Here is a 72,089-nt window from a genome sequence, read left to right as displayed (position 1 = left end):
CATCTTCAAAAACAGGAAAACATAAACCTTAAAGAAGTTTCAATTATTCAATTATTGGTGGTTAACAATACTAAACACGGTGATAGAAGCAAAACAAGCCAAGAGAAAACCATCAATTGGTGATGCCTTTAAACAGCAAATATGTTTGAACAAAGTGCATTCATCTGCATACAACTAAGGATCCCAAGATTTTTCTGAGACAAGGAATCCAATTATTGAGAGAGATTGCTCTTTTTCAATCATAACAGCACATGGATCTCATTTGTTTAAATTGGACTCTCTTAAGCATGCTGCTGGTTTTGGGATACATAAAGGCTCACTTGATGAGGCAAATTTCAATAGGTTGACAGATAATGGAGATTTTCAATCTACCTGGCCTGGATTGGATACAAACTCAGATCCCAGAGTTGAACAGGCAATAATGCACAATATACTCTGTCAACCATGAATGAAAGTTTTAAATCATGATTTAATGCTATTCTCATGTAACTAGTCCTAAATTTGCTATTCTTGCAAAGCAAAACCATTTGTGGTTGACCTCAAAAATCACTTCATGCAGAGAAATGCCTAGAAACCTGTGTGTAATGGATTTCACTTGTTCTGCTTCCTTCTGCTGTCATGTATCAGTTCAAGGGAACCTCTTATATTCAGCACCGCTGATGTCATCAAACTGGCTGATGCAGCAACTTGAGAAATATGACTCGTTTGTACATTGCTTCAATTCTTGCCAATCCAACTGGATTCCTTGGAGAATGCTGCAACCCTGCAAATATACAAAGAAACCCATTTTCGCTTTTACAAAAATTGCCTCTAATAGTCTTCTCTATGAATTTTCGGTTAACGAACGGTATCTCAGGAACGCTCTACCTTAATAAAGCAGGGTATAACTGGATCCTGTGCAATTGACATGAATCATTGGTAGAATCTTTAGGATTTCCTGGTTAAAATGCGCATGCACAGAAATCACCAAGTTGCTAGCAGTTGAGATGCAATGAAAATGAAAATGTGAATTAATGGCTTTTCTTTCATTGCTTCACATAACCTAACATTAGATCTAATTTCTGTTGCAATAAATCAATTTATTTGAAAGAGTACTTATTTTCCATTGAATTGCAATGTCTAATTGTTTAAAATATGTTACATTTTAAAAATGGATTTGAATAATTACACTTAAATTTACCTTTTAAATTTTGCATATGTAAACTCCAAGATGATCAAGGGGCAGGTCAGTATAACATCAGGAAAAGCCCTTCCTTCAGTATCTTGCTGTACACCAGAGTGATTAGAACTTGTTAGGTACCAAAACATTGAACCAGCAATTCAGGCATGTGTACTTTTCTTTTCTCATATCAAAATATTTCAGATATTTAATTAAAAATGCTTTAAGATTGAAATACAAAATTACTATAAAATAAAGCATTTTTAATTTTCCAATGTAGCATTTTTTTTTAATTTTGGAATTGAAAATTCAATTACTGTCATCAAAGGGTTAAGGTAGCATAACTGTTCTGTATGATTTGAATTGCTGACTGAATGAAGAGACCCCACACAGGAGAATAGGAAGAACAGTCCCTTATTTAACCTAATAAGTTGAAAGTAAATATAATTTGTACAACTGGCACAGTTGCATCTACAGTCATATAAATCAATGCTATCACATTGCACTAAGATACAAAGCAAGATTCCTCATTGACTGAAGAAATATTTTGGACTCAGGCTAAGTTCATCATGCCTGCCAATAAATTCACTATGCACCTGATTATTCTGTTCATACATTATACTTAAGCAGAATTAGCAATAAAATTAGGCTGAAAGTTTTTTCTGCCACTTGCTGAATTATAAAATAAACATATTTCACGTGATTTGCAAACAGTCATGAACTGATCCTGAATTAAAAATCTGAAATGAGAATTCCTCTGATCCATCACTCAAGACAGTTGCCAGGATATGGAGTGTGAATTCCTCTGATCCTTCACTCAAGACAGTTGCCAGGATATGATGCACCCCAAATTAGACAATGATTTATAAAAAAAAACTACCTCCATAACAGATCAGAAAAAAAAACGTTTAACAATATTAACATGTATTAATATATTGAGTGAATTTGATTTTATTCTCCTTGGAATGATGATGGGGGGTGGGATGACCTGATAGAGGTACACAAGATGATGAGAGGTATTGAATACAGGTGCTCCCCGACTTGTGACTTAACTACTTGCGTCCATCCGCACATATGACAAAATTTAAAAAAAATAAAACTTGCGCGGTTACAGTGAAAATCGGACCTATCTATGGTGGCCGCCATGTTGGCTGGGTGTCCAACCTCTCGTGAGAGCTGGCTTGGGTGGCCATCATGTTGAGAAATTTCACTGCATTTTAACTCTTTGTGTCCTGATTTTTTTTCTGATTCTGTTGCTCAATATGCTGACGGTCAGACAGATTTTAAGAGGCTAGTAGAGTTGGCAGGGTGCTCATGGTCTGCAGCAACAGAGAATATGAGAAGGATTTGGAGACAGAGAATGGAAGGAAATTGATCGTTTCACTCTTCAGTATCTCAAGTACGGCAATTCCAACATACATCCATTCCAAGATACGACTGGTCATCCAGAACAGAACAAGGTTGTAAATCGGGGAGCACCTGTATATGCATGGGCAGGGACTTTTTCTCGGGGTTGAAATAGCTAACACTGGGGGGCATGCTTTTAAGGTGCTTAGGAGTAGGTGCAGAGGAGATTTAAGAGGTATGTTCTTCACAAAGAGAGTGGTGGGTGCATGGAATGCCATATCACAATGGTAGTAGAGTCCGTACAATAGGATCTTTTGATAGACTATTAGATAGGTACGTGGTACAGAGAAAATATAGTAGGAAATTCTAGGCAGTCATTAGAATAGATTATTATAACAGCACAACTCTGTGGACCAAAGGGCCTGTACTGTGCCATAGATATTTATGATCTATGTTCTAATACAGGCACACAATCCTTTATCAGGACATCTAAAATCTGGAAAGAGCCAAAATTTGGTGAAAGAGGGGGGAGAGAGAAGGCAGCGCGACTCAGGTGGGCGAGGGGAGAGAGAGACAGCAGCATGACCTGTGCAGGCGGACGGGGGGGAGGTGAGTGAGAGAGAGAGAGAGAGAGAGAGAGAGAGAGACAGCAGTGTGACTCGGGCAGGCGGAGGGGGGAAGAGGTGGCAGCGCGACTCAGGTGGATGAGGGGGAGAGAGATGGCAGCGCAACTCGGATGGGTGAGGGAGGAGAGAGACGGCAGCGCAAATTGGGTTGGCGAGGGGAGAGGGACAGCAGCACAACTGGAAGGGGGTGGATATGGCAGCACAATTCGGGTGGGCTTAAATCTGGAGCAGCTGGCTTTTGTTCTGAAATCTGGAAAATCCGAAATTCAGAACATAATATCCCCCAAGGGTTCCGGATAAAGGATTATGTACCTGTATTTTTTTTCACAGCGGAAGGCAAGTGTAAGACTATCCTAAGGCAAGCCATAGAATTTACAAGAGATATGAAATGAGATAAATCTGAACGAGCTCTGACACAGATGCATTCTCTCTCAATTACGTTAAATGTTACAAAAATATTCATTAAGGCACTATTTTCCCTGTAATAATGCACAAAAGTACTGTGGATGATGAAAATATGCAATGGAAAATATATGGAATACATAGCAGTTCAGGAAGCATGCATGCAGCGAGCAAAATGTTGTCATTCCATAGGAAACATTGGGCTTGGATTTTTTGGAGTGGGCCCTAAAAGTCTGCACTCACTGCTCACATTTGTCAATTCTTTGAAATGACTTTGCTAACCAAAACTGTCCTGGATCGGAGCTAGTGTCTTCAAAGGCTCTTGGGTCTGAAGCAAGAAACGGTGGCACAGTTAGTGAAGTGGTTAGCGCAACACTATCACAGCGCAGCTCCCCGGGTTCAAATCCGGCACTGTCTGTAAGGAGTTTGTACGTTCTCCCTGTGTCTGCGTGGGTTTCCTCCAGGTGCTCTGGTTTCCTCCCACCCTTCAAAGTGAATGGAGATTGTAGTATTTGGACAGCACAGGCTTGTGGCCGGAAGGGCCTGTTACCGTGCTGGATGATTTGAAAAAAGAAATCAATTAAAAAATTCACAGATGACATTGTTACACCCCAGCTTTAAAGTTGTCAAGGTTTTTTTAAGTGTTCACTAAAAAACAATCCATGACATTGATGATGAAGTGTTTATTGTCATGCACATTGTACAATGTACGTATACACCAAGATTCTTACTTGCTGCAGCCAAACAATTTCTTGTAAATACAAATACAGTATAATAGTGAAATAATTAAATTAAATTAAAAGAGACAATAAATGCATAAGATAGATAAAAAATATTCGCAGTCATTAGAATGTAAAAAAGTGATGCAATAATGCAACCAAAGTGCAGTAAGCTGGACCCCGTGGCTGTGCTTTTCCCTCCTACACAAATGTTGAAGAGCATGAGATGGTAGCAAAGACTGGACAGAGCTTAAGGCATTCTTCCATTCACCAGGGTCTCCCACTCTGGTGTTGTGGGAGACATGTTGGTGGTAGTTTGGGAGTAAGTTCTTTAAGTAAGTTCTTTAAGTTAGCCTGGCATAGATTCCTGGCAAAATGACTGAGAAGATGAGCTGCGTGATGTCTATTGACCGTTGTCTATAAATCCTCCAGTGCTAGCTTAATGTCGGCCTGTGGAGTGATGTAGATTGTGGGCAGGATTATGAGGATGAATTTCTTCAGAAGGTAGAAAGGTTGGCACTTGTTGTGCGAGATGTTCCAGGTGAGGGGTGCAGCCCTGGGACAAGATTGCTTTATCATGAAGCAGGCACTGCCACCTCTTCCTTTAGCCAAGGGCACAGTCCAGTCCAAATGATATAGGGCTATGTCTTGAAAGTTGCCTCTGGAACAATAATCTTACGCCCAGGTCCTCAATTTTATTCCCCAGAGACTGTATGTTGGCAAAAGGGGCAGTGGGATGGGGTGGGGGAAGGTGTCCAGATTCCTGCTTTTTAGTCTTTGAGCTCACTTTTGCAACCACACCAAACCTACCTGATGTTGCAGATTTTACCAAATTAAAATTAAAATCCTTCTGCTGTTGACACCAGTCCTAACTATCTATGCAAGTGTTACACAAATGCACCAATTATCTTAAATGCGGAAAAGCTAACATGAGACCAAGGAAAAATGGCAGAAATCATTCGCCGATACTGAGGCAGTTTGTAGTCATGCAAATAACCCTTGAGATGTTATGACCAAGTGTCAGCTCCTAGTCCAGCAGTGAAGTTAACGCTAAGACAAGGTTTTCTACTTGTACCCCCCATAGTGGGGGGTTAAAAAAAGAGACATGCTCATGGCTTTTATGGGGAAAGAAGAGAAGCAAATTTTGTCCATTTTTGTCTATAATAATAAAGGAACATTGAACTGTTCACTGAAATGTCATTGACAACCAGCTAAGCCTTAACCAATAAATGTTTTGAATGTTTCTAGAATTCAAAATTATTCAAAAGCTAAACATTAATTAAACTAATAATAAGATTTGAAAATTTATTTAAAATGCAACAAAATAAATATATATTCTTAAATATTTTAAGTACTTAAAAATTAAGATTTCACTTAATTCATTGCAATTACTCTTCTCCATTAATATCTCTTGTAGATAACTTTGTGTTCTAGGTCTACATGCGAGCAGGTAGATTCACCATTAGCTGGGGAAATGGCACAACTGGGCACCCCGTTATTGGACTCCTCCCTTCCTTCCCCTCACCCGGGGTCAGAAAAGTATTTTTCAGAAATGTTTTCACATTTGTGTATTTGTAAAAGTACCAATATTGCTGGCATTATGTGGGGAAACGTAAAGATGACTGTTACATTCAGAGCAAGCATTTCTCCTAAGAGCCTGTTACTTTTTTCGCAAGGTCTGTGCTGAATATTAGGCAAATCAAATATTTTCCCAACTCAACTGGCAATAAAAATGCAGTTAAAGGAAGCAGAGTGTCAGTAGATCTCGCACAAATGATTTGGGGCAGTATGATCAATGTAGCGGTTAGTACACCACTGTTACATCACCAGCGATTGGGACCAGGGTTTGAATCCCATACTGTAAAGAGTTTGTATGTTCTCCCCATGTCCGCATGGGTTTTCTCCGGGAACTCTGGTTTCTTCCCACTGTTCAAAAATATACTAGATGGGTAGGTCAATTGGGTGTAATTGGGTGGCATGGGTTCATGGGCCAAAATGCCCTGTTACGTTGCTGTATCTCTAAATTTATTTTTAAAAATTTTTTAAATGGTTTAATGGACCAATTGACATCCTTATACTGCCCCAATGTAATTCAAAGCCATCCTCACAATGCAATTCAAAACATTTCAAAGGATTCTAGAGCTTAGAAATTCACAGGTTTAATCTCAGGTGGTCTCATGGCTGGTTTCACGATTTTATGTTGTCTGATGTATTCAGTAAAAAAGACCAAATTCACTGTTATCACACACATACAATAAAAAATGCAATAATAACATCAAATTTCTTGATTTTGTTTTTTTTTTAAATTCAAAGCTTTACCTCATGTGGTTGACTATTGTATTGCTTTACCTGTTTCGACAACCCAAAAATTTGTAAACATGCCAGACATGAATGACTCTGTAAACAATCTCAAAGAACTATAAACTTCACCACATGTGGTAAACCACTGTTACGCCATGATTGGCTGCTGCCGGCTGGACACACCTCCTGAGTCCGATTCTACCCATTGTCCATTTGCTTCGATCAGTCAATGAGGTTGATGGTTGTTCCAGTCTTTAGTTAATAAAAGCCTGATAGTTTTACAACATCAGCCTTTTTGGATAATTGATGGTACATCATTTTTATTAACTAAAATTTTCTAAAAAGTATGGAACAGTCCCTGAAACTTGAGAACTTTGACATCAACCCCTGGTCACCAGATGCCCCAAACACATTCAAACTTTGGTTACGCTGCTTCAAACACATCCTGGCAGCAGTCGCAGACACCATCACCACAGATGCTAACTGACTGATACTACTCCTCTTGCATGTTGGTCCCCAAGTGTTCCCGTTGATCAGCAACACTAACTCATACCAAGCAACTATGGTGACCCTCAAGGCCCAGTTTCGCAGGAAGGTTAACAGTGTCTACCAGGCATCTGATCACTAGAAAAAAAGCAACCTGGTGAGTCGAGGGTCAAGTACCTATAGGCTCTCTATATCCTGTGTAGAGCGTGCGACTGTAAAGCCATATCGGCCACCCAGAACGCAGAGGACCTTATCAGAGATGCGTACATGGCTGGTATCTGCTCCGGGTACATACGACAATGGCTATTGGAGCAATAAGTTCTCAAACTGAAAAGGGTGGTTGAACTTACAGAGACACTGGAGGTGGCCCTCCAGAACTCAGATGACTACTCAGCTGCATGGGTGACATGGGTGCCGTTATCCTGGGACAGGGCATCATTCCACCCCATGAGTGACTGGTCCCCTACACTCTATTCTAGTGATCTGACCTTGGCCTCAGTTGCAGGAGATTTCTCCAAGTGCTACTTTTGCAGACAGGGTCAGCCAAGGATAAAGCTTGCTCTAGGTGCAGGAGAAAGGGGCATTATGCCAAAGTTAGCCAGTCCAAACCATCTGTGAGATCTAACATGGACAGTTGCCACTCCAGGCAGCATGATTGGTGCCATCTTCCCTGCAGTCCAGCAATGCCACGTGCAAATCATGTGGGTGGCCATTTTGGACAGCGCGCTGTGCTATCTTCCCAGGCATACGAGGGGAAGAGGCTGGCCATCCTGGGACTGAGGGAAGCCATCTCGGGTGCGGAGCACTCACCAGACTCAGACAATGAATCCATACTGGCCTCCATCACCCTGAACCAGGAGGTCCAGCACAAACTCGCCAGGTCCATAATGAATGTCCAGTTAAACGGGCATGATAACAACTGTTTATTCAATAGCGGGAGTTATAGAATGTTTTATCCAACCGATGCCACTAAATGATTGTCCCTTAAAGTATGGCCCGCTAAACACAGGATATCACTCACGTCCAAATCATACACAGCAGCCACCCTGGGGTCCTGCGTAGAGACCCTCACTGTTAGAGACGTAGTGTACAAATGCCACAACTCTGACCCTCCTCCTACTGGGGCTGGTTTTCCAGTGCCAACTTCAAAAAGTCACTCTGCGATTTAATGGGTCCCTCTCCCCTTCATCGCCTGCAACAAATAGTTCATAGATGGCCCCTGTAGGCAATGTGTGGCTCTCGACCCTCAAGGTCAACACCCCTCCCCAGCTGTTCAGCAATCTCACCCCCGAATGCAAGCTGGTGGCCACCAGGAGTAGGCGATACTGTACGGCTGACAGGGCATTACTTAAAGTGAAGGTTCAGCCTTAATAGCCCTTGGAGGGCCCAGATGTTTGTGATAAAGAATGAGAATAAGAATAGGATGGTTATAGATTACAGCTAGAGCATCGACTTGTATACACAGCTCAATGCTCACCCTCTTCCCTGCATATCCTATAGGATCAACCGGATTGCGCAATATCGGGTATTCACCACGAATGACCTGAAGTCGGCTTATCACCAGCTGCTGATCTGCCTGGACGACTGCCAATATACAGCGTTAGAGGTGGATAGCCGCCTCTACCACTTCCTCCAGGTCCCTTTCCGCGTCACAAATGGTGTCTCCATCTTCCAGTGGGTAAAAGACAGCATAGTGGACCACTATGATCTGCAGGCTACCTTCCTATATCTAGATAATGTTACTATCTGTGACCACGTCCTGCAAGATCATAATGCCAACCTCAGCAAGTTTCTCCAGGCAGGAAAATGCATAAATCTTACTTATAATGAGGATATATGTGTGTTCTAGATGGCACGGCTAGCCATACTTGGCTGCATGGTCGAGGACAGCGTCTTTGGCCCCAACATGGACTGCATTTGTCCAATGATGGAGTGACCCCTCCCACATAACCTCAAAGTTCTGAGGAGATGCCTTGGGTTCTTCTCATACTATGCTCAATGGTTCCCCAACTATGCGGACAAGGTAGTTTTACTCATTGGTCAAAACTACAACATTTCCCCTACCAGCAGAAGCCTAAGTCACTTTCAACAGCATCAAGCATAACATCAAGCAACTATGCATACCATAGACAAGTCCAAACCGTTCCAAGTGGAGAGTGATGAGCCTCACTTTGCCCTTAATCAAACAGGCATACTCCATTAAGGATGTTCGGTCTATGATTAAAAACTGTCAGGTTCGCGCCAAATGCAAACCTCAATTCTACCAACCAGACAAAGTGCATCTGTTCAAGGCTACCCCACTCCCCCACTACCTCCTTCAAGTGCCTCAGCATTGATTTCAAGGCATCCTTCCACTCCTCCAACTGGAATGTCTACTTCTTTACAATCATCGATGAATACTCCCGCTTCCCCTTCGCCATCCCATGCCTGGACGTGACCGTGGCCACAGTTATCAAGGCTCTCTGGAATATCTTCATGCTCTTTAGGTACCCTGGCTTCATCCACAGTGACCATGGTACATCATTCATGAGTGATGAGCTGCGGCAGTATTCCTAGCTAGGGGTATCGCCACAAGCAGGACCACCAGCTACAATCCCAGGGGAAATGGAAAGGGAGAATGCCACAGTATGGAAGACCATCCTCCTGACACTGAGTTCATGGGGTCTCTCTGTCTCCCAATGGCAAGAAGTCCTCACAGATGCACTCCACTTCGTACGGTCACTTTTATGCACAGACCACCAACAACACTCCTGATGAATGGATGTTTGCTTTCCCTTGGACTATGTTGCCTGCCTGGCTTACCTCCCTAGGACCAGTCCTGCTCTGGAAGCATGAAGGCAATCTGACCTGCTGGTCAAGAAGGTCCGCCTTCTCTACAGTAACGCCCAATATGCATACATTGCCTTCCCTGACAGGCGCAAAGACACAGTCTCAATCTGGGACCTTCCTCCATCGGGGGCCTTGCTGACCACCACTGATTTTCAACAGAAACCCCTCCTACTTCAGCCTTAGTGGTTCCAAAACCTGCAGCTGACCACTCCCTTCCCCTGGCCACCGTTGTTGCCAACGATGTACCAGCCCAACACTCCCCGACTACCCCGTCTGTTCCCACCCCTCGAAAACCTGTTAATAGGCCAACCTCACAAGCTGCTTAGGCCACTACAGCAGCACCCCAACCATTGCCACAATGTTCGCTGTGGCAGAGGAGATCCCCCGATAGACTAAACCAGTAAAATGTATGTATGTATAATTGTCTCACCTCTTTTTCCTCACCCCACAGGACTCCCCTTAAAAAGAAGGGGTGAATGTGGTAAACCACTGTTATGCAATGATTGGCTGCTGCTAGCTAGACACATCTCCCAAGTCCGATCCTACCCATAGTCCCTTGAATGTTCCCTTTTTCTTTGCTTCAATCAGTCAATGAGATTGAGGGCTGTTCCAGTCTTTAGTTAATAAAAGCCTGATAGTTTCACAACTCCAGCCTTTTGTGATTATTGATGGTACATCACCATCTATCCTGACTCTCACATCGTGCTATACAAACATTTTAGAGAGTTGTAACTTTCCAAAGGGCTTAAACAGACTTTCGTTCACTGTAAAACACATTTCAATACATCTAGTTTCTACAGATTCTTTTTAATGAAGCTACACGAGCAATGATTGTTTGATGGGAAGAAGTAAATTAGACAATTTATCAGAGGGCAGATAGAATAGTCACCATTGAGGAAACCATGAAGTTGAGAACTGACTCAGAGTGAAAAAGTTCCTCACATCTTAGCTTCAGAATGACTCGAAGATCCTGACAATGGAGTGGAAGTGGGACAGAATCTTTATTACCACTAAAAGATTCTGCAAAAATTGAACCCTTATTAGTATACAATTATTTATTGATCAAGTCCCTTATTCTTTATCTTTGCTGATGTACAAAAGTAATCGAAATAACAGGTAGGATCTGGGAAGCATTATTTCAGATTTACCAGCAATCTTCCTGATGCCTGGAGATTTCAATTTATAGTGTCTGGTGAAGGTGTGAAATGAATGTCATGGAGCCACCCTGCAGATATCAGTGATTAATGAATAATGCCATTATATCCACAGAAGTGTCACCTCCTTAGTCAAGGAGGAGGTAGATTTTCAACTGATTAACTGTTGAAAAAAAAGTCATGATTTGAGCTACCTTGAAAAAATAAAAAGGGGAGGTTCAAGATTCAAGACTCTTTGACTGTCACGTAATAACACAGAGCATGTAATGTTACACAAAATCGCCTTCTGCCCGTTGTACGGCAGACAAAGAGTCACCATTAGTGTTGCCTTGCACCTCCTTCAGTGAGAGAGGAAGATAAGCAAAAGAGAGTCTCCTTCAGAGTCACTGAATGTCTGTGGATTCGCCTCCAGCGCAGGGCCGGATTAAGCTAGTGCAGGGCCTGCAGCATATGTTATAAAAGGGCCCTAAATTTTTAAATATACGTAAATATTAAAACATGTCATTTTTTTGCATGCATAGTAATTTTTTTTTCATTTGCTGTGAGGCGTGTGGATCACATGCACTCAACAACAATGTTCTGAATATTATCTGTTTAGTTTCTTATTGAAACTCATTTCAGTTGGGAAATACAGGTTGAACCTCACAACCTAATCCGAACGTTTTGGTTCCAGAGCTGGTTCGGACTACCGGAAAAAAAAATGAGGAAATGAAAACATCATGAACTGGGTCGTACCACATAAAATTGTTGAAACATCCACTACATCTTCCCATCCTAACCACATCCACACCACTCTCTCACATCACTCCACACTTTCACATAAACACTCATCAGCCTAGACATATACTTCACTAACTCAGTAAAGTTAAATTTGAATGAAATTATTTATTTGTATTATGACATTCATAATGATTATGTACCTTGCAACTCTCCGACATGCCAACTGACTGAGGGCCTGAGGCGTGTTTTCACTGTTCAGCTAAGGCACGTTTCCATTTTTGTTTTCATCTTTGTGCAGCGGCTATGAGTTCAGCTTCAAATACCTTCCTATTTATGCATCGTATATGTATCACATAGATACCACACTCCCATTAATTATTGTATTAAAATAATAGCCCCAATTGAAGGTGATAATTGGCTAAAATTGCTAACCTTAGATAGCCATTCGTTCATAAAAGTTGAAGGCAGTATAGAACTATGATAATAGAGTAGGTGCAGTATCACTGAATCGGAACTGATAGCTTGCAAGCATTTAGCACCGGGCCCTTGAAAATGCGGGCCCTGTGGCATCCGTTGTTTTTGCTAAGTTAATCCGGCACTTCGCCAGTGCCTTCTGAAGTTGCACAGTCTGCTGTTCTATACATCAGCAAACCGAGCTCCAGATCCAAAGCTCTGGCACAATCAGGAAGCCTCAGTGCCAGAGGCCCTTCAGGAATTCTTCTTCACCAGTTCTGACACCTGGTGCCCATGAAGCAGTCTCCAACCACCTGCAGCCTGTGCTCTCCCTCGATCTTAAGTCAGTCACACCCTGTGGTGGTCCCTCAGCCACTAACCCCCTCGCCAGTCTGCTGCAGAGGTCACTGTCCTGTAGAGTTGCCTTCTCTGCTTCTCCTTCTCAACCAGGTGGGGGGTGGGGGATCGTATTCTCCCCATTTCTGGAGCCTTGTGCTGGTCCACTACACCTCCAGAGTCTGCAACTCCTTATGACCACTGCCTGCACAGGCACTGCCATCTAGGTCACAGACCCATGGCAAAAAGCATATTTTGGTTCAGTTTTCAAGATTCAATTTATTGTCATAGTAATAAAAGAGTGTCATATTACATGAGATTTCTTTTTGCAAGGCAGACAGGAAATGCCTAAGCACCTCTTACAGTTCTTACAGTCAGACTTAGAGTCAGACATTCAGTCAATCAGAGCGAGAGAAGCAAAAGAGAGTCCTCCCAGAGTCACTGAGTGTCCATAGATTCACTTCAGTGCTTCTGCAGCCGCCCAGCCACACCGATTCCATTCCAAACCATTAGCAGCCCGAGGTACAAATCTGAACCTCCGACAAGGTCAGGAATCCTTCACCTCCTCTCATCCCAGTTCCGATACCTGGTACCCATCCAGCCAGTTCGAGCCAGTCTCCAGCACGGAGCGAGTCTCCCGGCAGCAGTCTCCAGCAGCCCATGGCTTCTGTGGGTTCCTCGCCTCGAGTCGCCAGCAGCCCTCCGCACGCACTGATCCGTCTGCTGCAGAGACCCCCCCCCAAAACCTCACTGGTCTGCCACCATGGTCACTATGGTCACCGCAGGTCGTCTTTCCCGCTTCTCCCTCTCAGATGGTGCATGACCTTCCCATCCTCTGGTGCCCTGCTCCAGTCCACTGTTTCCCCGGGAGTCTGCAGCCCCTCGTGGCTGGTGCCGATTAAAAGGCACCTCCATCTTGGGTGCCGACCCACAGACGCGGGATTTCAAATAAAAACCCCCATTGGATCCCTCAACGGGCCATTCAAAGCCCGTTCGGATCTGACAGTAGTCAACTGGGCGGCTGGACAAGGCAGAAGCGCTGCATCTCTCCTCCCCACAAAAGCACAGCAGCAACAGTACTGCCTCTATAGTGGATCCGTCAGCACCGCCATCTTCTATTACCTACTAATTATGTCTGAAAATAAGACAAAGGTCTCGCAGTATGAAAATGATTCATCACTGGTTGCCTCCATTTCAATTCTTGTTGAACCTTCATTTAAATCACATTCTTCAGGTGCTAATATAATTCCTAACTTTTACACGATTTCATCAGTCTATCTCATATCAAAGGTATCCATTTGCACCTATCCAACACAAGATCCTCATTTATTCTGCAGTGAGATGCTGGAAAGAAGGGAGATAATTTTTGCAATTTGGACTGATTTTAAACATGGCCAGAGTTATCAACCCTTCTGAAATCTGAAGGAGATTTCTAAAAATGCACTGTTTCAGACTCCTTATGGATCTGCAAGGAAGGGTCAAGTGTCATGAAGTGCATGCTGGTATCCTTTCTCTTTAATCACGGTCGTCGTAGATTCTGCTGTCAAAAGCACAACAAAGGTTTGCACAATTCTTTGTCACCATCTTCTCTCAGAACTTCAACACTTCCTTCCATTTCTCAGTATCCATCGCAGGGACCAACGGCAGGATCTCCCCAGGCAATGAGGATGGAAGTGGCCAGAGACACAGTCAGTGCAAGTTTCATCCTAATTTTATTGACCAGGGCTGAGGTGACTTCCAGAATCCACCCTGGTGTCAAGATGTTGGCTTGACTAGACATGACTCACACTTGCTGAGGTGCATCAAGAAACATTTGGGTTCCCAAATATGCATGAACATATTCATCTCACCAGTCACCAGCATCTCCAAGGTCTCAACACAAGGGGCAAAACCCCACTGCCAGCTTTGCTGAGATCACTGTAAAGCACTTTAAAAGAGAGGCAGAGTGAGGAAAACATCTTGTTTTAAAAAAAAGCACCGCAGACTGACATTTGGATGAGAAATGAATAGAAGGCAATTACTGTGTGAATTAAATTTATTACCTTTATCACATTTGGCACTTTTGCCTGCAGTGTGGTTTAATAGCAGTGTTTGAGACCGCATTATTAGAATATTAGTGATACAGATGTTGGCTTGGATGGTTTCTATGTTCCTTAACTCATGAATAGTGGTTTGTAACAGAGGTTATTAATGCTGAAGGACTTTGTTAAATTTTAGTGCGGAGGAAAAATTACATCACCAGAGTCATTAAACAATGAAATCATGCTTGATTTCTGGTTTTGAAGATCTGGTTTTCTTTGGAATGTTGGTAGTTCTCACTCAATGCCCTCACACACCACAACACAATGTATCTGAATGCTTTCTTCACCTCCAGCTCTCTCGGTTTAGTCTCTGCGTTTGTGCCTTAAAGGCTTCAGATTTTCAGCCATTACATACTGGGATGAATTTACACTTAATAGATCAATAAAAATCATAAGTTGGATTTTGCCATTTTATTCAAAGAAAATTGAGTCTAATTCAGCCCCTGTAAAGTCAAAACAATTGTGCAGTTCTGAGAAAAGGACAGAGGGCAAAATAGATCAATATCTTTCTCTGTAATGCAAGTATTAACAAAATAGTTATTCCAATTATTTTCAGATCTTGCTGTAAAGAAATACACCTTTGAATTTTCTGTACATTCCGCCAAGCCTCTCAGTGAACTTTGCAGCACCTCTTCCTCCAACTACTCTCTTGTGTCCTTCATCAAGTCAAGTTGTACAAGTACAACCCTACGTCACAGAGTTCTACAGTCCTCAGTGCAAATCTTGCAGACACACAACCAGGTATAACACGCATTCAGACAAATAATACATATGCAGGACACGTATTTCATCCAAACAAATTACAAAATAAATATTGGTTTTGTGTGTATATATCATAGTCTTGGATGGTTAGTGTGAGTGAATCCTTTGGTCGTTCACCATTCTCACTGAGAGTGAGAAGAAGCTGTTCCTCAGCCTGGCGGTGCTGGCTCTGATCCTCCTGTTTCTCTCTTCCCTGATGGGAACAGCTGAAAGATGCTGGGTGCAGGATGGAAGGGGTCCTCAATAATTTTTCATGCCCTCTTCAGGAAAGGATCCTGGGAGATAATGCCAAAGGGGAGAAACTCCCATGATCCTCTCTGCCACATTTATAATCCTGTGGCTTGACCTCCAATCCATTTCTCTCCAGCAACCCTATCACACTGTGATGCGGCTGGCCAGGATGCACTGATAGAGCTCCTATAGAAGGTTGACATAATGAAGGCCAATAGCCTTGCCCACTTCATTCTTCTCAGGAAGAGCAGTTGCTGTGGTGCCTTCCTGGCAAGTGAGGAGATGTTGAGGGTCCCCAGTAGGTCACTAGTTAAGTGAACTCCAAGGAACTTGGTGCTCTCCACTCTCTCAATTAAAGATCCTCCTGAAGTCCACAACCAGACTCAGGTTGTTACTCTTACAGCATTTCACTGTTCCGGGACTCGTATCGTAAGTTGAAATCATCGCAAATTGAAAATGGGTGAAAAAATGCAAGATTTGGCCAAAAAAAGTGAGATTTGCCAAAATAATGGGGGATTCACTGAAAAATTGCTAGATTTCACCAAAAAGCGTGACTCAATAACGTGACCTCATAAGTAGAGGTCTATCTTTATTTGAAATTGTTTTCCTCTGGTGCACCCAGAAATATTGATACTGAAGTTTACCAGTTGGAAATCTCAAACTGCATTACTCCTATTTCTTGTAGCCACAGCTCAAATGTCTGAACAGAAACTCTTTGTGATGGTACAGGATACTATCACCAATGTATATATTTGTACATATTTACATATAGCGATAGTGATTGGCTGAGAGCCGTAGCCACGCCTACTGGCAGGTCATAAAGGGCTGCTCCCAACCAGACCCAGGTCAGTCTGGATTGGTCGACCTCAATGTACTACGTTCCAGTCTTTTGTTAATAAAAGCCTTGGTTTGAGTCAACAAGTCTTTGAGTCATTTGACGCGCTACACTCTTCACATCACAAGATTCTGTCAAGATACAATGTAGAATGGCAGATTTCTTCAGTTCATAGTTACTGCATTTCAGAAATCACATCTTTCTTTCCTTTTCACTGACTGTGCTGACGACACCCATTGATCAAAGTTATTGTCAGAGTGCACACGTGACACCACATTTTGCCAGGCAAAATTTCTATTTATTCATAACTGCAAACAAAACACATTTACAAAAGAGAGAAATGTAAACAAGAAAATAATGTAAAAATAACTGACTGCAATTCAGAAAAAAAAAACTTTTCAGTAAGAAAAATGTGCAAAATAAGAATCTTTAAATGAGTTTTTGAATTTGTCATTGAGGAATCTGGTGGCGGGGGTGGGGGGTGGGTAGCAACTTAGCAACTGTTCCTGAACCTGGTGGTATGAGTTGTGTGTGGCTTCTACCTGGATATATATTTCCTGATGGCAACAGTGAGATCAGAGCATGTCCTGGGTAATGTGCATCCTTGATGATTGGTGTTATTCTCCAACATTCCATGTAGATTTCCTCAATGGTGGGGAGAGCTTCGCCTGTGATGTACTTGACTCTATCCAGTTTCTTTTGCAGGGCTTTCCAATCACAGTTATTGGTGCCCCATACCAGGCTGTGATACAGCTGGTCAGTACACATTCCATTACACATCAGTAGAAGTTTGCCAAGGTTTCCGATGTCATACCAAACCTCTGCAAAATCCTGAGGAAGGAGAGGCACTGATGAGCTTTCTTCATGATGACATTAAGGTCATCCGAGACAATTATGTTTTTTTTGCATAGAACTTGCATGATCTTTCCATTCTGAAGTGTTTCCCTACTTCAGGAGAAGCCATTCACACAGGAACGACCAAAATTCCAAATATCTGTATCACACTGTGAGTTTAGGCAGAATACCTGAAGTGTGGTATTTAAGGAGGCTGGACATCCTATACATTCGTCCATTCATTGTTCACGGATCGCCAGCAGTTCAATTTAGACTGTAGGCGGTCAGTGAAAATAACTAGGGGTTGAGGAGGTAAAATGACAGAACAGGAATGAGTCCTTATTCCCATTCCAATCTTTTTATTCAGACTCTATGCCGGGAAATTGGGAATAATTTCCTGGAATGCAGCGGCTGCATAAAAAACACAAATGACTGCCAGGAATTTAAATTTGCTCACTCTCTTCACCTCTGATTCTCCAATGATCACTAGAGCAAACACCTCTGGTTTTCTTTCCTAAAGTCGACATTCAGCTCCTTGGCTTTGGTAACATTGAGTGAGAGGTTGTTTTTATTACACCATTCAGCAAAATTTTCATTCGTCCTCTTGTATGTTGACTCATTGCTCGTTTTTATACAGGCCACTATTGTCATAACATCAGTGAATTTGTAAATGGTGTTGTACTGAGCCGTAGGTGCATGTAGAGCAGTGGGCTAAGTACACAGCCCTGCGGTGTCCTGGAGCTGATGGTGACTGGAGAGATGTTCTTGCCAATCTGCCCTGATTGCGGTCTGAAGGTGAGGAAATCCAGATACAATTACACAGTGGGCTATTGCGGCCCAGGTCTTGGAGTCTGCTGATTAGTTTTGAAAGGATGATGGTGTTGAATGCCAAATTGTTGTTGATTAAGAACATCTTGATGTATGCATATTTGGTGTCCAGGTGTTCCAGAGCCAGTGAGATTGCATCTGCCATAGATCTGTTACTGCAGTAGGCAAATTGGAATGGATCCATGTTGCCTCTCAGACAGGAGCTGATACGCTTCAACACCAGCATCTCAAAACACTACATTATTGTGGATGTGAGTGCCTCTGGTCGATAGTCATTTAGGCAAATTACCACATGCTTCTTCGGCACAGTAAGATTGAGGCTCATTTGAAGCAGGTGGATACCACATTCTGTTGCCTTGCTCACTATTCAGCTCCACATAATTCTGCTTTACAATGTACTATCTCATAATGATAGAGTTTTATAGCATGGAAACAGTTACTTTCACCCATTCCTCTGTGTCAATCAGGTTGTCTACCCAAGCTAGTCCCATTTGCCTGTATTCACCCTATCTCTCTAAACCTTCCCTTTCCATGTGCCTACCTAAATGTCTTATAAATCTAACAATTGTACCAGTCTCTACCACTTCTTGTGACAGCTCAATCTGTACACCCTCCACATCAAGTCCCTTTTAAATATTTACCTTCTCACTAGATTCCCTTAGGTGGGAAAAATATTTTGGGGTATTTACCTTATCAATACCAAGACAGAGGTTTTGTTTAAGTTATATGTTTCTGATATTTTCAAGAATATTTTATTTTTAAGCAGACACAGTGCACAACTTCCTCAATATTCATTTGAATGCCACAGTTTGAATAAATGGAGAGTTTAAATAAAAAGGTATGACCTGCGGAAGGCCATCCCTGAAAAAATGGCAATTTTGGAGAAAGCTAGAGACAGAGACAGATACATGGAAGCTATGGGAGGGAGTTCAGACCATTACAGCCTACAAACTGAAGGTCAAACACTCTCAATGGTTCTGATGCTTCACTACACAATGAGCTGAACATCTTCTATGCCCAGTTTGAGAAGAATGAAACAGTGTCTACTAGAGTCCCTGAATAGGCTGAGGACCCTGTGATATCTGTCTCTGAGGGCGACGACAGAACATCATTCAAGGTGTCAGGCCCTGATGGGGTACCTGGCAGAGTACAGAAAATCTTCACCTCCCAACTAGCTGGAGTATTCATGGTCATTTTCATGAACCTCTCATTGTGGCAGTCAGAGGTTCTCACCAGCTTCAAAAGGGCATCAATCATCTCAGTATCCAAGAAGAGTAGTGTGAGCTGCCTCAAACAACTATTGTCCAGTAGCACTAACTTCTACTGTGATGAAATGCTTTGAAAGATTGGTCATGGCCAAAATTAACACGTACCTAAGTAAAGATCTGGACCCACTGCAATTTGCCCATCATCACAATTGCTCCACAGCAGATGCAATATCGCTGGCTTTCCACTCAACTTTGGATCACATCGGAAACAGCAATTCATACAAATGGCTGCACTTCATCGACTACAGCTCGGCCTTCAATATCATTATTTCCTTCAGTGCTGGTCAATAAGCTACAAACTCTTGGCCTCTGTAACCCACACCAGCTGGATTCTTGACTTTCTCATCGGAAGACCACAGTCAGTACAAATTGGAAAAAAATGTCTCCTCTTCACTGATTATCAACATAGGCGTACCCCAAGGATCCGCATCCCAGGCCCACTGCTCTACTTGTTATACACCCATGACTGTGTGGCCAGGCACAATTCCAATGCTATCTACAAGGTTGCCAAGACACCACAGTTGTCGGCAGAATCACAAACGGAAATGAGGAAGGGTACAGGAGGGCAATAGATCAGTTTGTTGAATGATGTAATGACAACAACCTTGCAGTCAATGTTAGCAAAACTGAGGGGATGATTGTGGACTTCAGGAGGAAGTCAGGGAAACATGACTCAGTCCTCATCGAGGGCTCAGTAGTGGAAAGGGTCAAAAACTTCAAATTCCTGGGTGTCAACATCTCCGAGGATCTGTCATGACCCTCCACATTGATGACATCACAAAAAAAGGCTCGCCAGCGGCTATATTTTGTGAGGTGTCTGAGGCGGTTCGGTATGTCACCAAAGACTCTCATAAACTTCTACAGGTGTTCCGTGGAGAGCATTCTGGTTGGTTGCATCACTGCCTGGTATGGAGGTGCCAACACTCAGGACAAGAATAAGCTCCAGAGGGGTTGTTAACTTGCCCTGCAACATCACAGGCACCAGACTTCACTTCCTCGAGGATATCTACTTTAGGCAGTTGTCTTACAAAGGCAGCCTCTATCCTCAATGACCCCCACCACTTAGGCCATCCCCTCTTCACTCTGCTACCAGCGGGGAAAAGGTATGAGTCTAAAGACGAGCACTCAATGACACAAGGACAGCTTCTTCCCCGCTGCCATCAGATTCCTAATCAATGAACCAAAGACACTGCCTTACTTTTCGTGCCCTCTTATTGTTAATATTATTTTTGATAGAAATGCTGTAAGACGGTAAAAATGTGCATGTTTGCACATGATGCTGCCACAAAACATCGAATTTCATGACTTGTTCATAAGATTAATCCTGATTCTGATTCTGATCTCAGAATGCAATTGGTAAAATCCTCCATTCAAACTGATGAATATCCATCTCATAACTACACTAAAATGACACAGTTTTACCAAAAAGCTGACAAATAAATCTTGAATTTTTAAGGGACGATGCATGAATCAAACACAGGCATACAAGGTGTTGCTTTATTTAAATAAGTGAGTTACAAAATTGTCCTGTGTAATTACAAATCAGCATCTCATTGGTAAGACTGTGTAGGAAATGTCTTTCATTCCAGATTTTTTTTAACTGCATTTAAGGCCTTGCTGTTGTGTAAACAAGGAAGGGGTTGTATAGGTGCACACAATGGTTATAGATAACTTGATAACATATGTGACTTTATGTAAGTGAATATCGGTACCAGGTGTGGCAGAAGCAGGCAAAGAGCATGTCTTGTGACTTGCAGGATGGATTCTTCTTGCAGGTGTTTGCCATCTAGAAACTTTCTTGTATTAAACATGAATTTTGACTAACAAAGACCTACCATACTTCTGAAAGTGAGGAAAAGACTACTTTTTAACCAGGTATAAAATAATGGCGTATTGGGATTCATAACTGACAATGAGAAGTGAAATTTGGTGTTGAAATGACCCTGGTCCTTATAAAAATTGCAAAATCAGCGCCATTGGTGTATTTCAAAGACTAGAACTGCCTCTTGTTTGAAAACAAACAGCAGGTTTAACTGAATCAACAAAGTGTGTCTGTGATATTTAAATGTAATTGACAAGTTTTCTTTTCCACTTTCATTATTTACATTTTAGCACTTTATGTAAGGGAGAATATCTTATAAAGATGAGAATATTGCATTAAACAGTGTGTATGTGGAGATTAGAAGCACTCCTCTCCAAGTCATATGGTTCCTTGTTGAAATATTTTATATATTATGAAAAATACACTGATATCATCCCTCAATAAATGATGCCCAATGACTTGTATTTGAAATCTAAAGAACTGCAGATGCTAAACATCTGAAATAAAATAGAATTTGGTTGCACAAAACCTCATTTTCCAACTGGGCACATTGCAATCCTTGGGATTCATTAATGAATTCAACAACATTAGTTTTGAAAAATTAATTTTTAGGTTTTGGACACCACTTCCAAAGCCAGTATTTATTACTCATTTCAAATTGACCTTGAGAAAAAGAATAGTGATCCATTTTCTGCACTGCTGCAGCTCCTCTGCAAAGGTATTCTGACAGTCTGTTGGGTAGGGTGTACCAGGATTCATACCTCGTGGAAGGGCTCAACCCCGAAACATCAATAATATATCTTTACCTCCTATGGATGCAGCGAGACCTGTTGAGTTCAATGTTTGTGTTTTTACTACGATCGCATCTACAGACGTTTTTGCTTTACTCCTTTTGTTCCTGAATTCAACCCCAAGAAAGATGAATTGACTGTGGTATTTTTCCAAGTCAATATGGTCTGTGATTCAGAGGGAAAACTAGAGAAAGTGTGTGTTTCCATTCTCCATCTATCCTCATCCTTCTGGATGTGGAAATCACAGGTTTGAAGGCTCTGACAGAATTTTACAGATGGTACACACTGTGAAAACTGTGTACTAATGATGCATAGTCAATCTGTATTCCTCAAGACTGACCAGTGGCTCCTGTTCTTTTTACATAAGAAATAGGAGTGTGAGTAGGCCATCTGGCCTGTCAACCCTACTCTGCCATTTAATTGCAGTTGATCTGGCCGTGGACTCAGCTCCACCTACCCGTCTGTTCCCCACAGTCCTTAATTCTTCCACTGTTCAAAAATCTATCTATCTGTGTTTTAAATATATTTAATGAGGCAACCTCTACCTCTTCCTTGGACAGAGAATTCCACAGATTCACCATTCTCTGGGAAAAGCATTTTGTCTTAATAACTATGCCACTGAATCTTGAGTCCCCTCCTTCCCTCTTCCCCTCCTATGTCCCTTCCTTCTAATCTCAGCCACCAGTGGAAACCACTTTCTTGACTCTATCTTATCTATCCCTTTCATAATTTTATATTTTTTTATCAGATACCCTCATTCTTTAGAATTCTATCAAGTGTATTCAAGCATTTTCTCCTCGTATGCTAGACCCTCATTTCCAAAATCAACCTGGTGAATCTCCTCTGCAACACCACACAAACCAGTACATCCTTCCTCAAGTAAGGTGACCAGAACTGTTCATTGTTCTCAAGGTGAGGCCTCTCCAGTACCCTATACAGTTGCAACAGAATCTCACTGCTCTAAAATTTAATCGCTCTAGCAATGAATGCCAACATTTAATTTGCTTTTTTGGTTACCTGTTGGACATATAATTCATGCACAACCACCCCAAAGTCATTCTGTACAACAGCATGCTGATTTTTTACACCATTTAAATAATAAATTGATCTATTTTTTTCCTTCCATTTACTGACATAATACGACATCCATCAGACCCTTGCCCTCTGCACAATTTGCTTTTCAACTCAATTTAGTGCCATCGGCAAACTTAAAAAGATTGCCCTCAGTCCCCTTCTCCAAATCATTAATGTATATCATGAACAGATGTTAACCCAGCTCTGACCCCTGTGGCACTCAACACAATCAGATCCCTGCAGCACTAGCCAAACAGAGAACCACCCATTTATCCCAAGTTTCAGCCTTTCATGGTTAACCACTCCTCTGTCCATGCTAATAAATTATCCTAAAATCCATGCATCCTTATCTTATGCTGAAGTCTTTTTATGTGGCACCATATCTAACTCCTTCTGAAAATCAAAGAATTCAACATCCACTGTGTTTGTTAAACCCTAAACTTCAGCATGTTTATCAAATATAACATGCCTTTTCTGAATTCAGGCTACTTCAACCTGATGGAATAATTTCTACTCAATTGTCTCTATGTTCCTTCCTTAATGTTAGGTCTGAGGTGAAGAAATCCAGGATCCATTTACACAGTGGGTTATTGACACCCATGTCTTAGAGTTTGATGATCAGATTTGAGGGGATGATGTTGTGGTTGTTGTATGCAAAACTATAGAGAATAAATGGCATCCTGATGTATGCATCTTTGTGTTCAAGTGTTCCAGGGTTCCAGTGAGATGGCATCTGCCTGTTGCCTGCTGCAAACAAATGGGCATGGATCTATGTCACCTCTCAGACAGGAGTTGATATGCTTCAACACCAGCCTTTCAAAACAATTCATCATTGTGGATGTGAATGCCCCTGGTTGGTAGTCATTTAGCATGTTACCATACCCTTCTTCGGCACCGGTGTGATTGAATCCTGTTTGAAAGAGGTAAGTGTAATGAATGCAGAAATATCACACAGGAATGTCAAAAACTAAAGGAAGCTTCCTCTGCTTTGTGCGTGAGAAGATTTGATTAACCCTGTAGATAAAGAATTAATATTAGACAATAAGACCAAAGCCAAGGCTGCATAAACACAAAGGTACCTGATATATCTCCAAACATCACCTTAAATATGTAAGGACCGAAATTTAAACGAGATTAACTGTTAATGTGATTAACTGTTTGACACAATTAAATTACATTCCTAAGAAAAAGGTAGAAAGACTGATGCTAATGAGAAACAGGAAAAAGCCACCTCAAAACAACCTGTGTAAGAAACTTGTGAAAAATACACTGCCAAAAAGGACCATATAAAGTGTACCAAAATGCTGTATTCTTTGAGTAAGGCTTAATGCAGGGAATGAGTGACACTGTCTACTCTTCTTTGTACCCCTTGATCCCACTAGTATATAATAAAGTTGGTTGTTTGTTCCATGGTTCTGCTATTTGTTCTGTAACAGTTTGGGCTGACTATCACATTGGCGTAGTTGGCAGGATCTCACTGGGATGATTGCCACAGATGAAGTAAGAAACCGGGACTTCAGATGGAGTTGACAGCATGCCTCCGAAACACTCAAGCCCAGGCTCCATAGCTGACTCCAGACACTCTGCAGTCCCTCATCCGAGGTTGATCTGGTTCCCTTCTGAGATCCGATAAAGAACCTAGGAGTGAAGACAAGGTAAGAAGAATATAATTTTGCATGCTTGTTGTCCACCTGGGTAAATTTTAATTGTGAGAATCATTTTGGAAATCAGGCTAGGGAAATGGGACAGACTATGGACAAAAGTGATGGAGGTGCCCCAGTACAACATATGTGTTATTTGTATTTGAACCATGGTAAGGATTACTCTCATTTATCAATGGTTTTGACTAAGAGATTAGAAACAAGGAGAAACGTGAAACATGGGCACTATAGCAAAGGTAGAAAGATTAATTTTAGAAAAAGCTACACCAAAAAAGTGGAACAAAAGAATTAAAGGATGGAAAGAGGAGGCCCACAAGAAGTGGGAAGGGAAAAAAAATAAAAGCTGGAGGGATAATGAAAGTCACAAAGGGATAGCAATATTTACTCAGTATGTAAATCGGAAAACCTGGCAGGTATTGCAGTCAGAGTATTACTGGAATGATAAACAAGAGAGGAAAGAAAGGAAACCAAGACAAAGGGGGAGACAACAAGGGCATCAGATGGTGGATAAATTAACACGTTAGAAGGAAAGGATCCCTGTGAGCCCCTTGTCAGGTATAGTGACCTATTCATACATGAGGATGATGAATAGGAATCATTGGATTCCTAGTCGGCTTGCCCACTATGTGCCACCCCCGCCTCCGATTTACCCACCTCCAGTACAGAGACCTGTCCCTGTTGCCACCACCCCAGTCCTCGTCAAACAAAGCAGAGGAAGAAGATGAAAGAGAGAGAGAAGAGGAATGGTATGGGGAGATAGATGAAGCATTGGGAATATGCCCCAAATGATGAAATAAAAAGATGAAAAGGCTACTCCCAAACAGAACTGTTCCAAACCCAAGGGCTGGATGGGCAAACCAGTGTGATGCCATGGAAGTATACACTCCTTGGAAACTGCAAGAAATGTAACTGATGGCCCAAAATACTCCAGATAGAATTAAAGACCTTCTGTAAGTTTTGTGAATGTACATTCAACCATGACTATGCTTGAGACGCACCCACAGGATTTGTTTTCCTTTATACATCCCATTTTGGACTCAGATGAAAATGACAAATGGGACCAGGTTATGGGAAGGGGAGCAGCAGCAATCACAGATACCCTAAAACAGGTATCAGAATGCAATATCTGCAGAAAAAAACAATCCCAGAAAGGCATTGCGATACCCAAAGGGAGTAACACACATTCCACAAAGGCTGTTTAAGAGCATACAGATTGACTTTATTGAGATGTAAATATTGTTTAGTGATAATAGATGTTTTCAGCTGATGAATAGAAGCTGTACTCGCAGTAAATGCAATAGCAGCAACAATGGTGGGGGATAATACTGCAAGAATTAATCTCTAGATTTAGATTACCAGTTACCATAAGTTCTCACAATGGGCTGCATTTTATAGCTAAGATAAATGAGGAGACTTTTGGGGATCGATACTGCATTATGGCAGCATCTTGCTGATATTTATTATTGTTATCGTAATACCGCGTGTAACCTGATTAAATGCGTATGGCAAAATGGCATACTGCAATTGGTTATCATGGAAAAAGGAGGGAATGTGAAGAATGCAGAAATATCACACAGGAATGTCAAACACTAAGGGAAGCTGCCTCTTCTTTGTGTGTGATGCAGATATGATTAACCTGCAGATAAAGAATTACCATTAGAAAATTGGACCAAAACCAAGGCTGCATATATCTTCAAAACAGCACCTCACGACATCACCATAACTATGTAAGGACAAGAAAACTTAAACGAGATCAACTGTTTGACAAGATTAACTGTTACCATGATTAACTGTTTGACATAATTAATTTACATTCCTAAGAAAAAGCTAGAAAGACTGAGATGCTAATGAGAAACAGGAAAAAGCCACCTCAAAACAACCAGCGTAAGAAACTTGTGAAAAATGCACTGCCAAAAAGGACCATATAAGGTGTACCAAAATGCTGTATAATTTAAGTAAGGCTCAATGCAGGGAACAAGTGACACTGTCTACTCTTCTTTGTACCTCTTGCTCCCGCTAGCGTAATACAATAGAGTTGGTTGCATGCTCCGTGGTTCTGTTGCAGCGTGGGCTGACTATCACATGGGTACCATGGCCTCTCAGAGTGATGTGTTCAAGATATCCATGAATACATTGGTCAGTTGGTCAGCACAGGTTTTCTGTACTTGGCCAGGTACTCTATCCAGACGGGATGGTGTCCTTGGCTTCACTCTCCTGAGGATTATCAGAGGATATGGGGTGCGGAGTAAATTTTCCTTGTTTGTGTGATTAAACCAAGCATAGAAGGCATTGAGCAAATCTGGGATTAACACTTTGGTGTCTCCAATTGCACCTGATTTTGTTTTGCAGCAGGTTATATTATTTAAGCCCTGTCACAGTTGTAGGGGAACCTTCATTGTTTCCATCCCAATCCAGAATATCCATTCAAACCCTTCCCAACTGCACTTGTAAACAATCCCCCAAGGTCATTGATCCCAGACCTGAAATTACTTGCATTTCAGAGAGCCACCAAATGTTGTGCTCTACATCTCAGACCCAGCTCTGTTTCTTCTATCAGTGCAACCTCTACACTTCTCCAGAGAGATCGGCTTTGATTGTCAATTGATTCACTGCACCTAAACCCACTGTATTGCATTGGCCACACTGACTTCTACCCTATCACAAATATTCCCAATGTTCACCACCCCTAACTTCTCATCAAATTAAAACATTCTGGTTTTATCGAATTTCCACTTCTGATGAACATTTATCAACCTGAACTAATGAACTGCTAATCCTTTCACGCACACTGCCTGATACTGTATTATACCCAGTATTTTCTGTTTCACTTTAAGTAAGTCTGTAATATAATTAGTAAGGTTTTACAAAGCTGATGAATTTCTTTAAATTCATTGACCATGTTATTGAATGTGTAAGTTTTTTCATTATGTGAATGATATTCAACAGAGGTGTAAATTCAGTGGGAGATGTTGTTCCTGATGGAGTTGGCCCACCATCCATGCTATTCTCTCAGATGTATCTAATTTACATTGATTTGCTGAACTATTCGTGAGAAATGTCAGAGGTCAGGAAAACAAATACATGCCCATGAACTAATCCCTTGTAGTTGTACCTTAAGGGAAAGGTACATTTATTGTGTGACACAATTGACACCAAGGTTAAACTGAGGCAAATAGATAAGTATTTAAAGATAAAAGAAATTGAAAGGGTACAAAGTTAGATAAGAAAAAGGAGATGTCAACTAAGTTACAGTTAGAGAGATGGAGCCAGTCACAAATCTGATGGGCTGAAAGGCAGACCTCAAGGCCGTGATGTCTCAGGTGCTTTGATTTATTATTGCATTCTCTAACTGGTTAGTCATTGATCACATGTTGTGAGTGAGCTGGAGATTTTAATATTTTGATCATTGCCATGGCTACTGATAAGAAGACACTTGAAAGATGTTGAGGAATTTAATTTCCTCAGTCATTATTTTTAGTGCAATGTTTAACATGTCCCTCTTAAATTTCAATCTGCACTAATTGAACACCACCAGTAATTCATTTCTTGTGAACCATTTTTTGTTTAGTGCCATCTTTAAAGATCTGCATTATCAGGGATGTAACGTAAACATACCCTTGGAAAGGGTTACAGCTTGGCATTTAATACCTTCCAATGTTACAGGTTTGCATTAATGTAAATTAGTGAAAAAAATATGCAGTTTTTAGTATAATGTTCAACAATAATAAAATGCATAATCCAGAGCAAAATAAGGGTTAGAAACGGAAACACATGAAGAAAGACATTGCAGGAATGGAATTGTAGAGGAGCCACAGAAGTTTCCTCTAGGTCCACAGAGGGAAGATTCACACATGGCCAACACAGAAGTTTATGCATATCTGGCATAATTCCACGGCCAACAGGGAAAGGAATTTCAGGAGGCTGAGCTGAAAGCAGTAACGTTTTGCGCAATCTGCCTTCGTAATTAGAACTGCTACTACAAAATAAAGTGATGACTGAGATTTGAAAGAGGCAGGAAGTAGAATCGTGAATGGATTTCATGTTTGCTGAAGTGGACATCAAAGCCAATATTCGGTGTAATCAGGGACAACCCCCCCCCCTCCCACCTTTTCCCAGATCAACCCATAAGAAAGTAGACATCTGATAGAGGAGAATCCATAGCTATCTTCCCTGGCAGACACCACAATAGCAGGACAGGTAAGTACTGTAAATCTAAATAATGCTCAAGCAGGCCTTTATCCTATCATTAAGTCATGTATTCTTGGTCAAAGACCAAATGCATGCATGCTTCAGTGATACATACCAACATCAAGCATACATTACATACTCCTATATAACACTGCATTATACCATGCAGCCTTCATATGAAGAAAAATCACATGAATGGAAATATGCAATTCAAATTCATTTTTGTGTTAGCATGCTTGGAAGTATAAGTCAAGCTTAGAACTTCTCCTTCCATTCAATCATATATATAGAAAAAGATACATGCCATGTAACTAGGCAAGTATAGTATGTATCTATGGAAATATATGTATTAATTCAAGTTTAAGTTTAGTCATCTTATTGTCCTTGTACATATACAACCCAACAAGTACACACACACACACAGACACACAAACAAAGAGCAATCCAAAATAAGATACGTAAAAATAATTTACGGGTTTCTAGAATTGTTGAACAGTGGAGAGAAGCTGTTTCCCAGCCTGGGAGTGCTGGTTATTATGCTCCTGTACCTCTTCCTTGAAGGAGGTGTCTCAACGATACTGCAGGCTGGATGCTAAGGGTCCCCAATGATTCTCTGAGCCCGCATTAAGCACCGCTCCCTGGAGATATCGTCGGTATTGATTTGAGGTCTATAATCAAAGGAGGTCAGATTAATGTGCTTGATCAACTTAAAACAGAACACCAGGGTATATTTTTGGTTAATGGCAGCCTCTCAGATAAAGTCAATTATAAAAAAAGTCAATTATAAAAAAAGTTCTGCTATCCAACATCACAGCCTAGATTAGCTCAGTAACCTTTGTCATGCACATGCTCAATGATGAACTGCTGAGCAATAAAGCAAAGCAAACAGTACTTCCTATGTCTTTGCCCACGTTTTTGACTTCTGTAAGTTGGATTGTTAAGATTGTGAACAAGATGACTGAGCAGACCTGCATAAATAAGTGTTCACAGATCAGCAGAAGGCATCACAAGAAGAGAATAACGATGCCTTCTTTTTGCCAACTTGACCGACCAAGTTATGAAGGTCAGGGATTTCCCTCAGAATTGCTCATTCTTCAACACGTGATGGAAATGTGGCAGGAATCCATTACACCTGTTGAACCTGCCTGGCAAACATATGGAGCTGAAGCAAGAGTTCCAAGAAAATGTTTCACATTAATGTGATGGCGCATAGTGTTCTGTTGCTTTAATGATCACTGAGTGTTTCACAATATTGTTGTTAACTACAGAGACTCTGACATAAAAGTGTGGAATGTACAAAATTTAATTTTATTTAAAGTTTAATTCTTCCGAACCAATTAGAGTGAAATTGGTGAAACTTTCTCATAGATCCATTCACCTTGCCCCAGATCAAGAAGTGGACCAGAAATCCTTTGAATCCAGCCCCATGATTTTCAGGAACAAAGGTACGTCGTCAGGGATCCACCCCCACCCCCCACCCTTTCCCCTACACCCCCCTCCCCCATCCTCTGTGGCTTGTCAGGAGGCAAAGATCTTGGTCAAAGCTCCAGCAATTGCTTCACTTACTTCTTCTTCCAATAGCCTTTTCAATGACCCTGAAGGGATTCTCGCAGAATACTATCAGCCACGCCAGGGATACTAGATGCAGATATGAGCATAGGCACAAAAATTGAGGCTAATTGTGTAGCTGCATCTGATCATTGCCAAAGCATGTTTTCTCAAAAGCTATTTGTTCCTGCCTGTATTTACTTACCTTCAAAAGCAGTATTCGTACAAGCCCATTCCTCTTGGATTTACAGTGCAGAATAATACCTCAATAATGTGGCAGGGTTGGCCATGGTGGTTAGTGCACTGCTATTACGGTGTCAGCTATCTGGGCATGATTCCGGCGCTGTCTGCAAGGAGTTTGTATGCTCTCCCTGTGACTTGCGTGGGATTTTCCTCGGTGCTCTGGTTTCCCAAATGTACAAAGTTGCAGGTTAATTGGGTGTAATTGGGCGCAAAATGTTTCAATGGCCAAAATCAACTTCTTTCATCCTGTAAATAAACTTAAAATTACAAAAATTAAAGCTTACAAGCGAAGCTGTTAACCAATTCAGATCAGTAAAGTCTGGGCACATTAAAGCTTTTAACAGCCCCATCGCAGTTTGGCGAATCCAAGAGTGCAATAAAATTGAACACCCTTGAATGGTGCAATTAATAATTAGTGAGAAAGCAATTTATGGACTTGGACCATATAAAACATTGGCCAGCACAGCTATAGACATTGCAGGGCTGCCAACACCCAGCATTCCCCACTCCCATCATATTTCTGAATGGGTAATGAACCACAGACACAACATCACTTCTTTTGCATTAATTTGTTTATTTTTTTTAAGTAGCATATTTACAGAAATGTAATTTATAGCAATTTTTGCACAATATTGCTGCCGCAAAATGACAGATTTTGTGGCACAAGCTGATTCTGACTCGCTTGGATTATGGAATAGTTGCAGGCCATCTTCACTTTGACTGACATTGGCCTTGTCATCTCCAAAGTGTTGACTGGCTGCAGGACTGATCAAGCAAAGAAAACCACTGAACAGATGGATGGTGCTTCTGTAAATTTGATCGGCAGCTGAGCTAAAGCCTGCAAAGATTGTGGGTGACAAATTAATAGATACTGCCATGTTCCTGCTGAGGTTATCTGATAACTTTGGTATTAATCTTTATATATTTTAGTCATCCTTATTAAAAGGGCAGTGAGAGGGGAGGACTGAAGGAAATCCCCATTGATATCAATGGAATAAAAAGAAGAATCGAAACATTGAAAACTGAATGGTTCCCTTCCTGGTAAGAATAACTCCAAGAGAACTCATTTGAACGGAATAAGGTTAGCACACAATAGATGGGAACTTTTTTGAACTTACAAGTTCCAAGCTAACTTGAAATCGTACCATTGTATTGCTGAATTTTTCATATTTTGTGAGAGGTAGGACAAATCCCAAAAGGAAAATACCTTGAAAACTTCATGCAAGGTGCAGAAAAATTATATTTGTGATTGAAGCAAAAGCAAGGAAAGCAAAACCAACCTATAAAGAAGTAGGAAAATGCCTTCAATTAATCCAAATAAAATACATGGCAAAGGAGGCTGTTCAGACTAGCAAGTAATGCTGGCCAAAATATTGGCAAATATCAAGCTGGGCCCAGCTCACGACCTGTGGTCACCTCCTGTACTTGCCCCTTCAGTGCCCCAACCACTTGTGCTTACATGGCTATCAGCAGACTTGAAGCCTCACCACCAATAAACAGAGTGAGCCACAAATGATGCAACCTGAGCACCTAACGGCCATCCGACAGCTTGTGCTGTTAGACATCCTGCCCAATGACGAACAGTCACAGAAACGGTTGAAGAAAAAAACAAAACTCTTGCAAGAATCTCTCTGTAACCAAAAGAGTGCTTTGAAAAAAATCTGCTATAACCTTCCTACTGTAATATTTTAGGCCTCCCAAATATGGGCATATAATCCCATAAATTGTGTTAAGCAACTTATCTGTTGGGTTCAAAGAGCATCAAGGCTGGACACGTGTTATCACAAACAGTGGGCTTTATTTATGGAGACGGGAATTCACAGAAGAGCACACACTCACACAGACCATCCCTGAATAATGCACAAATAACTACACATTGGGTGCAAATAAATCATTACTAAAAACTCCCAGTTGGGAAAGTGAGGGTTAAACACGCAGAAACATCAACTCTCTCTATCTGTAGTAGGCATAGCCCACTAACAAGCAGCAAGTTAATTACAACTTGTAGAGCGGGTCGAAAGAACCAAAGACTTGATCCAAACCAAGGCTTTTATTAACTAGAAGACTGAAGCGTATCACATGTAGGTCAACCAGTCCAGAATGACCTGGTCTGGCTAGGAGCAATCCTTTAAGACCTGCCAGTAGGCGTGGCTACGCTCTCAGCCAATCACATCCTACACTACAATCTGTACATAGACACATTGGTGATAGAATCTGTACTATCACACAACTAATAAGTATATCAAGTGAACCTGATCTCCAACATTGCCCATGGCTCGGGATCTGGGATGGGCTATTTGGATTCAGCCTTCTGGAACTGCCCGTGGCCTGAGCCTGGAGTTCAGTGATGGTCTCTGAGCAGTAGCAGCAAACAAAAAGAGAGAGGGCAGAGCTTTTGCAATGCAAGACCTATCCATGTGACCTGAGAGGACCAATCATGCATCAGCCTCACCTGCACTGACTGACAGGTGAGGTGACTTCTGACTAGGCTCCAGCCGGAGAGGTCACATGACTCTCCACAATCCACACTTCATCATCTCTCCTCCTGTATTCAGAACCTTGAGGATGGGCAAAATCCCATCACCCCTTATTATAAATAGGTCAATTTTAGTGCCAGTTATGGATTTGATCACTTATATATAAGCCATTACCAGAAAGCATTAAGAAGGAAATGAACCTAAGTGTCTTTCTGTGAATTTAAATGTGAGAGTGACCACTCAAGTTCAGATCCTTTTCCAGACATAGAATACAAATTTTTGGGCCAACAATTAATGCAGTCATGGGAAACTGCCACAATTTTTGCGGTCCATCTCAGAAAAGGCTGTGAGCTAAGACCCATCTGCCCTCTCAGGTTGAGGTAAAATCAAAGAAATCGTGGTAAATGTTTGAAGCAAATGGAAATCATTTGGTCAATATGAGTGTGTCAGTTAAAAAAAGTTTTCAAAATAAGGTCCTTAGCCCTGCCATTCGAGAACATGTCTAATCACTGCCTAAATGTGAGAAGCATTCTGCCTTTACCACCATTTCTTGCAGTGACTTTCAAACCCCTGACACCTGTAAAAACAAAATTCTCATATCACAACCAATCCTCCTATTAATTACTTAAATTTATGTCTTCTGGTTTTGAACTTTGTAGTAAGAGAAATAAGAAATTCCTATTTATTTTATGTAGTCCCCACACTCAATTAACTCTCCCCGCAAACCCCTCTCTTCCATTGAAAACTGCCCTTGTTTTTCCAAGCACTTCTCCTCTTACATCCTCTGCAGTGCAATCACATCTTTCCTATCTTGCAGGGACCACAGGTGTATGCAGTATACAAAGCAGTGGTCTAAGTGATGTACTCAGTCCTAACTTAACCTCCTTCTCTTTTATTCTTGCTTTGGCTAATGAAGAAAAGTATCTTTTGTATCTTTTCCACCATCATACTGAATCTGCCCTTTTACTGATCTTTAATAATCTGCCATTTATTAAATATTCCCTTGCATTTTTCCACCTCCCCATGCATCATTCGAAACTTCCTCGGCTTGATTTTATATTTTCCGCAATTAATTGACCAGATCATTTATTAAATTTTATCAGGTGGAACAATGATGCCCTCGTTCTCAAGTTGTTATCTTACAGCAGCAATCAAACCAGGTTCAATCCTGGAGTTTGTGTTTTCTCTTTGACCACATGAGATTATTCTGGGTGCTCTGTTTCCACCCGTGTCCCAAAAAGTGCCTGGAGGTAGTGGTAAATTAATTGATGACTCCAAATGAATTTGAGTGCACAGATAAATGGTAGAATCTGGGGGAAATCAATGGTATTTAAGAAGAATTGGTTGAAAGAAAGAGTAGCTAGTGGACACTTGCTGAATCGTCTCCTTCTATGACCCCTATAAGTAATGAGATATTCCCCACCATCTGAAGGTTTGTCCACTTTGTCAACTTTGCAGTTCTAACAGCATCATCTATATCTTATATCCACTATACTTAGGTTAATATTATAAATATATATTACAAAAGGCATCCTTTGTGCCTGCCCGACAAACTTTCTGCGGATTTTCCCCTAATTGTACACTTCAAAATCGTACCTTGTAATTTATTATATATTATTATGCCTTTTGAGCACCAATTGTCTCCAATATTTCTGACATTACAAAAGTGACTACACTTCAGAAGAACTTCTTTGACTGTAAATGACCTCGTGACATCCTTGAGAACATCCTGAAGAAGGCAGGATGATTAGCGTAGCAGTTAGCACCACACCATTGCAGTGCCAGCAACCTGGGTTCAAATCTAGCTTTGTCTGTAAGAAGTTTCTATGTTCTCCCCATGCGTATGTGTGGGTTTTCTCTGGCTGCTCTGGTTTCCTCCCACTCTCCAAAAACACACGGTGTTGTAGGTCAATTAATGTATTTAAGCAACATGGGCTCATTTTTTAAAAGCAGGAAATGTAAACATGCATGTCTTTCTGAATGTCAAGACCAGCAATTCCTTTAAAGGTCACAATCAATGAACATATCTTTTGCCTAATTTAAGATCTGCTTTTGGCTGAAAGTTACTTCTTGTATGTCGCCTTTGGCTGTTTCATTCTCTGTAGATTGTGATGGCAACTTCAGGAATGGATACATATGTGGAGAAACGGGAATGTTCTCTGACTTGCTCTGCTCCACCATTAGCTTCATGAAAGTGGATTCTCACTGTCTGTCTCTCTCCATTGAAATGAACTGAAAGAAAGACATGCATGTTTTTCCTTCTTATTAACCTCATAACCATCATTCATCCTCTTTCTGAGGACACTGATGACCAGAACTTCATTGCAAGTGAACATACAGGACCAGCTAGATAAATACGACGTAAGGCATTGTTCACTTGCAATGAAGGATGCCACAGATAGACTAGATAAACAAATGAGAAACATAAAAACTACAGATGCTAGAATCGAGAGTGAATCAAGAAAAAGGGTCAGGATAGAAATGGACAGTCAACAGTTTGGATCAGGATCCTTTATTGAGCTTAGAGCAGGAAGGGGTGATATTAAGTGTATTGGCAGGGGGAAAGAAAAGGGAATAAGAAGCTGGGGAAGGGCTGAAGTGTTAGGGTATAGACAGAAGGTGGGAGAGGTGCAGAGACAGGTAGAGGCAAAGAGCACTGGAATGGGAGGAGGGTTAAAGGGGAAAGCAAGATTATTGTGAGCAGAACAGGCCCTAAAATACATAGCTGTGGTTGGGGGATGCCAGTAATGGATAGTCTGACATGGCCATGTCGCCAAGTACACTGGCAGAAGTGGAAAAGTGAATGGTATTATCTTAAGAGAGATCTCTGGGCTTGTGTTTCTTAGAGTGACTGACATCACTGGGTTCAATATCTTCAACAATCCTGGTAATGAATTGAAAGGAGGGGAGTGGAAGACTTCTGGACCACAATGTTCTGGTCTGTTATGTCATTTGTAAGCCCCTTTAGTCTTTCAGACAGCCATCTGAGCTTGCACAGCAATATGCGGATGTTGGTCGAGCACTGCATTTACACTACTGAAGGTTATGATTTGGTCATCAGGCATTGGGCCATGGTCGGATGCTTAACAGCATGGAAAAACAAAGGGGCTTTGGGATCCAAATCCATATATCTCTCAAGGTTCCTACGCATGTTGATAGGATAGTTAAGAAGCCTTATGGAATCCTAGGCTTCATAATTCAGGGGATTGAGTTCAGGAGTCAAGAGGTCATGTTGAAACTCTACAAATCTCTGGTGAGAGCACACTTAGAGTATTGTGTCCAGTTCTGGTCACCTCATTTTAGGGAGGATTTGGAAGCTCTGGAGAGTGTAAAGAAGAAATTTACCAGATGTTGCCTAGATTAGAAAATAAGTCTTATGAGCAAGGTTGGCAGAGCTGAGATTTTTCTCTCTGGAGTGTAGAAAGATGAGAGGTGATTCTGAGAGACATAGATAAGGTAGACAGCCAGAGTTTTTTTTGTTTCCAGGGAAGGAATAGCAAACACCAGAATACATCTGTACAAAGTGAAGGGAGGAAAGTTTAGGGGAGACATCAGGGATAAATATTTTACAGAGTTGTGAGTGCCTGGAATCTTTTGCCTGGGGTGGTGGTGGAGGATGAAACATTGGGGGCATTTAAGAGACTCTTAGATAGGCACATGGATGAAAGAAAAAAAAAGAGGATTATGACATAAGAAGGGTTGTCTTTATTTGGTAGGAATAAGTCAGCATAACATTGAGGGCCGAAGAGCCTGTACAATGCTGTAGTATTCTGTGTTCTATGATCTATGTTAAAAGTATGCAAATGAGGTTGGCTAAACTCTGCTCAAGGCCAGGCACTAACTGCATGTTGAATGCATAGAAGTCAAAGTCATCGCAGTTTAGGAAATGGTTCAAAAGTGATGCCAACCAGGTGACCCATACCCAAGTTGACAGACAGGTTGTGGAGTAGGGGATTAAGACTCACTCTGGGCCTCAGTACCGAGGTGGAGCATCAATGTTCTCCCTGCCCTCAAAACAAGTGAAAGCACTGAAACTTGTCATCTTCTTCAGAGTCCAGCTCCATCTGAACATATCCATTGCCTAATTGACCCCAGTGTTCTGCTTCAGTCAAGTATACAAGATGAATAGAAGGTAGCCCATAAATTTGGCTGGAGATGGAATGATCTGAACGTGATTGTTTTTGAACATTTTTCACCTGAAAAACAGGCAAAGTGATATTGAACTTGTCCCCCAAAGGTCTTATATGCAATAATGTTCCTCGTATCTGAAGATTGCAAGTTCACCTACCTTCTCACATTTACAAGGATGGCAAGGCACCATTCAGGCTCACTGACACCTCAAAAAGTGAACACCCAACCTATTCCAATCCACTGATTTAATGTTTTCTCTATAGAACTTATATCTTGATAAAATAACTTTCTGTGAGGCTATTAAATACAAGTCTACAACAAAATGTGAGTGATTTAGCAAGCTTTGTGCACAGCTGACAAGTGGAAACAATGTGCCAGTGCCATCAGAAATATAATCTTTTTAAAATACTGACACCAAGAACATACTCTACCATCAGTTCACTGCCACAGTATAACCCATTGTCTCAAAATTTGAGAAGTTCCTTCACAACTGACAGTTGAACCTGGATAATTAAACTGTTAACCATGTACTGCAGGGAGCAGCGTGGCTATAAATCTGTCTTAGCTTGGTTCTTCCTCTTTGTTTAAACAAACCCCAGGAGAGACTGATGAATGGCACTTGACACTATCCAGCTCAGCTGATAATGGATTAGATCAACACAATAGGATGTACACCTCTTCTCCTGTATGGATTTCTTAAGATTCTTAAATTTTGACTAATCAATAACATACGTGTCAAATTCTCCTTTATTCTCCTGGTCGCAGTTTTATCTAAATGCAGAACAGGAAGAATTCATTCAAAATCCAGCAGTAGCAGTAATTTGTTGGCACGGTCTGGGAATGACTGCCTGATGCTGATTAATCTGTTTCAGTTTGGTGTGGGGGAGGGGTCTGTTTGGCTCTCTACTGCAGTGTTCAGTATCGTTTCCTTGCATTTTTCATAACTTATAAATTATATTAATGTGTTTAAGTAATCGTACATAATCATGAAAGCAAACTGGTACAGAAATGTCTTAATTCACTTGTCTTTAAAATGGTGTCTGCGAAATCCCTATTTAGATTAAACAGTATTAAGGGAAGCACAACTTTGCTAATATTGAATCTCAAATATTTCCCTTTTTTTAAGAGATATGGAATCATTTTGTTGGTGGGAATAGATTTTGTTAACTGGACATTAACCCATATTTTCACATTTTCTTCCTTAATATTTTAATGGAACATCTGGTATAAATATTATATAAATAGTGCTGCATACAAATATATCATTATATTTTGTAGAAATTCCTCCCCATGCAGTAGAAGGAAACTCAAATACTTCAAAAGTGAGAATTTACCCTTAAATAGTGAATAAAAATGTATCTGTTCCAATAGATTAATTCATCAATCTTTATAGTGTCAACAGATGTATCTGCACTAACTTCTTTGTAACTGAATCAGTGTTGGTGTGAATGTATTTACATTCACAATAATCATTTCTAGCTTTTGTGTGATTTTTCATGTACACCAGCAAATTTTTGAGAATGTTTGAATTTGCACCACAACTTCATCATTACGGCAAATCTGAAAGGAGAATATCATTTATGGAAACAGTCTGTGCAATTATCTATTCCACATTTAATTCTACATTTACCAGACTTTTCTTTAATAAATAAAAATAATGCAAAATGACAATCAAACTCTTAGTACCTGGACTGTGATCACTGCAAATTCAGATTGCAAACAGATGGTAATGCATGCAGCAAAAGAATTTCTTTGTAGTTTCAGTGAAACAAACTTAAAAAACATGTATGAATTAAAACGTTAAAAGATAAATTCAGTTTATTTCTGATGTCGATCAGCAGTTTCATTTTTAATCTGTGGAAACACTTTCAATTACACATGTTTCATGTCATAAATGATAAGTTGAAGCAATGCTGATTCCGAGGATTTCACTAAAATAATTTGAAAAATTATTGGTTTCCTGAAAGAGTTTTGTACTGTATAAATTACAACTGTTCTCCTGATCCATCAGGGGGAATTTTCTGTAGTGAAAGCTAAGACCCAAGATCGCTCAGGCTTGATATGAATGCACTCCGTTAAAACAGTGTACTTACAGACCTTAATTTAAAAAAAATATTATTTTTCACACTATGAACCATATTAACCAAAATACACACAAGCATTTCACTCTTGAATATTTTCTCCCCTTTTTCCTCCTCCCTTCCCTCCCTCCTTCCCAACCCCCTCCCTACCCACTCTGAAAATGAACAAGAAAATTGTGTCATCTACTTTTACACACTGGGTCAGTTCATTTCGTCTTCTTCTCATTCTATCATTTTAGGGGGTGGAGGTCCGCGGTAGGCCCTCTCTGTTGAGTTCCATGTACGGTTCCCAAATTTGTTCGAATACTGTGACAATATTTTTTTAATTATATATTATTTTTTCCAATGGAATACATTTATTCATTTCTATGTACCATTGCTGTATTCTCAAGCTATCTTCTGATTTCCAGGTCGACATTATACATTTTGTTTGCTATAGCTAAGGCTATCATAATAAATCTTTTTTGTGCTTCATCCAATTTGAGGCCTAGTTCTTTACTTCTTATATTACTTAGAAGAAAGATCTCTGGATTTTTTGATATGTTGCTTTTTGTGATTTTATTTAATACCTGATTTAGATCTTCCCAAAACTTTTCCACTTTCTCACATGCCCAAATTGCATGTACTGTTGTTCCCGTTTCCTTCTTACAGCGAAAACATCTATCTGATCATGTTGAATCCCATTTATTTAACTTTTGAGGCGTGATATATAGCCTGTGTAACTAATTATATTGTATCATGCGTAACCTCGTGTTTATTTTATTTCTCATAGTTCCGGAGCATAGCTTTTCCCATTTTTCATTTTTTATCTTTATGTTTAGATCTTTTTCCCACTTTTGTTTGGGTTTACAGCTTATTTCATCATTCTCTTTCTCTTGCAGCTTAATGTACATGTTTGTTGACCAGAAGGAAGCAGCTTTGACTATGTGATTACAGACACAATGATAATTAAAAGATTTATAACAAACATGTACATCAAGTTGCAAGAGAAACAAACCTTAATTTTGACTCCATAGCTGTCTTTGCTCCACTGGCATTTAAAGTTTGTACAGTGAGGGAAGGGGGAGGGGGCACACAAAGCAGGCCTTTAGTGCCAGATGGTCATATTCTCCCCCATAAGAATTAACATGAATTAAATGAGCTCATCCCTTTTAAATTTTTTAATTTTAGACATACAGTATGGTAACAGGCCATTTCGGCTCACAAGTCCGTGCTGCTCAATTTACACTCAATTAACCTCCACCCCGGTATGTTTTGAACGGCGGGAGGAAACCAGAACCCCAGGGAAAACCCATGCAGACATGGGGAGAACATACAAACTCCTCACAGACAGCGAGGGATTCGAACCCCAGTCGCGATCGCTAGAGCTGTAAAGGCGTGACGCTAACCCATCCATTCATAAGAAGGGTGCAACTTTAAAGAAATTGGCAATTCTTAAGGGCTCAGGCCACCCATGAGGCTACTTAACAGGATAGGAGCCCATTATATAACAGGAAACATACTAGCATGGGCAGAGCATTGGCTGATTGGCAGCAAATAGGGATTTGGAATGCAGGAATCATGTTCTGGTTGTTTGGCAGTTATTAGTGGTGTTCCACAGTGGTTGGTGTTGGGGCCACTTCTTTTTATGTTGTATATTAATGATTTACATTATGGAATAAATGGCTTTGTGGTCATTTGCAGATGGTACAAAGATAAATGAAAGAGAAGGTAGGGGAAACAGGGAGGAAGACTTAGACAGATTAGGAGAAAGGGGAAAGAAGTGGCAAATGAAATATCATGTCAGAAAGTGTATAACATGCACTTTGGTAGAAAAAACAAATGGGCAGATATATCTTAAATGGGGGAAAAATGGAAAATACCCAGACACAAAGGGACCTGGGAGGTAACAAAATAAATTGATGAGGATAGGGCGGTCGATGTAGTCTGTATGGATTTTAGTTAGGAATTTGACAAGGTCGCCCAGGAGAAACTTGTTCAGAAATTCATGAGGCATGGGATTCATGGAACTTTGGCTGTGTGGATAAAAAAAATAGGCTGGCGTGTAGGAAGCAAACAGTAGTAGTGGAAGGATAGTATTCTGCCTGGAGGTTAGTGACCAGTGGAGCTCCACAAGGATCTTTTCTGGGACCCCTTCTTTTTGTGATCTTTATAAATGACCTAGATAAAGAGGTGGATGAATGGGTCAGTATGTTTGCAGATGATACAGAGGTTGGGGGAGTTGTGGATGGTGCTGATGGTTGCCATAGGTCACAAGAGGATATAGACAGGATGCAGAGTTGGGCGGAAAAGTGGCAGATGGAGTTCAATCCAGATAAGTGTGAAGTGATGCATTTTGGAAGGATAAACCGGAAGGCTGAGTACAGGGTTAATGGTTGGTTACTTAGGATTGTGGATTAACAGGTTGACTTTGTTCAACCTGTCGCACAGGTTGACAGGATAGTTAAGATGGTCTATGGAATGTTGGGCTTCATTCAAGAGTCAATAGGTCATGTTTCAACTCTACAAATCTCTGGTGAGACCACATCTGGAGTATTGTTTTCGGTTCTTGTCACCTCATTATAGGACGGATGTGGAAGCTATGGAGAGGGAGCAGTGGAGATTTACCAGGATGTTGCCTGGATTGGGAAATAAGTCTCATGAGACAAGGTTAGCAGAGCTGGGACTGTTCTCTTTGGAGCGTAGAAGGATGAGAGGAAACTTGATAGAGGACCACAAGGCATGGATAGGGTGGACAGTCAGCAGCTTTATCCCAGAGCAGGAATAGCAAATACCAGAGGACACCTGTTCAAAGTGAATGAAGGGAAGTTTCGAGGAGACATCAGGGGTAAGTTTATTAGACAGAGAATTATGGATGCTTGGAATGCCTTGCTGGGGATAATGATGGTAGTTGAAATATTAGGAGCATTTAAGAGACTCGATGGGAGAAAAATAGAGGGTTACGAGGTAGGGAAGGTTTAGTATTTTTTAATCAATTTTTTTTTCAGGAATATATGGATTAGCACAATGTCGAGGGCCAAAGGGCTTGCACCGTGCTGTCATTTTTTTAATATATATGTTTGATGTTCTATGCCTTCATACAGGACATTCTGAAGGTAAACTTCCAGTTTGAGTCAGTAATGAAGAAGGCAAATGCAATGCTGGCATTCACTTCAAGAGGAATAGGATCTAAGAGCAAGGATGTGATGTTGAGGCTTCACTTGAGTATGGTGAGCAGTTTTGGGCTCCTCATTGAAGAATGGATATGCTGATGCTGGAGAGGGTTCAGAGAAGGCTCACAAGGACGATTCTGGGAATGAATGGGTTATCATATGAGGAGCATTAACAGCTCTTGGCCTATACTCATTGAAATTTAGGAGAATGGGGGGGGCGGGATCTCAATGAAACATTTTGAATGTTGAAAGGCACGGGCAGAGTAGATGTAGAAATGTTGTTTCCCATGGTGGGAGAGCCCAGATCAAGAGGGCACAATTTTAGGATTGGAGTTTGTCTGCTTAGAACAGAGATGTGGAGGAATTTCTTCAGCCAAGTGGATGGTAAATCTGTGGAATTTGTTGTTGGGTGTTTTTAAGGCAGAGATCGATAGCTTCTTGATGAGCCAGGACATCGAAGGTTATGGGGAAAAGGTGGAGGAGTGGGATTGAGTAGTACAATGGATCAGTTCATGATTAGATCGTAGGGCAGGCTGAATGGGCTGAATAGCCTATTTTTGCTCCTATGTCTTATGGCCTTAAGCCTGGACATCCCACCTTTCCCCTGGCACATTGGTTTCAAATGATCAAATGGTGCATGATGACAGATTGAAGTGCTCTCCTTGACCTTCCTCCAATATGAATGAAAGAACTGGAAAGACAGGATCTTCCACCCATACAGCTCAACCATCCCCCTCCCCCTCATTGCTGCCGTCCCCTCCCTCCTTTCTCCACCTATCCCACTCTTTTGTTCCGACACTTCCGGTATTTTCTCATACTTTGATGAAGGGCCCAAGCCCGAAATGTCAGTTCTGTATCTTTCCCTTTGCTACATAAAGGACATTCTTTGACCTGCTGAGCTTCTCCAGCATTTTGTGTTTTTCTCCAACAGGCGGCATCACCAGACACAAGACATTGCATCCACATATTTCTGACATAAAAATTATAATTGTTAAAAGTGCCATATACTTTTTTTTTTAATCACAACATCTGACTGTGTTAAAAGCTGCAATAATATTACAGAGAATTAAAAAGACGATACAGCAGGACCTGGCTATTCAGACTGACTTGTTTGTGAAGATGCTACACCCCGTTTGACTTTTCTCCAATCTATCTCATCTCACTGTATCAGCCTAGATTTCAATTGCCTTTGCTCTTATGCACTCATCGCAATTCCTTTGAAAACATTAAAGCCATTTGCCTCAATTCCTTCCTGCAGTGCTGAGTTCACATTCTAACCACTCACAGGGAAAAAAAATGTTTTTAGATTTATTGGTAAATATCCTGTATTTATGGATTGTAGTCTTGGATCCTTCCACAGATGAAAGCATTTCCTTCACAACTACCCTCAACAAAATATTAATTTTAAATAACTTCACTCCCACATCCACTTTTTCTTTAAAAAAGCCCCAAATTTTCAACCTTTTCTAAAGGGGTAAATACCCCCCAACCTGATGAAATCCCTGAGCAATTGCCCTCAACATTTATTTTATTAAATATCTGAAGCACATTTTGGCTACTAATATTCAAGTTGTCCTGTTATCAGTGTCTTCCATCTCACAGTGCCATCTGTTGAGTCTGGCATTACACATAACTAAGCAGTGAACATATGTGCTTGTTTTATCTGTCAGTGAGCAGTCTTTGTGACTGTGTACATATATGACAGACAGCTCAACGAGGTTTTACAGCAGTCAAACTGATAGCATTCCTAACGCAACAGGGTTCACTCTACCACTGCCACATTTCTCCAATTTAAGGTGGACTTTAGCTTCTTTTTACGACTAAATCTGAGCTCTGAGCACAGCTGCATTAAGTCCAAGGTAAAATGACAGCATAATATACTGCATTCGAAGCAGTGTCGCAATGAAAATAATGAGAGCTGTACAGTAGCTCCAATTTGGAGTGGCCCGTCCCTCTGATGGTAGTTTGCACAAATCAATTCAGCAGAAAAACTGACATGTTCCAGTGAATAAAGTGGGCTGGAAGTGTCCAGTGTATCATTCTGACCAAATCTGTATTTCCTTTGAATCAGGTTCAGGGATTTTCTGACTTTTTTTTCACGGAAAGCCTTTGAAAAAGTCTGAATCATTTAATGCACTTTGTAGTGTGTTCACATATTCTAAAACAGGGTCAGCTATTACTTAAAGCCCACTGTCCAACGGAGAATCATGTGGTAATCACATAGACACGTCAGATTCTAAATCTGTGATTAATTTAGATGATATAGGTGCTACCACTGGTACTCACAGGTTATTAGCCTGGTGAGGAGTTTCGCCATGGCAAAGAGGAAGAAGAATCGAGCTGAACTTTAAAAATATTGTACATTACTGATACTGTTTAATTCTTCTTCTCATTTATGTATGGATGAAGCACTTTGGAGCAGTCATTCATCAGGTTATCTGGATTCACTAGCAGATAGTGGGGATACTGCAGACCTTAATGTTCAGAAGAACTGTGGAAACATTGGTGTAGCCAAGAAAAGCTTTGGTCACTGTGAATATTTAAGTTATTGTGATGGCAATCAAGCTGAATACTTTGTCCTGGATAATGTCCAGTACTGGACCCTGAAATTGTTGCATGTTCATTCATCCAGGCTGCCAGAGAGCATTTTATCACATGTTCCTGGATCTTTTTTAGGTGAAAAGTCTTCAGTGAGCCATGAAGTGTTACCACAGGTCTTCCAGCCTCTTCCAGCCACTGATTTGCTCTGGTAGTCATGAACCTTTTGTGGCTAGCCCAGCTTTTTTTTTATATATCTTTGACCCTCCCACCTCCTTCCTGTCAAATATCTCAACAATGAGGGGACTCAATGACAGAAATATCTTTAAGTGTTGAATAGAAATATTCCTCGACGTTATTGTGGAATGCCATTGGCTGAGAATCTACTGGTGTAGCGTAGATAAAAGCTCACACTCCACTGGAGGGAGATCAAACACTTTTATTAGCTTACAACACAAGTAGGGTTCATGAATAGGCTTCAGTGGGATTCTGGGTTTAGGCGGGAAACCAGGGTTATATATGGGCCGCAGGGGGAGGAACCAGGAGGCAGGATCAGTTGTCAATGCTGCTCACTTCTAGTGAATCCCGGTTCACTACAACTAGTGATTTTTTTTACATGGAATTGACCAACACAACTTTGAATGGTTTCAAAATATGAAACACTGCAAATGGAGGTAAACTTTGGGTCATCATCAATGATCAGCACCACTTTGGATTTACTGATGAAAGGAAAGTTGCTAATGAGGTAACCCAAGATGGTTGGTCTAAGCATGATGCCCATGGAAATGAACTTGGTTTCAAATAAATTGATTTTTTTTTTAAATACTTCATGCCAGGACTAGAGAGCTTTTTCCTGCCTTCCTCTGATTTCATATTTCTCTGAGCTTTTGACTTCACTGTCAGTTAGACGCTGCCTAAGATTACTCAATCTCACCTCATCACCTTCGATGCTCATGTTTGGGTGAAGTCTGTGGCAAGGTCACGAGTCAAGTGTCACTGGCAAAGTCCTGATAAGCTGTTGAGTGAATGTATCTTGATATAACTGTAGAGGACATCTTTCATCAAATTACTAATGATTGAACATTGGCTCAGAGAACATTACTTTTATTAGTTTTCCAAGATCTGAGTCCTCCTGGCAAGGCCAATGTTTATTGCCTATTGGTTGGATTTGTCACAATATAATTGGAAACCTTTCCACATGGTTGTCAGATACCATTATCGCAGCTCTGCAAGAACAATGGAGCTCCTGGTTTGTTCAAGACGTGTCAATACTTTAGCACCAATAGGCTTTGTGAGCCCAGTAACTGGCTTTGATTGTTGATAAACTTTGGTCTTCAGAAATCATATGAACCAAATCTATTCAATTAGATTTATTTTTTCATTGTGCAATTCACTGATAAGCTCACCCTTGCTTATCTTTTGCTGAGTGGCTTCAGAATCTTCTTCATGGGCTGTTAAGAGGCCATCAAACGTCAAAGGGGTAGATTTCCTCCCAAATGGATAGTAGTAAACAGTTGGATTTTTACAACAACCCCTCAAAATTATAAGAACGTCAATGGAACAAGCCTTTTATTTTCAGAATTTCAAAATGTTTAACTGCCATTCAGAAATCTGAACAAACATTTTCTAAATTATCCAACTATTGATTGTTATGCCAGAATATAATTATTCTGCAGCCATGCTCCTTTGTCTCATGGACTGAATTAAATGTTCAATCAATGCTGCATTTGGCTACTGTATATTTTAGTCTTTGCAGCAGTGCGATCAGGATTTTTCATAGTTTGATGTCAGGACTTATCCAAGTCTTCTTTACTCACCGTCTGTCCATTTACACTACATCACATTCCACCCTGAATTTCTGTTATCGGAGCTGATGCCTCATACCTCCAACTACCCAGCTGTCTGTGTGAGTTTTTCACCAAGTGCTGAGGTTTTGTCACACATCCCAAAAACCAGTAGGTCAGCAGGTTAATTGGCCACTGTAATAATATGTAGGTGGTGGTAGAATCTGGGAAGATGGGAATGTACTGAGAATAAAATGGGAAGAGCATAGGGAGGTATTTAATTGTCATCAAACACCCAATGGCCAAAGGGCCTGTTTCAATGTTGGACGAATTTCTAATTCTATCAATGAGCACATCATTCTCTCCGTGCATTCTTCATTCTCCATCATCTGCACATCACTCTTAATCTACATTCTTTCTATCTTTTGGGGTGAAGAGCAATTCCTTAAAGTTACCTCAGCAAAGCAAACTAACACAGTTATGGTAACAGTTGCTACAAAAGTAATATTCTTTTGTACTTCAGTACACACTCATCATGTTCTTATTTTATAAAAATTGTGTGGTTTCAAACTGTTTGACCTCACAAGTCAAAAGCTGCGTTTGAAAGCCAGTTAAATCTTCAGATTCAAAGAATGTGCACTTAGGTAATGTCAAAATAGATTTATATACAGACAGATTGATTTCTTCTCCACAATTATAAGATGGAATAATATATCTGAATGATTTTTCCAAACCTTTGGTATTTAAAATTCACTTAAGAAAGTTAAGCAGTCAATGCTACTGTGAAAAATGACACATAAATACTTTATTTGTGCTTCAAGGTAATATGTGTTTGTGATTAATGATTGACAGTAGCAGAAAAGTCAGTAGACAAGAAAGCAAATTCTTCAAAGTGCAAATGTGCAGCTCCTTTCAGACAGCAATATTCGGAGACAGATTTACAGCATCAGCCCCTCTAAAATTACTTTTATATTACCTCTGTTTTAGATCCCTGTGTTCATGCTGCTAAATCCTACTCCTTTATTCTGCCAACAGACTCTAACCTATGAAGGGCTGGGTCAACAAGGCTGCTGTTGGGATTTGCAAACTGAAATGTAAATTTAGTAGCATAAAACATCAAGAATGCATCAAGGATAACAACTTCTTTAGAATTAACTATAAAAGAGCCAAGAGCTCTTTTCAATTAATTTAATCTCAGGTTACTCTCCTGCTTTATCAATCTGCTGCCATTAAATTTTTATCTGTTCAATGATGGTGGGAACATACACTGTTACTGTAAATGGTTAACATTTCTGTTCTTGAATCCACACCATGACCACCCACGCACTCATAGTTCTGCAATGTAAAACTTTACTGTCAAGCCTCTTCCAGGAGTTCCAGTTCATTGTTGCAAAAGTCACAATGGACGAAATACAACAAAGTGTTGGAACCAATGAATAATTTTTTTTATTAAGCGGAGCTTCTATTAATTAGGAAATATAGAATAACTTACAAAAACATCCCAGAAAGAACAATGAGCTATTGGCCAGGTAAAATGTAAGGAGCCAGAGGATGCTTTGCTTTAATAGAATGCTGTACAACAGTGTGACATAAATGTAGATATATTGCATAAACAATAAATATATCTGGAAACATGAAAACTGGATAGTCTTTACCCTGCTCTGGCAGTTTGATTTATTTTCAGCTCTATTAGAAACAGAGAAGCCTAACTAAAGGTAAAGCAGAAAAAAAAAGAGGAAATTTGGTCTTCCACAAAAGACACGGATAAATAAAATTGGGTGGAATGCAAAGCAAGCCATCGATTCATTCCCATCAAAAGGTGCTCTCAGTCTTTATCTAATGACAGAGAGTACAGCCACAGGTATACATAAATAGTATAGAGCAGGAGAACGAACTACAAGATCATCTCAGGAACAAAGCTGTCCTGAAGCTCATCTGTGATACAGCAGCTCACTAACTGCCATGGAGTCCATCATTGTCCTTAGCTAATGACAATTGCAAGTTTAATAGCATTTTAATGACTTTTATGCTATAATAATACATGATTAATTCAACTTAAAGCACAGCATGCATACTCAATGGTTAAAGTTTTTGTGAAGCAACACTGTTAATAGTTTACATCATAACTTGATCGATACTAGCTTGTTCAATTCTTGTTATAAAATATTTACTCACACCTGAGCAGTTGTTGATCTATTATTCATGGTAATGTAAGCTCAGAAGGAGAAGAGGGAATCTCCATTCCACAAGTATTACTGGCTAAACTGTTGCGGAATTATAATGTAATTTCATGTTGCCACTCCAAAATACTTTATGATTTGGGGGAGAGTTCATGCTGCCATAGCAAACAGCATTGAGGGTAAAGAACACGATTTGCAATGGAAGACAAGCCTATCTATTTTACATACTTCTGCAGTATGTCAGTGAACTTGAAGGCCCCATTATTAAAGTGGTTAGTGTGAAGCAGATGGGAAAATTGTATCCTGGAATAGGCACAGAGAAACACTGCATTAACCATGTGCTAATTCAATGTATTAATGAATGAACTGCAAGCAGCGATACCCTATATCAAAATCTGTTAAGACTTTAAAGGTGGAGGTCCAGTAATTTCTACTATTCTACAAGTTTATATCATGCATATTTTTGGATAGATTTGCAATGTTTTGTATTTTTAGTGATTATTTTACTTGTTTAAATAAAGACAATGCGAAGAGCAGAATTGTTCTTCTTGTGTTCAAAGCAGCATTAAATCCTCCTAGTTGAAGACATTCTATGTTGGATGACTAAAAAGAAATTCTTTATATTCTGTACTATCCCAACAATATGCCAAACTCAATTTGCCAATGTCATTGGTGAGAGGCAAAGCTAAACGCTTGTGTCTCAGTTGATTATTATTGGGGAACTGCCAGTGCTCCTCTCACTGTGTATTGGCAGCTCACTGATTGAAGGGGAGAAATCAGGCAGCAGTAATGTCATTTAAAGACATTTTCTATCTCTTAAAGGAGAAGCATGCCTTGTGCTAGTGAACTTAATGCTTTCAGTCATTTTTTAAAAATTAAATGTGGTGCAGAGAATTAATAAAATTCTGTAAGTGTATCTGGATATTCAAACATTGTTTTTGCAATCCTCATTAAAACAAATTAACAGTGAAGGGACAAGAATATCATGCCTGACTAAATAGCTTCACAACAATGGTCAAAAGTATGGGAGGGCAGTTTCCACAAAGAGACAATAAAGTCAGGAACTGTCTGTGATATCACAAGGAAAGTTTAGGGGAGACATCAGGGGTGAGTTTTTTTTTAACAGAGAGTTGTGGGTGCCTGCAATACCTTGCCAGAGGTGGCGCTGGATACTGAAACATTAGGGGCATTTAAGAGAAGCTTAGAAAGGCACATGGATGAAAGAAAAATAGAGGATTATGAGGTAGAAGGGGTCGCAGGTTTTTTCGGTCGGAATTTATAGGTCGGCCAAAGTCCTGTGTTCTGCTATAGTATTCCATGTTCCATGTAAGGAATGAAATGGAATGAGCATTTATACAAGAATAATATAAGCTCCCAGCATCAGTCTTACCCCTCTGTACTTTGGGCAGTGTCAGAATTGAAGTATGTGGTTTATTGGGTAACACTCTCTACTGAGAGCACAGTGACTCAGCTCTGAGAACTAATGTCTTACTGTGCCATGTACCCCTGTTCAATCCTGACCACGAGACCCATAAGTGCAAAGTTTGCACATTCTCCCTGGTTTCCTCCAGGTGCTTCAGTTTCCTCTCCTATCCCAAAGCTATTCAGGTATGCGGGTTAATGATATGAGTGACTGGTAAGAATAAGGCAAATTCATGGAAATGCAGGGGAGAATGACAATGGGATTAATGTAGGTTTAGTTGCTAATGTTCAGTTTGGATTTGAAGGCTCAGGGGCTCGTTTCCATACCCAATAAGAGTGTGGTAACCAGTTTAAATGCCAATGGACCAGTGGCACTCACATTCACAGGGATGAAGTGTTTTGAGAGCTTGATGTTGAATCATATCAGTTCCTGTCTGAGCAGTGACATGGGTCCATTAAAATTTGCATGCTGTAGCAACAGTGAACAGTGCCGGAGCACCTTAGGGTTGTGAATGACCAAATGAACTGCTCACACGCACCATCTAACCATCCGAGACTCTCATATGTACAAACCGATATTTATTTATTTATTTGTATAGGTGAAATTCTTTCCTGGCATATGTATTGTTTATTTGTATGTGTGTTATTTCTGGTTGTGTGTCTGCATGTTTTGCACCAAAGACCAGAGACCTCTGTTTTGTTGGGTTGTCCTTGTACAATTAGATGACCATAAACTTGACTTGACCTGACTTGAACACCTCTATTGCAGATGCCGTCTCACTGGCATTACACAAAACTCTAGAACCCCTGTACAGCAAAGATGCATACATCAGGATGTTCTTTATTGATTACAGTTCAGTATTCAACACCATCTTCCCCTCAAAACTACTCAGCAAACTCCAAGACCTGGGCCTCAAATCCCCACTGTGCAATGAGATCTGGATTTCCTCACCTCCAGACCCCAATCAGTGCAGATTGGCAAGAACATCTCCACAATTTCCATCAGCGCTGGAGCCCCGTAGAGTTGCGAATTTAACCCTTTGTTCAACTCACTCTACACCTATGACTATGTGGCTTGGTACAAAAAAAAATAAAGAATATAACTTTAGCCCCCATTCCAGAGATTCTGGCAGCAGAATTTCCACTGCTGCAACATTGCAATTGTTGCCTTTTGGATGGGACATTAAACCAGGGAGTTACCTACTTTATGTCAAAATAAAAGATCACATGGCACAATTCAATAGAGGAGCAAGGTGTGATCTCTGATGTGCTGACCAATCTTTATGTCTCCATCAATATCTCTAAGATAACATCAGGTCATTGGCATGTTGCTCTTTATTACCTACATTTTAACAGTAGCTGCAATTCCAAACCTAGTTAATTGCCTCAAACAGCTTTCAGACATTGTGAGATCATGGATGTCTTTCTCACTTCTTGACACAATGCCACACCATTAAATTGCTTGCTAGTACTTCTTGCATTATCTGCAGCTGCCTCAGTCCTTGAAATTGCTGATCCCTTGATACCTTTCGTATTACGTCTATCTAATCAAGTTCTGACACACAGATAAGTCTTGAGGCCAATGGGAGAAACTGCTTGTCAGGTGTGTCATTGCAATTGGTCTGGCTGAAGGTCGTCTTCAATAGTATGCCTGTCATTTCACTCCCACAGATAAAGTGGTGTTGCTTTCAGATACAAGTCACATTCCTTTCAAGTAACAGTTATTCTGCTTTTTTGCTTCTGGAACATAGTACATAGAACATGGAACAGTGCAGCACAGGAACAGATGCTTCATCGCCTGGAAGTCCATGCTGAACATGATACTAACTTAAACTTATCCCATCTGCTTGCACATAATGCTCCATTTCCTGAATGTGCATGTGCTTGTCTAAATGCCTCTTAAATTATACCATCACATCAGCTTTCACTATCTCCTCGGCAGCGTGTTCGAGGCATTTACGACTCTATCTCATTTTTGATATTTTCACTCTGGGAAATTTAAAAAAAACCCTCTCTATCCTTTCTATGCCTCTCATAGTTTTATGAACTTCTGTCAGGTCATTTCTCAGCCTCTGATTCTCCAGATACACTAACTCATGTTTGTCCAACCTTTTTTGTACCAAAACCTTCACATCTTCCCTGTAATGCAGCAACCAGAACTGTAAACAATACTTCAAATGTGACCAGAATTTTATACAGCTGCAACATAACTTAAAATTTTATGCTCAATGCCCTGACCAATGAAGGCAAGCATGTTGGACCACTTCTCCACCATCATATCTGCATGTATCGCCACTTTCGGGGGGCTATGCTCTTGCACCCCAAGATCCCTCTGAACATTAAGCATCCTGCCATTTACTGTGTGTTTTCCCCTTTTATTTAATCTCCCAAGACCTCACACTTGTCCAGATGAAACTTCATCTGCCATTTCTCTACCCAATATTGCCTACTGATCTACATCCTTTGACAACCTTCTTCACTGTCCAGAACTCCTCCATTTTTGTGTCCCTTTCACCATTACACAATAAATGATTTGGACCCAGAATTTTTGTGTAGACTGTTCCCTTCAATTAGCAATTATTAGCCATTCTTTCTAATTGAAAGTAATCCCATTCAGATGGGCATTTATCTGAGGACTATAAACAATGTTTCAGTTTAGGAGAAACGGTTAGCGAAGACTGGTTGTGATAATTCGATCACTTTCCTGAAGGATTTACTGCTTCAGCAAGATTGCTGTTCTTTGATCTACTTCTTCCTCTTCTGTTTGTCCTTTTCCTGTGCTTCCATCTTTTCATCTCCAGGAGCACTGATCGCTTCAAAGTTATATTCCAAGAAAATTCCAGGAGAATGTTTATTTCAGGATTAAATAAATACATGTGCAATTCGTCTCTGAAAGTGGAATGATTTTGATTAATAATCCCTAGTGTCTGAGGTCCTGGGCTTTGGGCTCAGAGGACATTGCTTGTCCCAAAGCAGCAGAAGATATCTATTGCCCTGGGTAATAGAGGAGGAGGCTGACAAATGATGCAGTATTAAAACAACTGTAAGTAAATCAGGCCCAGAAATGCTCAATACGATATGTATATAAGCATATATATACTTACCAATTGACTGAAACTTTCTCTTGATTAGTATTTCATGTTCTGGCCTGAAAATGTGGATTCATCATTTTTCTCCTGCCCCTGAGTCATACTCGTTATTCAATAGAGACCCAGAGCTCAGTCTTCCTGCTTTCCTGTCTACATGTGAATGTATATATTTATTTCACAAAAGAAATAATTCATGCATCACCTGTTTCCAGCTGAAATGTGTTGTAAAATTACAAGGCTTCAACTAGAAAATATTTATTAAACTCTCTGTGATTTCATTAAGCAGATGGGATAGGTCACAATGGTCTTAAGTGCACTTGTAATGTAGCTCAATCAAAGCAAATCAGAGAGGTAAAATGGGTAATCAGTCATTTCTTTCTACCAAGATATACTTCTACTTGTCACATATTTTCCCTGTTTGGGTGAATCTGCCAGGATCTATTTGATTAATATTTTCTGAAAGTCACAAAAATCTTTTAAGCTATTGCCATCTTAAGGATTTGGAAATAGTGCGTATTTCTAATTGGAAAAGTTGTGCTCTATGCTGGGAAATGCTATCTCACTATGAGAAGGTCAGAATCTTTATCTGATTTCAGAATGATGGGAAGGAAGCAGGAGTCAGCTAAAATGTACAATGATTCTATCATCTAATGTGAACAAGGATTAAGCCAATGGTGACAGGAGAAAATGGGGCAATTCGGAAAGTTGCGTTTGATGCTATTGAACACTAGGCACATAGGGTGGTTTGATCAAGCACTCCTGCCACAATAAAACAACAATTAATTTGATGAAGTATCCAGGACATTAACTGAAGCTTCAACAAAAGTGACATGAGAGACACACCTGTCAAAAGGTAAAGGCATTCTAGTTAGAAACAACATTGGTGCTTGTTTTACATATGAAAAACAGTTGCTTCATGATTCATTTCCTAGGCTCCATAATATAAAGAGAAAGTCATGTGGTTAAGGAACCTTGATCCTGTGACTCAAGTCCACATTTTCTTGATGCCTTGCTCCCAATATTCTACACAGCCTGTTCCTTCTGAGGTTGATACTGGCAAACCTGCAGGGTACATTGTGGTGTTTCATGTCATCTCAAGAGATGATCCAAGGTTTGTTTATCCTGATCTACACCATAGTGGGATCTCCCTGATTTCATGAGAAATTATAGTCATGGAGTCGTGAAAATGTCAAAAAGAAGCTATTTGGCTCATCATGTTCTTGCCAGTTCTTTGTAGAATCATCCAGTCTGTCCTATCCACTGCTCGATTTCCAGTAGCCGTGTAAGTTTATTTCTCTCAAATAACTTCCCACTTTCCTTTTGAAATTATTTTTTGTCTCCTCTAGCATCACAATTTCTGAAAGCTCTTTCCTACTTACAGCTGAACCAAGTTATTTCTCCATATACCCAGATTTTTTTCCTGTCTAAAATTTAAAATATGCATCTTCTAGTTCTTGAATTATTAGTTAATGGAAAGAACTTCTTTTGATCATCTTTTCTAAACCTCGAGAATCTTGTAATCTCTGGGAAATCATCCCTCATTCTTCATTGATCCAAGGAAAATAGCCTAATTTCTCCAAATTCTCTCATCCCTGTGATCATTCTCAAGGACATTTGCCTCCTTCCTAAAATGCAATGATATGAATTGGATGCACTACTCTAATCTTCGCCTCACTAGTTTAACATAACTTTGGCACCAAAGTATCTTTCTTTTTGATTCCATATGTTTTGTTCATTCAAAATGTCCAACCACTATGAAAGATCTATGTGTATTAGCATCAGATCACTTCACTCTTTAGAAATGTGCAATTAACTCTATGTTATCTCTCCTCATACTTTCTACCAAATTCATTACTTCATGTATATTATGTGTTAAATTCAGTAAGCCCCTTGCAGTATATGTCCTGCTGCAGTCATTTATATTAACCTCACAATTTGCTACTCCAGCAGACTTTCAAATTTTGAAACTTTACTTTCTTATTCTAACATTTATATATCTCTAAAAAAGCAACAATCTTAGTGTTTAACCATGGGGAGCTACTCCTATCTATTTGCTGTTTTCAGTCTTAGATGAAAACAGGGTGGTAGATGTTGACCATTTAGGCTTCAGAGGTATTCATAGTAGAAGGATCAAGAAGGTTAAGGCACATGGGATCCAAGCTGAGTTGGCTAATTGGGTCCAGTTGGGATTGTGATAGGAGATGGCGAGTAGTGGTGAAATTATGCTTTTCTCTGATTAGTGCTGTACAGTAAAGACCTTTTTGTGCTGGGACTTTTTTTTGCTTGTGGTATATATTGACAACTTGGTAGTATGATTAGTAAGTTTGTGGAAGACATGAAAATTGTGGATTGGGTAGTGAGGCTATAAATACATATCAAATGGAAAGGTGGGCAGAACACTGACAGGTGGAATTAAATCCTGACAAGTGTGAGCTGGTGAATTTTGGAAGACCAATGGGGATAGGACATAGACTGTATATGGTAGGGCATTAAGGACTATTAATGAACATAAAGACAAAGGGGCCCATTCATTGTTCCCTATTTATGGCAGCAGAGATCAATAAAGTAATGAAAAAGACAGATGGCATGGTTGCTTTTGTTGGTTCAAGCTCAGAATATAAAAAGTCACAACTTTAGAAAAGCAGAGCTCTGTATCTCATAAAGTAAATCTGAATATAGCTCAAGGCTCAAGTTGCCTTTGGTAAATTTTGAAGTCAAAGTAATTAAGTAATGGCTCCCATTTAAGGAACTTGTGCTTAATTTATAAGTATCACCTTAAGACAAAAACAAAATAGGAGGAAAAGGAGCTATGAAGAAAGTTCAAACCGCCAATAAGTCAAAGGAAAGACATCAGCAAGTAGCAGGCCAGAGAATTGAGAAAATGTCCAAATTCAGCAAGAGAGGAGCAAAGCATTAATAAGGAAAGAGAAAGCAGAATATGAGAAGTGCCTTGTGAAAGGAATTATAAAACATTCAACAGCTATGTATAAAGGAAATTATCATCAAAAGTTAATGTCAATCCATCACAGACTGAGGCGAGAGAAGTTATGTTGGGAAATAGAAGAGGCAGAGAAATTAACAAATCATTTTGTTTGTCTTTGTGGATGAAGACACAGAAAATTTATGGAAATAACTGAACAGTACCGATCTGAAGTGAAACTGGAACAAAAAAAATAGCAATTGCAAAATATTTGTACTGCGTAAATTAATAGAAGTGGAAGGGTCGAATGAAGGAGGTGACTGTGGAGAAAGTGGATTCACTGGTCAACATCTTCCAAAGTCCCATGGATTTGAGAACAGTTCCCACAAATTATAAGGTAAGGAAATATTTGATAAAAGAATAGTGAGAAAACAGGTGCTGCATTTTCTTGAACTGCAAATTCCCATAAAATGCAGCCGATCATGTCCTTGCAATGGCCTCTGGCAATCTGCTGCAAAAGTGCACCATCATCACGTTGGAGTCCCTCTCTGCACACACTGACATCCTGCAAGTTTGGTTCTTCATCAAAGGTTCTCCTCCCAGGCCCAGGAGCACTCCCATCCTTGCAGAAACCACTCATTCGAGTGGTCGAGTGTGGTTGGAAGAGTGTTCCAGGTGAGATCAGAACTCCTGCAGCACATTGTGACAACTGCATTAACTTGCCTCACATCAACAGAGAACACCACGCTAAGTTCAGCAATGTCAAATTCTGTGCAGTGTTACACAGGGAAACACGACATCCTTGTTCTGTGAACCTTGCTATTGAATTTCTACAACAGTATTAGGCTGAGATGCAACACTGTTTTAAAGCCAAGTAAAAGTGTAGAGCAATTTCAACACTGCAAACTTTGCAGAAGTAGTTGATGAATTAATTTAAAGAGTCACTGGATATATATGTTGACAACAGAATTAGTGATCTTGTGAGCCAGTAAAACTATATTGATAAATACATTATGAAACAGACACATGTTATTGGTAAGGAAAACTATATAATGATCTGTAAAGGAATAATGGCCAAGACATAATTAAATTAGCTGGATATTTTTGAATGTTCTATAATTTCACTGGAAACCAATAGACAATGACAAGATATAACATGAACAATTAGAGAAAAAGTGGACAAATGCTTCTTTGTCCAATATTTATGTATTTAAGGGCCAAAAGCACTTACTTCCTTTAATATAGACATTTTGAAGTCTATGTAATCTTTGTTCTGAAAACTATAGCATATGTCTGCAACTAAATTGTTTTGACCATTAGTTACCACAGATGGCAGCAGAGCACAAGTGTGTGTATGAATCAACAGTGGGGTAACAGTTTAAGACAAGGCATAAGTACCTCAGTTCAAACTGTGTTAACGAATTAAAATAATTGCTTTGATTGCCTGTGTGTTGCTCCAATGTGCAATTTTAATTGTGGGAGAGCTGGCCAATGGCTTGGAATTCTTTTCTCCGTGCTTGTCACTAAACCCACCACACAACGCACTTAATCTGGAACAGAGGAAATTCCTGGGGAGTAAATGAAAATTCATTCCAAAAAGGGGGTATGTTTTGAGGAGAACAACTGAATTTCAAGGCAAGGTGGCAATGGTGACAGGATTTGCTCCTTTGGAATGAATACCACATGCAGAAATGGTTGGGCAGCTTCTTCTAGTGAAGGAATGCGAGCTACAATACACCCTAATGTCTATTTAATCCATCACATCACTTGGTCGACAATGTATTTGCTGGAAAGAAAGAAATTAAAATATTCAGAACACCACCTCCAAGTTTTTTTTTATGTGCTGAGGAAATGCTGGAAGAAATTAACTGTCCCAACCTTCTTACTTAGTTCACACAGTCTAAGGGGGGCACTGTCATGGCCCACAATTATTTTGAATTTCTGGCTCAAGAGGAGCACTGGGAGTCCACAGGAAGAAGGTAAACAATTCACCAAAACTCTTCCCTTGCAAATTGATCGTGTGTTTGGGAGCACGCTATCCATTTACCATAACAATGAGATTTCTTAACTTGGAATCTTACGTACGATAACAGAGAACGAGAATGAAAGGAAGCAAAAAGATGCAACAATTATAGTTTTTTTTGGACTTCAGACATGTAACAGCGCCATCAAGAAATTTTCCCGCTACATGAGCAGTCTAAAAAAGCAATGTGCAGGAATTTTGAGTCAATTCCCCTGCACTGCAATTTATCCTGCAGGACGCCAACAACATCCTGGAGGGAGACTTAAGTGTACATTGTACCAGAAAGATTCGTTGACGGTCATCCACTCTACTTCACGTCCAACCACCGGGAATGTGCACCCAGGCACTTGCAGTCTAAAGAGGCGCCCAGTGTGAATGACCACACGGGAAGTAGTTATGGTTTTTTATGCAATTTTCCCATCATTGCAGTCTACTTGTGTAAAAGGGATCTTAAAAATAATTCACTTAATCTGAATGCTGCAACTCATTTGTAAATTTCACGTCCAACTAAATTATGATGATATCTCCAAAGTATGGCACTGTTCACCTGGGATACAATTTATTCTATACCTTACACAGGATAAAGCAACTTGCCCTCCCTGCTGACATCGACAGTGATTCAATGCCAAGTTTCCTGTGTCAGTATTAAAAGCACATACTAATTTCTAGGGGGTTTGTCACTCAGTGGTAAAAACCAACCAGGAGATTTTCATAACTTATTGGTAAAATATATTTGTTACCAGCCAAGGAAAAGTCAGACGGAGAGCAATTCATTATTAATGCCCAAATATTCTCACTAAATAGTTCTGATTATTTCACAAGAAGGAGGTCAAGATGCTACAGAAAGTGATTGAATCAAATAAACCCTCAATCTCTCTCCAAATAGTATTTTCATCCCTATGCATGTAAATTTGGCAGGCAGCTAGCCTCTAAATGCATAGGTGAGGTTAATCTGCTATCACTTTTAAATTTCATGTGATATACCATTGAATGAAAATCTACCAGCATAAACTATGTAATCTGTCCCAAATGATTTTTTTGACTCATGGCATAAACTACGAAGTACCAAGCAGAAAAATGCAAATTTTCTTACTTTTCCTAAACTCTCACAAAATTATTTCATTGAGCAATGACATTTAATTGTAAAAAACATATCAATGAAATTGAAAACTTACTGACATCAATCCAAAACTCTTTGAATTTTACAAACTGATATTTACACTGCAAGTCCATTATGCTAATGGAATGCAGTAACATCATTAGTTGGACACCAAAAGAAAAGATCTCATTTGTGAATCCAGTTTTCCTCTCCAGTAGGAAAATATGAAATGTTTTGATTTCTGAATTAAATAAACTTGCTGGTGAACAGTGACAGACCAATATTAACCAAACCTTTGGAAGGCCCATCTTTCAAAGTCATATCTTTTACTTTTTTAAAGATCTTGTCAACCTATTCTGAACAAGAACTCCATCCAATAAATGGTTTATGGCAAAAAAAATGATATCAATGTTTTGCCCTTTCCATCAATCTGATGTGGAAATCATTGTTTAGCAGAGAACAGTTGCCCCTGCATATATTATGTTTTCCTTTTATCATAATAAAGTGCAATAGTACCAAAATTTCCATAATATAATCTTCATTTCACTTGCTCATTGCAGAGACTAATGCTGGAAATATATAAAAAATCACTTTAAAATTATTGAATTAAAACCAATCTTACAGACACTGTAATTTAACGCACAATTTAAATTTCCTTTAATTCCGTACCTCATTTTAGTTGCAACTGGTATGTGTGACAACGTGACAAAGTATAGATGAACAGTGAAGACACGCTGAAATACAAAGGTACATACGTAACATATAGCTCAGTTAGTGGGTGTGAATTATATTTGAGAAGTAAAAATCTGCTTCCCAAAGCCACTGTTACCAGGCCTTCGAAATATTAACATCAGCTGCTTTATGAAAAAGCAGAAATATAACTCTAATTAGGTGGAGTATGACTGGCTAATGTGATTAGACTCCCTGGCAGTTTTGACCAAAAAAAAGCACATCTCATCTCAGATCTAACCCCCTTCCTTCAGTTTGCTCTACATACTTGATATTTCACAAAATGCACCAGTGTGTAATGCTAAGCTTCAACTTGTCTGATATTTTCTCTTTGAATTGGTGGAAGCTGTCTTTGATGTTCCAGTCTAGATGGCAACAAGACCTGTAAAATATCAACAGAAATGTTTTAAGTTCTTAAAATTCAAGCCATTTAATAAATTTGTACTGAATCATGCCTGACATTTCAAAACTATGAATGAAAATATCATTAACTGGGTATCATTCACTGCAAACATCCAGTACTTCTGACACTTCTAAAATGCTGTCTGCACGTGGCAGTAATGCTCGGCAGAATCTGTGTACAGGTATATATAAATAAAAATAAATATGTGCAGCACAATTGGGTCCAATTTGCCCCTTTCTGAAACTCAAGCTATTTTGGTCTGAAAGGAGACAAATTGCAATGTATGTTACCTTCTATTGTGTTTCAGAGCCAGTGCTGAAGCAAATTGCGTTGAAACAAATTTACTCCATCTAATGAAATCTTGCACGTAAATCCTGGGGGGGAAAGGTGACTGTCAATTACACGCAAATGATGCACTGGTCTCATTTAAATGTGCTCCGTACAATTTGTTCCACTGGCAACACTCCAACATTGATGAGAGTTCAGAACAAGCATGGAAAGGGACCTCAAAGCATGTTTTTCATAAGTTATTCAACCTGCTCACTCAAGAAGTTTATAAATTAATAGATAAACTGGGACTCTCCACAAGAATGAGAAATTGGCACAAAAGAAAGGAACCACAGCCAAAAGCAAAGCAAAATCTTGGGTCAAAAGGCAAGGGATAACTAATCACAATCTGCTATTCACAGGCAGAACAGAAGAAGTTCATTGGCAGGCATTAAAAAACACCTGATTCACTAGTGGTGTACCACTGCCAATGGGGCATCCAGCCAAAGAGTAGAGACAGCGAATGATCTCAGCAGATTAGTTACTGTGGTAAAAGATGAGATTGTCAGGCTCACAGTAACAAATCCTTTGCAACATGAAGGAATGCATCAAGTTAAAATGCTAATGGATAGATTAAAGGCATAGGATGATAATAATTTGCAAGCATTTGGCATGTCACCAACAGCCCTTCACAACTTTTGCAGGTGCACTATTGAATGCATCCTATCAGAGTGTATCACAGTGTGGAACAGGAACCTTTCCACCCAAGACTGCAAGGAACTAAAGGGGGTTGTGAATGGAGCTCAGGCCATCACACATATCCCTCCCCTCCATCGACTCCATCTGTAACTCCTGTTGCCTTGGACAATCAGATATCTTAAAAGGGTCGACCCACATTGGCCACACTCGTACACCATCAGATTCAAGAACAGTTCTTTCCTGTCATTATCAGACCCCTCAATTATAAACTTATACCTTTGCTTGTTTCATCTCATCTCTGACTGTAACTCTACACTTCCATTCTTCTGTGTCTTACTGTTGTTCTATGTATGGGATGTTGACTGGTCCCACTAGAAAACAACCTCTGTTACTGCAGCTTGATACGTGTGACAATAAACGAACTTGAACAATGGAGCAGGAACAGTTAGATAAAAGTATTTGTTAAAGGACATTTCAAATGTAACTCTCAGTTATTTATTTTTATATTTGTGGACTCTACTTTTCTATTCTATTACAGGTAGGATAGAATGTTTGTTTTACGCCACTTTGCTTTTATGGAATACCTACATTAGTAATCCGAAAAGGATTTTCACTTTTACGAAAAATGTGAGTGCAAAGTTACAGTCTCGGGAAGGGCCGTCAGTTGCTGTGGCCAGACTCAGTGTGGCAGTATTGAGCAAAATAAATGGTGACAAGGAGGTCTCACAAGAGCTGGCCTCACTGGCTTCGGCCTTTTAAGAAATTAAGAGCGAACTGGAGGAGGAGGAAGGGTAGTCGGTGCCTGAGAGGATCCGAGAGCAGGGGTCTTGAGAGGGAAAGGCCTGGGGTGAAAGAAGTCAGCCCCAGCCCCAACTATGGAATGAGAGGCTGGATGTGAGAGGCAGTGAGTGGGCAAGGGAGGAGAAAGAGAAGAAAGAGGTACATGTTCATTTTGTGTGTGTGTGTGTGTGTGTGTGTGTGTGTGTGTGTGTGTGTGTGTGTGTGTGTGTGTGTGTGTGTGCGTGTGTGTGTGTGTATGTCTGTGTGTCTGTGTGGGTGAAGGGGGAGAGATGAGGAAGGGGGTCACTAGGGATGTGGCCTGGAAGCAAAGGGAGTGGCTCCTTAAAAAGTTTGGGAACCACGGCGTTAGATTAATCTGATATGATTTGATAGGTTATTTTTTGAGTCTGGGAATGCTCAAAAAAATTTTCCATCTTCGAAATTACTAGTATTTACTTCTTAGCTCTACACCATTTTGGCTTATAAGAGGTTTCATAGGAACGTTCTACTTTCAGATAGCAGGGGATACCTGTATATGATAATATTTGGTGTATCTCATGATGCCATCCAATGTTTTACATTTCTTGAGCAGAAACTTCAATCATCCCTCTATCCTGTGTAACTCAGAGCTTTGTTATGGTTTATTGTACCTCATAGTGGTGAACTGCTGTATTCCTGATTACCTGGTTCCCCACTGTACCTGTGGCCCCTCCCTCTTTTGACTTTGTATAAAGCTCCTAACACCCTGGCCCTTCCCCAGAAAGCCTGGGTCACAGCATAGGATGAAGTCCCTGTCCATTGTGAATAAAAACCTGTAGATCAGTGATTCAGTCTCAGCCTCTCAGATTATTTGCTTTGTGTCACTGTGCTTGGGATCAGTTTTGTTCTTCTTCCCTGCATCCTTTCAAAGCTTAACCATTTGTAGAAGATTGATGTCTATTAGTAAACAGAGTTAATGAAATGTGGTCTGACACGAGACAAATTTAGCACAACCTTTCACCAGCAACTAACTAACAGAGCTGTCGTACTTCTCTGTGGATTGTCACCTTTGCCATGGTGGAGAAGCTTGTGTGGACCTGTGATTCCGAGAGTGATGCCTCTGGAGCTATGCTCCTGGTAGGGTCACCCATGGCAGTAAGGTCGAGAACAATCCAACCAAGTCCTCAACGGGGGAACAGGCGGACAAAGTTACACTGAACTCAATGGCTGTGAAGGTGGGTCAAAGGTTGCGACGAATCCTTCAGCTCTAATCATTGCGGTTTTCATGCCATTGGAACTAGTTGGTTGATTTGTGGAGTATCGTGCGCTTCTTGGAGTGCAGCATCAAGGACACGTCAAACAAATACACGCACAGGCATCTTCACTCTGTGGATCTGTGAATGAAGGCCATGATCCTCGACTATGAGGGTAGCCATGACAACCTTCTTCTCAATGTCCTACTTCCCAACTAAGAATGAGAAATCTCCTTGGACAATCACAAAGAAAGAATCACAAAAATGAAAAAGAATTTTACATCATGTGGACATTGTCTAGTAGATAAAATAGTATTAATAATGTTGCATGATAGAAGTAAACGCACTCACTAAATCGTTAGACTCATTCGGATCTTGTTTCAATGGCCACTTGGCCATTCTTCAGTCACTATTGTGCTTTTCTAGACTCAGCATTGATTGTTCTGCAATAGGACCACATGGAATTTGGAGTTAATTGTTCTAGGGATTTGGTTTGCTTTAGCAAGAAAAAACTGCACATGGAACATATTTCATTTTATCACTCCACTTTCCAGGTAAAGATATTCAGAAAGGAAAATAGGACTTCAAGCTAAGCAGAAAACTGGAAATGAAAAATCAGAAATAAAGGAAAAGGAGTTGTTCTGCAAATATTGAGAGAAATTCATTCATAATATAATCACGTACCTGATTTCTCCTCCGTCAAAATACTACTTGTAATCTGAATATAGTAGATCTTTAAATCACTATGTATTAATTTTTAATGTTTTTACCAAGAAAATTTATGAGTAAATTTTAATGCATATGTGGAAATTAAATAAAATTTTCAAATAAACAAAAAGAATTGAGAGAATTTATCTACTATATTCAGATTACAAGTAGTATTTTGATGGAGGAAAAATCAGGTACGTGATTAGATTATAAATGGATTTAATAATTTACTGTAAGTTAATCATTTTGAAATTATTATTAGCAGGTAATCTTAAAATGAGTTTAATGATGTAACATTGAAATGTATCATTATTACAACAAAGTTAATTAAGGCTGATTTTTGCAAACTTAACCTCAGAGAAATCTTACAGTGTTATAGCTAATACAACCAACACACCTCTGTATATTAGACAGTAATTTGCAAAAAAAAGTGTACAAAATGAAAAATCTACATGATTTTCTTCTGGAAGAGCAGTTGCCGCAACAATGTATTATGAGATCTATTTCTTTTAGATCTCTTCAACTCTGAAGAGTTCATAAGAATGTGAAACAAATGGCTTGTTTTTCTTATTTTTCATTGCAGAGAAAAAAAATAATTTACTCTTTAGTCCTCCAGCAATAAATGCTGGGTCAGTGGTTCCAGATTCGTCAGGGAAAAGGAACAGAATGCGGCAGAGAGTGAAGGTTTCTCCATAAAGCAGCCCACCTTCCAGTCAGGTTTGCGGCAACCATCTTTAAATGCTTGAGCTGTTCTGCTCGGCCATGACAAGATTTGCAATTCTCGCTGTTTATTTACACACCATCACCCCAACTAGACATCACATTAGAGTGGCATGGTCGCTGGTGACCTCAGGGTAGTCACTGCTTCTGTCGATCCAATTTCTCCTTCACTACAACTAAACTGCAGTCACGCTATGTAGGATGTAAGCACACAGTCCACACTACAATAATATTAGCAGGAGCATGTCAGGCTTCATTATATCTTCGTACAATAACAGGCAGTGGATTAAAAAAATGTCTGTTTCATTTTTAATGTTTCGAACGATAGCTTAAAAAAAGAATTAATCTGTGATCTTGAAAGTAATGTTATATTAAATAATGTATAGCCTAAACTAAAGAAAATCAAAGATCAAGCAGCTTTGGAAGTTCAAGAACCTTATTTCATTCGAAAGAACACAAAACCTGGTTAAATCAATTGTTCTCACATAGTTCCTTTTTACGCACCAAAATCTACATGCGGTCATTAATTATAAAGAGACCATTATCCCACTGTATTTTCAAAGTACAATCAGCTGTTATATATCAAAGAAGTCCATAATTAAAATGGAAGGGCCACAATGACAATTAAAATTAGAAGCTCTAAGAGGAAGGAAAGTGCAGTTGTGTAATTATTCACCCTGATGCATTAGTGTCAGCAGGTGCAGGACATTCCAGTCACGTCTTTGGCAGATCAACCTAAAATCTTAGTCACCAATGTCCCCCACCCCCCACTCTACCAGCATTATCAGCACCTAACCAAAAGCCTATGCAAGTATGATTTAATACTAAACCATAGTTTGCAAGTAATAGCATACAAAGTGATATTTAAGTGGAGTTTCAAGCACACTTCTGATGGCTGTGGATGCTTTTTACTGTTAAATGCTTCTTCCTTTGAGTAGTGATTATGAGTCCTAGGTGAAGAGGTCTTGTGTGCACGTCTGTCTGCAAGCCTCACTTCCAGCTGCCAATCTTCACTTCATTGTAGAGAAAAGCTGCATTGCATCTTGTACTAATTCTTGTCTGCTGTCATCTCCCAAGCCTGATAACTGCAAAATCACTTTCACCTAACACTTTGTGCCTACTGCCTCTTCAACCCTGAGACCCAGACACTGTGCAATGCACTCACACCCTTGGCAGCAAGCGCCCTAGAAGCTACCTCTCCCAAGCCATTAAAGACGCCCACTACATTATTTTAACTCTTAGCTCAGTAAATAGCGGCGGGCAAATGCAACATTTTGTGCCGATGCATATTTAATACCCTTCATTGCTCATAGAAGTCGAGAGAAGCCAAACACTGTTTTTGCAGAATTAACTAACCTTCTTAAAACTTTCTTAAAACTGAATCCTGCAAGGAATTGAGGTTTCTGTGGCCTTCTATGTTTAAAAAAAAGGGCCACGGTCATTTCTTCAGTTTGCATTACACAGGCACACTCATGCATGATGCTTTCAAATTCTTATTATATTTCTGGTCAGAGGTCGAATGTCAGAATCCATTGTTAATTTCACGGGGTTAGGGAAAAGTAAATTCAAAGGGAATACAGATCACTTAGCACAGTAAAGCAGCTCTGCTGAAGTTTGGTTTTACATTTGTTAACCATATCCTTGAGCCCATGAACCATTGAGACCAGTGTGACATCATGATCCTTGGTATAATAGTTTGACATGCCGCAGTGGAACTGTGATTCAGTCTCTCTACTGTATGTGCCAGCACTGGACTGCCTCTAAGCCACTGAAGCACTTAAAGTCTACAATCCTGAAATGAACAAAGCACAGTGGCATTTTGATTTTTAATATTCAGGATACGCAGCGAGTGGTTGATATTTCCCTCGGTTCGAGTTTGATTTTGAAGAGAAAGCAAAGAAATCAGCTATAGTTTGGGTGAACAGCAACAGAAATATGACAGGCATTAAATCCCTTTGCAATTACAAAAATAAAGCAATAAATTAAAAACGAAAGGCATCAATCAATCGATTCCATTCTTAAAACATCTTACCCAATATTAATTTTTGCTAATGTAAATAGGGTGAATGATAAAGCTACCATGTAATGCCAGTAAATTTAAACATTGTGTGATCACTTCCCAACTTCTCGGCAGTATCTGCATAATTACTGTTTTGCATGTCGAAGGCTTAATGGACTGTTAGAAATAATGATCCTTACAGAAGAGTTTACCTCACACTTAATTAATTTTCTCAATCATAGGTACTTGTAAGATTTTAATAACACTTATTAGGGAATTTATAAAATGTATATCTTACTTAGTTTAAAAATGTAGTGTCACAGTAGTATTCTGAATCTAGGATATGGTTATCAGCTGGTGCTTTGGAATATTGCCATGCAAAATTAGGATTCTATTCTAAATTTATATTCTGCCTTTACACATAATGAAATGTCCATCCTGTTCATGTTTCACTGATACCAATAATATTGCAAAATGCCATTTTTACTGGGTTTCCTGTGCCGTTTTATCAAGCCCTGTAGTCATACACATAGACTTTGCTATATAGCCATTTAGACCCAATCAGTTGCGAACTAAATGTAGCATTACCATCCACCACCGAAATTGCTTTCGGCTTTTAAACTGCACTGACTAGTCTGTAGTTAATCTTAGATAATTTGCTCACAAAAGTAAATGAGCCAGAACGACTGTCTTTTTGTACCATAATACTTCACAAAAACACGTTTTGGCCCTGCCCAAAAGCAAGAATAAATGCATATAATTTAAATATTTCCTGTAAACCAGAGTTGTAAGTGCTCTGTTTAATTTGATTAAAGGAAGAGGGAAAATAGAGGGCAATAGAGCTGTGTATTACATCACAGCTCACCATTTCCTAATTGGTGCTATAAATTTACATATGGTGCCTTCTTTGGTGTTGAACCAACCCTTAATCTACCTACTTCTGAGGGCTACAGTTTAAATTCTTTTCTGAATCACATGACGTGCCCTATTAAACCATATGTGACAAATGTTGTTTAGGATCGACAATAACAAATGCAATGTAATTAGCCTTTAACTGGCTAGGCTGATAAGCATTTTAGTCACAGAGAGTGCAGTAAAATATATTTACCTACATCACAGACATGCTCTTTGTTGTCCCTGGAGTTATGTAAGATACTTGATGTATCAAAATACAGTAAAAAAAGACTTAGCTTCTAGGCTTTGTATCATAAACAATAAAAATATTGGCTTTCTATGATCGAGTAGGATGGGTAAGAGCAAGTCCGCAGAATACCTTACATAGAAGCTGATATAAAATGACTGGCAATTGACTGTCATCCATTCTACATGATCATACAGAGACAAAATCTACCCTTGTGTGTATTGGCACTAGTTCAAATGGCGAGATCAGCTTCACAGTTGGGGGTGATAATGTAAATTTTTTCAAACTCATGTTTTTTTTCCATTCTGTCCAGCACATAATTAGCAAACCTTATTCCATCAGATTCAGACCTCCATAACATACTTTTTAAATGGAGAAAATTAATGTTAATTTTACACGCTTCATAATGAAGAGCGTTAGTAGTGAATGCCTTAAAAAGACGTCTACATTCTGAGCGCACTAAAAATGCTGAGATATTCTACATAAACAACCATGCTGGCTAAATTATTGCCTATTGAACATAAAAATCTGAAGGTGGTTGTAAGATTTTCATATATCTTTGGCGGGTCGGTGGTGAGACTTCTGCGGGATGGCCTTCAGCAGATTGGAGGTAAGGCTTCAGTGAGGTGAGGCCCAACGGGAGCAGCGAAGTGAAACCAGACGCGGCGAGGCGAGGTCCAGTGGGGAGCAGCGGCAAAGGGAAGTTCAATTTTTGGTATTAGATTAAGAATTGGAATATGGCAGCCAGGGCAGGGGAATGCTCCTCTCACAGGATGTGGGTTGTCAGGGAAGCCATCTGTATCCCTGACAACATTATTTGTGAGAAGTGCATCCAGCTGCAGCTCCTGAAAAACTGAGTTCAGGAATTGGCCCTGGCGTTGGATGAATGAAGCATTCGGGAGGTAGAGGGTGTGATTTATAGGATTTACAGGGACATTATCACATGTAGGAAGCAGGAGGAGAGTAGATGGGTGACAGTAAGGAGAGCAAAAGGACAGACAGGACAGGCAGGCACTGAATAACAAGTATATCATTTTGGATACTGCTGAGGGGGATGAACTACCAGGCATGAGCCATGGCGATTAGGTCTCTGGCATGGAGTCTGGTCCTCTGCCTAAGAAGGGAGGCGAAGAAGTGAGCTATAGTGATAGGGAATTCCATAGTCAGGGGGACAGATAAAAGGTTCTGTGGAAGAGATCAAGTATCCCGGATGGTATATTGCCTCCCTGATGCCAGGGTCTGAGATATCTCAGATTGAGTTCACAGCATTCTTGCCAGGGAGGATGAGCAGCCAGATATTGTGGTCTAAGTAGGGACCAATGAAGTGGGTAGGAAAGGTGAGGAGGTCCTGCAAGGAGAGTTCAAAGAGTTAGACACTAGGTTGAAGGGCAAGACATCCAGGGTAGAGATTGTAGGATTACTACCTGTGCCACATGCTGGTAAGGTTGGAAATAGGAGGATAATGCAGCTTTACATTGGCTGAACACATGGTGCAGGAGGGAGGGCTTCAGGTTTCTGGATCATTGGGCTCACTTCCAGGGAAGGTGGGACATGTCCCACTGGAGAGGGTCTAATATCCTTGTGGGAAGGTTTGCTAGTGCTACTAGGGTGGGTGATGAGTGGCTTTGTTCATCAGGGAAAGTATTACAGCTGTGCTCAGGAAGGACAGACCAGAGGGCTCATCTACTGAGGCTATATGGGTGAAACTGAAGAACAGAAAAGGGTATGACCACACTCATGGGGTTGTATTATAGACCTCCCAATAGTCAGCGAGAAATGGAGAAGCAAATCTGTAGAGAGATAACAGTCAGTTGCAGGAAACATTAGGTTGTGATAGTAGAAGATTTTAACTTTTCATAAATTGACCGGGACTCCTATAATGTAAAAGGGCTGGATGGATTGGAGTTAGACAAATATGTTCAGGAAAGTTTTCTAAATCAATATATAGAGGTACTAACTAGAGAGTGCTTAATACTGGATATTAAATTGGGGAATGAGATAAGACAGGTGACAGAAGTTTTGGGTCCAGTGATCATCATACCATTAGTTTAAAGTTAATTATGGAAAAGGATAGGTCTGGGCCTCAGGTTAAGATTCTAAATTGGAGAAAGGCCAATTATGAGGAAATGAGAAAGAATCTAAATTCGTGCATTGGGATAGGTTGTTTTCCGGCAAGGATGTGCAAGGTAAGTGGAGGACCTTCAAAGGAGAAATTTTGAGATTTTGAGAATACAGAGTTTGTATGTTCCTGTCAGGATCAAAGGCAAGGTTAGAAGGTATAGGGAACCTTGGGTTTTTGAGGGATATTTGTGATCTAGTTGGGAAGAAGAAAGAAGTGTATAACAGGTATAGACAACATGGAGCAAATGAGGAACTTGAGGTATATAAAAAATGCAAGAAAACCTCAAGAAAGAAATCAGGAAGGCTAAAAAAAGACATGAGGTTGCTTTGGGAGATAATGAGAAGGTAAATCCAAAAGATTTCTACAAGTACATTAAGAGTAAAAGGATAGTAAGGGATAAAATTGGTCCCCTAGAAAATCAGAGTGGTCATCTATGTGTGTAGCCTCACAAGATGGGGGAGATCTTAAGCAGTTTTTTTGCATCAGTGCTTTCTTAGGAAGCTGGCATAGTGTAACAAGCAAAGTGACATGGAGCATATAGAGAGTAAAGAGGTAGATGTGCTTACAGCGAATAAGATACATAAATCCTCCAGGCCTGACATGATATTCCCTTGAACCTTGAGAGAGACACTAATGTAGAAATTGAAGTGGCCCTGACAGAAATATTTAAAATGTCCTTAGCCATGAGTGAGGTACCGGAGGATTGGAAGGTAGCTCACGTTTATCCCTTGTTCAAAAAAGGCTCCAAAAGTAAACCAGGAAATTACAGGCCAGTGAGCCTGACATCAGTAGTAGGTGAATTATTGGAAGATGTTCTGAGAGATTGGATATACAAGTATTTGGGCAATCAAGGACTGATAAAGGATAGTCAGCATTGAATATGTGTGGTAGGTTCTGTTTAATTAATCTTATAGAGTTTTTCGAGGAGATTACCAAGAAAACGATGAAGGAAAGACTGTGGATGTTGTCTACATGGATTTTAGTAAGGCTTTTGACAAGGTCCCACATGGAAGGTTAGTTCAGATGGTTCAAACACTAGGTATCCATGGAGAGGTTACAAATTGGATTTTAAATTAGTTGTATGGGAGAAGACAGAGAGTGGTAGTGGATGATTGATTCTTAAACTTGAGGCCTGTGACTAGTGGTGTGCTTCTGGGATCTGTGCTGGGCTATTTGTTGTTTGTTGTCTATACCAATGGTCTAGATGATAATGTGGTAAATTGGATCAGCAAGTTTGCTGGTGACACTAAAATTGGAGGCGCTGTGGACAGTGAGGAAGACTTTCAAAGCTTGTAGAGGGATCTGGACCAACTGGAAAAATGGGCCAGGAAATGGCAGATGGAATTTTATGCAGACAAATGTGAGGTGTTGCATTTCTGAAGAACAAACCAAGATAGGACATACACAGTAAATGGGAGTCCACAAAGGAGTGCGAGGGAACAAAGGGATCTGGGAATACAGATACATAATTCCCTGAAAGTAGTGTCACAGATAGACAGGGTTGAAAAGGAAGCTTTTGGCATCTTGGCCTTCAGAAATCAAAGTACTCAGTGGAGGAGTTGGGATGTTATGCTGAGATTGTACAAGACATTGGTGAGATCAAAATTTGGAGTAATGTGTGCAGTTCTGGTCGCCAAACTACAGGAAACATATCAGTAAGTTTGAAAGAGTGCAGAGAAGATTTAATAGGATATT

General features: G+C 40.1%; 1 long non-coding RNA gene across 1 annotated transcript; it reads right to left on the bottom strand.

Moving 5' to 3' along the window:
- Positions 1 to 24,345: 24,345 nt before the first annotated feature.
- Positions 24,346 to 53,785, bottom strand: LOC138760166 (uncharacterized). The gene is made up of 3 exons (XR_011355479.1): positions 53,568 to 53,785; positions 29,456 to 29,575; positions 24,346 to 24,696 (listed from the first exon to the last, which is right to left on the bottom strand). It is a non-coding gene; the product is annotated as an uncharacterized lncRNA (long non-coding RNA).
- Between the last annotated feature and the right edge of the window lie 18,304 nt (positions 53,786 to 72,089).

Source organism: Narcine bancroftii, chromosome 4, assembly GCF_036971445.1.
Source record: "Narcine bancroftii isolate sNarBan1 chromosome 4, sNarBan1.hap1, whole genome shotgun sequence".
Taxonomy (NCBI): domain Eukaryota; kingdom Metazoa; phylum Chordata; class Chondrichthyes; order Torpediniformes; family Narcinidae; genus Narcine; species Narcine bancroftii.
Note: the sequence above shows the minus strand (reverse complement) of the source record. Positions and strands in the feature narration are given on the sequence as shown.